Raw genomic sequence first — 72089 nt, forward strand, 5'->3', positions numbered from 1 at the left:
CTCAGTATTTCTCTCTCTCTCTCCCTCTCTCTCTCTCTCTCTCTCTCTCACATACACATACACACACACACACACACACACACACAACTATAGACTCAACTACAGACTCATCGAAGTGAATTCCTAGTCTTGTCCCCAGATTGTGCTGTATCCATGAGCTTTACCCTATTGGTGGATGGAGCCTCATGTAGAAAATCTACAAAAAATGTCATGTAGAAATGCCAAGATCTTTGTTCTTAACTCCTCTATTGCTCTGACAGCTGGTGCCCCAGCCTCTCAGGGAATCCTGTCCTCTCTATGAGCACACCACATGCAGAATCAAACCACTTCGCACACGCCCCTCATTGCTGTCTCACCACCACCTGACCTTGTCATGGTCTCTTTCTTGAGTTCCCTGGATTACAACAGCCTCCTCTTCCTTGGTCTATTTCAACATACCACTCAGAGTCACACTTTTGAAAACAAAGATCACATCACACTCCCAACACCTCACCACGCTATCCCCACTTCACTCCGAGAAAATGACTGGCGAGGCTTGGTATCACCTGTGTGGGCCTCCTCCTTCACCTGCTGTACCCCGGCCACATAGGAAGTCCCTAGGCACATTCCCATCTTATGCCCTTTCTTAACTCATAGGCTGTGGTCAGAAAGCTCTTCCCTCAATAATGCTGGGCTCACTTCCTAACACTTCTAAGTCTTTGTCAAACATCACCTTCTCCATGAGGCCCTCCTTGACTGCCCTATCTAATCTATGAAATTTCTCAGCCCCTGCACTCCTAATCTGCATTACCTTATTTTACATTTTTGATTTTGCACATTAATCCCCTTTTGATAAATAGGCATTTATCAAATTTTTCTTTTGGTCCTATTCCCCTGCCAGAAAGTAAGCCCCTAGAGGTCAAGAGTCTAGGTCTGCATTGTTTCTAGTGAATTTCAAGCACCAAGAACAGATCAGAGAGTAGGTATTCAATAAGTATTAGCTGAATGAATAAAAGAAATTGAGTAACACAGTTTAAGACATGGTAAATGTTAACTTTCTTTCCCTTCATTATCTCATGACCATTGGGCCATGTGCCATAGAGTACACTGAGAAATTCTTAAATCTCTCTGAGTACCTAAAAGAGTAGAATCTAGAAGCCTCTTAATTCCTGAGGAAGACCCTGGGACAAATCAGATAGTTTCCATATAATTAAAAAACGGTTCGCATATTAGTGAAATAAAATGTTTGATAATTAACAAGTGGTTGGGAAAAGCAAGCGTTCTCATGCATTTCTTGAGAGAATAATAATTAGTTAATCTTTATAAAGCCATTTTTAATGCCCTTCAAAATCATAAATACATAAATACTGACTCACCAATTACACATCTAGGAATTTCTCCTACATCTATACTCACCTATGTATAGATGAGTATACATAGGTATAGGACATAGGTAACAAGTGGAATATACGAGAATATATATTCCTTTTGACATTGTTTTAATATCCAAAGACTGTAAATCTAAATATCCATTGGTAGGGGACTGGTTTAATTAAGTTTGGGGACATTTATAATGGAATATTCTACAGCCATTAAAGAGAACAAGGCAGTATTTATGCATACAGATATGGAGTGATGTTGTAGTGAAAAAAATTACAAAGCTCTAGATGTCACAAGCTTCTGCTTGTATAAAAAAAGTAGATACCCATAGAATATCTCTGGAGAAATAAATACCAATACTGGTAATGTTTGTTAAGTTGAGATAGAGGAACTGGGCTCTGGGAAACAATGCTGGAATGGAGGTCTTTGCACTACATACCCTCTGCACTGTTTGGAATATTTTGCCAAATGGAAAAGCTATTTATTTGAATTCATCACTTTTAAAACTCACATCTCCCTTGCATACAATGATTTTGGAGAGTCACTATTCCTCAACATTTCTTGAAGTCAATATTTGCTTTTTAAAATTTATCCTTTCTTTTTTTTTTTTTTAAGATTTGATTTATTTATTTGACAGACAGAGATCACAAGCAGGCAGAGAGAGAGGGGGAAAGCAGGCTCCCCGCTGAGCAGGGAGCCCGATGTGGGGCTCGATCCCAGGACCCCGAGATCATGACCCGAGCCAAAGGCAGAGGCCCAACCCACTGAGCCACCCAGGTGCCCCTAAAATTTATCCTTTCAATTTCTCTCAAACTAGTCCTATTCTGGTTTATTGCTATTACCACGAAATACATGTTATTGGAATGGAAGCAGTATTGTTTTCTCTTTCACTCTTTTTCCTGCACAAATGTGCTGATGACACTGATGATTTGGGAACTAATAATAACCTTTAGGATCAGGGTTTGGTCTTGAGTACAAAGGAGAGATCAGGAGTAGGAGCAGTTTTGGGACAACACCACCAGCCCCTTTTCCAGTCACTCTTCCTGGTCTTGTGGGGGGAAAAAAAAATCAAAACACAGCATGTCAAGACAGCATACCTCAGAGGCATGGAAATTGCTTTCGGAGTTAAGATGTAGTGGATTCTAATCTTTATTTCCGGGCCTCTGTGATCTCACTCAAAACTCTCCTAACCCTGCCTGGGCCTCTGTTTTCCTGTTTGCAAAGTAAAAAGTTTATGCCTCCTAAGTTCACACAAACACTGTAAGGTAATGAGCATAATTGCCAAATATAATACACAGTAATGTTTCTCAATCCAACAACAAATGTGCCAAAACAGTGGCAGGAAACCACGTCTTAGAAAACAAAGCTGAAAAAACCCTTAAAGGTCAAGGATTACAGCATTGACTCCCACTCATTCTAGCCTTTGCCTTCTCAAAGGATGATGTCACTGAAAAACTGCAGACTTGGAATCTGACAAACCAAAGTGTGGACTCAACTGGGAGCCCCTTTAAACTAGAGGCTGGGTATCATGTCTGTGGGGCCTTCGGGGCCTGCATCAGACCCTGAAATCTGGGATCACTCAGAAGGCTCCCCAGACCACCTTCTCCATTCTCATAGCTTTCATAATTAACCCTACATAGATTTTCATGACTTTCCATCTCAGGTGTCTCCTGGGTGGCTTGGTGGATTGAACACCGGACTGTTGGTTTCGTGGCTCAGGTCATGATCTCAGGGTCCCGAGATGGAGCCCCAACTCCAACTCTGCACTCAGCATGGAGTCTGTCTGTCCCACTCTCTCCGCACTACCCCCGCCCCCGGTTCTCTCTCTCTCATAAGTAAATAAACTCTTTTCAAATAAATAAACAAACCCCAGGCATATTGATGCAAATTAACATCTCCTCTTAAATATCTAAATGATATCTTACAATATATTCAAATCCATTGTTATAAATGTGCACCTCAAACCTGATTGTCTTCACAGTTCCCTGGACAAAGAATGGCCCCATCATCCAGCAACACTTGTAGGCAGAAATTTTAGAATAGAGAGAATAATAATTAGTTAATCTTTATAAAGCCATTTTTAATGCCCTTCAAAATCATAAATACATAAATACTCTGACTCACCAATTACACATCTAGGAATTTCTCCTACATCTATACTCACCTATGTATAGATGAGTATACATAGGTATAGGACATAGGTAACAAGTGGAATATACGAGAATATAATATATATTCCTTTTGACATTGTTTTAATAGCCAAAGACTGTAAATCTCCATATTGCACAGAGTAATCATGACATGCCCATCCCCCAAAGTCCTGAATGCGTACACGGTTTTCAGGAGAAAGACAAAGACAAGCAGAGAGACTTGTATTTCTAGCTTCACACCTCATCAATCTCTCTCTCTCTCTGTGTGTTCCCTTCTTCATCCACACTATACACGCGCACGTGGGTGTGCAGGTGGGTGTGCACAAATACACAAACACACATTCACACATATACACAAACACACACACTCCAGTCAAACTGGAATCTTCCAGTCTTTCCTACCTGACATTCTCTCTCTACCACAAGGCCTTTGCACTTGCTGGTGCCTCTCTGGGTGTGTTCTTCCTTCCTCATTCATCTGGTTGACCCTTGCTCATCCTACACATTCAGTCCAGGTATTATTTCAACAAGAAAGAAAAAACCTTTCCTTCCTTTTCCGACCTGGTTCAACAGTCTATTGATCCCCAGTGGGGATCTCTAGCCCAGCACTCCACAGAGTTGCCCTTTTACATTTATTTAAGTCATTTTGTGTTTTGTGTATATTTTTCCACTCACCAAAGTACCATGAAAACAAGACCTGGGTAGATTTTCACTTGTCATTAAATCTCTACTCTGTGAACGTTTGTTTTCATAAAAGTTTCCATGAACACAGGGTTGTAGGGAAAGAAAGATAAGCAAGCTCTGACATACACTCTGTGTGATCCCAAGCAAAAAGTTCAAAACTTCTAAATGAAATATCTTAATCTGTAAAACTAATATCAAACATAATGGATTTATCAGATTTGAGGAAGAGTTAAATCAGGGTGTATCATGAAACTTTTAGCCCTGTGTCTAATAAATAGCATTTTAATAGATATCAGCTTGCTTCTCTATAACCTTTCATCTGGTAGATTGAAGAGTGAAAATGATCTTTTCAATAAATAAATAAGTAATTTATTAAAGACACATGATTCGCTTAGATAATGCAGTGTTTCGAACAGCTGGGGTAACCAAAACATAGAAGACCAGTTTTTTCAGGCTCTTTGGGAGGTTACAAGACAGTAGAAAATACAAAGTAGAAAAATGAAATGATAATGTGAGTTACACAACAATATCATCCAACAAAAGAATCTTTTGCACAAACCCACGCAGGATTAATTGCCAAATAAGCTCAAAGTGCTGTGAGTTCAAGGAAGAGGGAGATCACTCAAGGTGGAGGTGGGTAGGACTTGGGTGGGGTCCTGTAGGAGGTAGACGAGGAGTGCCCGTGCAACTGGGAGAGAGCATCTGAGTAGGGGTTGGTCAGCTCCGGTAAGATGCCCGAACAAGAACAAAAGGAACAATGGTGAAACCAGGTTGCCTGGGGCAGGGGAGTCAGAGTAGATAAGGCTGGGAGTGTAGTTAAGAACCAGGTGTGCGAAGTTTCCAATGCCAAGACCGGGAATTTTGACTTTCTCCTCTGAGCAGAAGTAGGGAGAACATAAACTGGTACAAATCTAGACGTATCAGAACCATTCTGAAATTAAATACAATATAGCTTCCTCGATATTATCACTAAGTTTCTCCCTAAAATTGCACTTCAAAGGAAGAAGAAGGAAGGAAGGAAGGGAGGATGGAGGGACAGAGGAAAGAAGGAAAGAAGGGAGGGAGAGAGAGAGAGAAAGAGGGAGGGGGGAGGAGAAGGAACGAGAGTCGACATCTGGCAAACAGCCTATGCCTCATAAAGGTTTCACGTTGCGTATAAATGTGTGGTTGAATCGTATCTCCGTGACTCCCTAAAGTATGCAGATAAAGAGCATGTTGGCTTTTAGTGTCTTGGGGGATATCATCTGTGCTCCAGTGTGTGCTTCTGACACTCTGTTCGCTGGATCTCTCCAAATCACAAGTTACTTGCAAGGCCCACACACACACCCAGCGAAGGGACACAGGGTCCCAGATGGGATGTTCATGTGTAGGACAACAGTCCATGAAATCGTTTCTGAATTACCCCTAAGCATTCTGATTCATGGGATGAATCTGGGTGACCTATTCTGCCTGTTTCACGGCCTCCTTCACCACGCCCACCACCACCCATTTACCCTTGTTTCTCCGCAATCCTAGGAACACCTAAAACAAAGAGTAACTAATCTTCTACAAAGTTAAGGGGAGAAGTTCAGTGCAAAAAAAAAAAAAAAAAAAAAATTATGTGTGGTCTGTGTGCGTGTGTGTGTTTGTAAACACACCACAAGAGCAGTCTCCTTCCTATACACATGGGGAATTTCCAGGTAAATGCAACCTGAAAAAAAATCTAGGAGTTTCATCACCAGTCTTCAATGCTCTACTGCTTTTCTGACCAAGTATGCAAGAATTAGAGTCATGCACCTTTCTGTGTTTGATTACTTGGCTTTTCTGAGATTCTACCACCTGAGCAAAGTCAGCAAAATCAAGCACCGTTATGAGACTGCCATTCCTTTACTTCCTAGTAGAAGAAGAATCCCCGTCACCCCTTGCCTCCCATGAACAACAGCTATAGGTCTTCCCTTAATAAGGGGCCTCATGGCCACCTGACCTCAGGAACTCCTTCGGATTGATTTAACTCTTTACTCTAAAAGTGCACTTCCGACTGCCAACCACTACCTATCAGCTCCCCTGACCAGCTCAGGTCCACCAGAATCATGTTTATATAGACCCCTAGACTTTTTTTTCATAGTGTTTATCATGATTGTATATTTTGTGTGTTGTATTTGTAATGTTTAATTTTATATTAGCTCCATGGGGCAGTGTATCCTCAGTGCATATCCCAGCAACAAAACACTTAAGTGATAATAAATCTTCATGGAAGGAAAAGAGAAAGTGAGAGAGGGAAGGAGGGAGGGAGGAGGGAGGTGGGAGGCAGAGAGGGAACGGAAGGAAGGAAGGACGGAAGGAAGGAAGGAAGGAAGGACAGAAAGAAGGACGGACGGAAGGACGGAAGGAAGGAAGGAAGGAAGGAAGGACGGAAGGATGGAAGGAAGGACGGAAGGACGGAAGGAAGGAAGGAAGAAAGGAAGGAAGGAAGAAAGGAAGGACGGAAGGACAGAAGGAAGGAAGGAAGGAAGGAAGGAAGGAAGGACGGAAGGAAGGAAGGAAGGAAGGACAGAAGGAAGGACGGACGGAAGGAAGGAAGGAAGGAAGGAAGGACGGAAGGAAGGAAGGAAGGAAGGACGGACGGAAGGAAGGAAGGACGGAAGGACGGAAGGAAGGAAGGACGGAAGGACGGAAGGAAGGAAGGAAGGAAGGAAGGATGGAAGGAAGGAAGGACGGAAGGACAGAAGGAAGGAAGGAAGGAAGGAAGGAAGGAAGGACAGAAGGAAGGACGGAAGGAAGGAAGGAAGGAAGGACGGAAGGAAGGAAGGAAGGAAGGAAGGATGGAAGGAAGGAAGGACGGAAGGACAGAAGGAAGGAAGGAAGGAAGGACGGAAGGAAGGAAGGACGGAAGGAAGGAAGGAAGGAAGAATGGAAGGAAGGAAGGACGGAAGGACAGAAGGAAGGAAGGAAGGAAGGAAGGACGGAAGGACAGAAGGAAGGAAGGAAGGAAGGAAGGAAGGACGGAAGGAAGGAAGGAAGGAAGGACGGACGGAAGGACGGAAGGAAGGAAGGAAGGAAGGAAGGAAGGAAAGGGAAGGGAAGGAAATAAATGTTGGCCAGAACTCCCTTCTTTCCCAACTGGCCCCTTCAGTGCTTCTCCCTACTGTATTTTTTTACATCAACTCATGAAATCCCCTAAGAGCAACTACTGACTAAAAACAGACAACTAGGGGCGCCTGGGTGGCTCAGTGGGTTAAGCCGCTGCCTTCGGCTCAGGTCATGATCTCAGGGTCCTGGGATCGAGTCCCGCAACGGGCTCTCTGCTCAGCAGGGAGCCTGCTTCCCTCTCTCTCTCTCTGCCTGCCTCTCCATCTACTTGTGATTTCTCTCTGTCAAATAAATGAATAAAATCTTTAAAAAAAAAAATAAAATAAAAAAAAAATAAAAACAGACAACTATTCTTGATGATTCTCAAAAATAGACACATTTATAAAGGAGGATTAAAGTCTAATATTTACCTAAGTGGGGCATCATCAAGCTATCAAAAGACAGGACTAAATTTAAACTTGTTGTGTATCTTACACATGGATTAGTAAGAACTACAGGTATTCCCCTCTGAAATGACACGTGCTGATTACAACAGAGGTAGGCGCACGTCGCTGTGAGACTGGGAAGGTGAGATCCCCCCTGGGCAGTGAGGGAGCCTAGGGGACATAAGCTCTTTGAGGACACCAGCATGTGGACTGGGCTTTGAAGAGTGGGCGGTAGGTCGTGCTCAAGAGAAGGAAGAGAAAGTCAGGGTGGCAGAGGCAACAACAGGTGAAGACCCAGAGATATGAAAGGACCGATGAGCCAGACAGCCAGGAAAGGTTTGTTTGGGAAGACTGGGAAGGGAGGTGAGAACCAGGAGCTGAGGAGACGGAGCTAGAGATACATGCTCTTTGTATTCCCCACAGGGAAGATGCACAGAAAGAAGAGGGCGAGACCCGGGTGGGTTTAGGGAGGAAACAGGAGGGAGGACACGAACGGGTTGGGGGAGAGGAAGGAGTCCAAAGGGCAGATGCTTTAACACCAGTTGTTCCACAGTCTAATTTTGTCATGTCAAACAAGGTTATTTAACCTCATAGAGCCTCAGTTGCATCATGGGAAACAATTCATAGACTACCAGCCTCAAGATAAAAGCCCGCAACAAGACCAAAAGCAAAACGATCTGCAAAATCCCAGCCCATAGCTGGGCTTTAAAACATGTCTGTTCTCTCTTCCTCGTGAGTTTCGTTTCAACGGCCTGAACTTCCCCCTGCCAATCATCAGCATCACCCGCCTCACGCCCAGTACCTCTGAGGGACCACTCTTAGCTTTGGTCACGATGGCTGCGGATGCCTCTATTTTGCCGCTGTCTGATTTAAGGCGTCCTCCCTGATCTCTGCACATCTACTTGTTCCTGTTCCTCAAATGGGAGCATTATCAAAAGGTTTCAGTTCTCTGTTTGTAATTGCTGGGTTGAGTACTAGCTCCTTTTCACTTCCCGCCCAGCCCACATCCTCCCTAACTCGCACCACAACCGACAGTCAAACTTCCACACCAGTAGATGGGAAAAGGAATGTGTGACGTTCCCTGGGAGCCTGGCTATTGTTTGGGGGAACTGGAAGCCACCGTGCTCAGAGTGTCCATCCTCTCTCCTCACCACACACCCTGCTTCCTGTCAATCACCCTGGAACACGGAGTGCCGGCCGACAATTTTGTCCACAGGATGTTTGTTTGCAGACACTGCCTTCCAAGTCTCAAAGCTCAAGACTTCCGCTGCCAATCCAAACACCAAAATGGGAGAGGGGGAAAAACCCTTGGGCAGTTCTTTTAATGCCTAATACAGTCTATTTATATTCAAAAATAGCAACAGGTTATCTCAGCTTGCAGAAACTGAAGAGGCTAGGAAGCCTGATCCTTCAAATCCTGAGCCCCTGGGAAGTTGAACTACAGGTTTCCAAGTGTGGCCATCCTGAAAGCATGTCCTTAAAGCACCTTAGGATATTCCATGGTCAACTTCCATAAATGATCAACCCCTGTTTTTATGGGCACTGCTCAGAGGGTAAATACCTTGCTACTAAGCCACAAAGCAAAAGAATTTGCAAGAACCATGTGCACAGAAATCCAAGGTGTCCAATCAATGCTTTGGGATAAATTCAATAGCCTGAGGTCACTGCGTAAATTTCGGCAATCCTTCCAGAGCTGTAGACGTTCTAAGAAATGTTAGGTTTGAGACTCTAATGATTACATATGAAGCAATTATGTTTGAAAAATGACTTTAAAACACTGTGATATATGTTCTTCAGGGAGCAGAAAACAGTTTGCCTGCATGTTAATAATGAAAAAAATCACCCAGTTGTCTTCCTGAGTCACTTAGTGGTTTACTCGAGAGCCTTGACTTGTCTATTCCTACAGCTTCTATATAATTACTAAACGGGGATTTGAACCTCTGTGTGTTTACCAGCTACCACTTATAATCTTTATATCTGTAGGGAGGTGACCTATCTCTAGGAGTTATTTATGCCTGTAAAAATGAATCGTTATACAATTGGATACAATTACCATCCAGTGGATGGTAGTGAAGCTGAAACGAAACTGAGTGTGAAAGGTATATGGCATGTAATATGTGCTCTATAAATGGTAACCTAGAAGACAGGAAAGCAAGGGGAATGTTCGTAGCAGCAATGCCCACGATAGCCAAAATGCAGAAAGAGACAAGGTGCCCTCCAACAGACAAATGGATAAAGAAGATGTGGTTCATATATACAATGGAACATTACTCAGCCATCAGAAAGGATGAATACCCAATTTTTGCATCAACGTGGACAGGACTGGAGGAGATTCTGCTGAGTGAACTAAGTCAAGCAGAGAGAGTCAATTATCACATGATTTCACTTACTTGTGGAGCATAAGGAATAACAAGGAGGACATTAGGAGAAGGAGGGGAAAATGAAGGGGGAGAAATCAGAGTGGGAGATGCACCATGAGAGACTGTGGACTCTGGGAAACAAATGGAGAGTTTTAGAGGGGAGGGGAGGAATGGCTGAGCCTGGTGGTATTAAGGAGGGCGCGGATTGCGGGGAGCACTGGGTATTATACACAAACAATGAATCATGGAACACTGCATCAAAAACTAATGATGTACTGTATGATGACTAACCTAATAAAAAAACAAATAAATACAAAATAATTTACAAAATTAAAAAAGGAAAGCAAGGGAGGATGTGAAAAGCTGTCCCTGGAATGGCTTTAAAATGGCTCCAATTACCACTTTCGGCTTCTTAATCAAGTAGTAAGGATGACCTGGCAATGGTCCTGCTACATTAAAGAAAATCTCAGAGGTCCTCAGTAGGAACAGCTTTAACATAGGACAGGTAAAGATAAGCAACATCTGCATGGCTTAGTCAGTTAAGTGTCCTGGGATCAAGTCCCGCATTGTGTCAGGGCCCCCTGCTCAGTGGGGGGTCTGCTTCTCCCTTCCTCTCTGCCTGCCCCTTCCCCTGCTCCAGCTCATTCTCTCTCTCTCTCTCTCTCTCTCTCAAATAAATATAATCTTTAAGAAGGAAAAAAAGAGAGAGAGAGAGAGAGACAGGTAAAGATGATCCAAAAATGCATTTTGGGGGGGAAAAAAGCCCTAAGTTCAAGAATTGTTTACAAAACCAAAAAGCAATCTGCCCCAGTTCTCTGGACCATTAACACATACCTGTGGAGGATGCTACCACAAAAGCAAGATTTTCACAATCCTTTGGAGAGACTGGCTTGCACTGGGTAGGTCCTGAGTTAGACTGACTTGGGAGGCTTAAGATACCCTTTGGGTTGGTACCACTTGTTCAAGTTCTGACCAGATTTCCATACAGTACTCAGTGGTTCTAATAGAAAGTTAATTCCCAGGTTGTCGAAGGGACATGTGTAGTCTGAGAGGTTTCAAAAGAAATGTCTAGTATACCAAATGTGGGTTTGGGGAAAACTTCCTAAACCAAGTCACTAAAAACTCAAAAATTTAAAGATATGTTCTTTTAATAATTATAAGAATGCTGATTAAAATTAATTTTATCATTTTATATATATTGAACTGCAAAAGACTTAAAAAATAACTACCACCCACCAGAGTACTGAAGAATAGAATGAGTTTGACACAAACTTGACCAAGAGCAGTGGTAGTAACTTGTCGTGTAGACTTTCTAAACCCAGGTACAAATATGTACCCAAATTGTTAAGATAGGTTCATAATCTTTGACCTAGTCATGCCAACTGATGGAATATCTGTCCTAACAAAGCAAACAGAAATAGGGCCGAAGCTCCATAAGCATTTATCTCATTGTTATATATAATGACAGTTCCATTAAAACTGGAAATGCGCTGAATGTTCTGTAATAAGGAAACAGTTATGTAGATCATGATGTCATAAATTATGGAGCCATTAGAAACCATGTTTTCAAAGAATATGTAGACATCAAAAAATAATAATGATGGAAGAGAACTTGGAAACCCAAGTACACACTTAGAAGATAAGCAATGCACGTCAACATCAACAAAAATTTCAGCCTTGGACTGTTTTTTTAATTTTTATTATTTATTTTTTATTTTTTTCGGTCCATATTGCTTTATCTAAGCAAACTGAAAATGCCCTGAGAGCCATATGGGAGATGTACTTCTTCACAGCTGCAAGGGAAACATTTGCAGATCAGAAAACACCCGAAATCACAATACATTCTTAGTCATAGTAGATTGGAAAGTGCAGGAAACATTTAAAACATGGAGCTGAGATTTCATTTTTAAATATTTTAATTGCCAGCACAGCACTGCTGTATTTTCTTTCAGGGCTCTGGAGACGAACAGCCACGAAGTGGGGGTGGGGGGGGCGGGGTTTGGAGGACAAAACAGCCATCATTAGAAGTGGAAACAACCCTGAACAAAGGGCAAAGAGGAATGAAGGTTTTCTTTAGTCCGGACGGTGTTTTGTTCCTTGCCCCGGTTTTGGTGCTAAAAAATGCAGCATATTTTAGACTGTGTGCACTCTCCGAAAAGCCAAACAGAAACCAGTCATCATGGTTTCGAGAGAGAGCAGGGCCTCCCCTTTCTCGTGTTTCAACGACACAGTCTCCACTTGGGCTGGGGAGCATATACTATATCATAAATCACTCTCTGATAGATATTTGGCATGCACTCAGCCCCCCCAGGCTAGGCAACAACGTACAGGGTGGAAAATTTTTAAGGTGGAATCTTGATTTTTGTAACTTAAAGACTTAATAGCACCTCAAAACATTTTACTACTTCCTGGTACAAACGCACAAAAAGCCAAGAAAGCAGAATTCTCCATATGGTTTTTGGTTTTATAGGATATATACACAATAAGCCATACAACCAACCGTAAACCTGGAGGCGTTCGTTCTCTTGCCGTGGTTAATTCCACTCCAGTGAAAATGAAAAAAATAAAATAAAATAAAAGGAAAGAGTTTGAGCCTAACACAGCCCCCTGAAAGAGTCAAGTCCCCAGGAACTTCTAGAATCTGCTTTTTAACTCTCCATGCCCCCATGGTCAAAAGGTGTCACCATTCGACACCTTTTTGGAAAGTGGGGGAGCAGCAGGACCCGCTGGTTGGGGACAGGTTTTATTGGAGATAATAACAGGCTGTCAAAGGCACTGTCAGGGATTTCAACAGGAAGGCTTAGAAGTTGATGGGGATCGGAGAAACCCCAATAGAGTCTTTCTCCTGATTCCGGGCCCAAATCTGAGCTTTCGAGGGCCCTGAGTGAGCAGTCCCACCTTCTCAGATGTTGCACACCACTGCAGACATGCATGTTCTTCTTCGGGAGCCTCTTTTGATAAATCAGGCTTTTTTCCCTCTTTTTCCTTTTCTTTTTCTTTTTTTCTTTTTCTTTTTTAGAAATTACAAACTGTGTTTAACCCCAAAGTCGCATCATCAAGGCAGAAACCAGGAGCCCCAAGTGGGAGCACAGCAACCAGGAGAGCCCCTCTCTGTGCAAGGAGGGGTTAACGCCACGGTGCTGGGGCTGGGACGTGCCCAAATGTTCTCAGTGTTCTCGGATTGAGTAATTCTTAGAAGGGCTAAACAGAATGGGGGGGGGGGGAGGACCCTGTGGCCTGGAGCTCTCTCAGAGGCAGGAAAACAATGCATGGAAAAAACAAAAGAAAGAAACTGAATAAACCCTTTCTGGAGTTTAAAATAAATGCTGCTTTTGTTGGTGTGGTGTTCACAAATTAGCCAGAGTTCAGACAGGCTAAATATGAAACTTCCAATGCAGTTTATTTAGACACTTTCTGTCCCATCCCAATCAATCCGAGGAAGAAAATTAAAGCAAAAGGTAGACAAAATGGGGGTGGGGGGAGGTACGCGTGTGCACGCTAATTCAAAACCAGCTTATACTTTGAGTAAGTTGTTCATCTCCTTACCCGCCCCCCCTGCCATCACCAGTCAGCTCATTCTTGAGATTCTGTTTCCCAGCAGCAATGTCTCCGGCCTGGTCCTGATGAACTCGGAGGCTCCCTGCTCCCCCACCGTCACTTGAGAACCAGCCATCAAGTTCAAGACTTGACCTCCTAACCACTTCTGGAAGGCAAAAAAAAAGAAAGAAAGAAAACACTTTGTAAGGAAGCCCCGGGGAATGGTCCTGCCCAAGCCTGACACACCTAATGTCCCTCAGCCACCTCCGTTTCCCCACCTCTTAAATTAGTGGTTCTCTGCCCAGGCTGCAAATTAGAATCCCCTGGGAAGCATTTAAAAATTTCCAAAGCCCAGGCTATATCCCAGACCAATTATATCAGAGTCTCTGTGGGTGGAACAGAGACATCAGTATTTTTTAAATCTCCCCAGGAGACTCCAGGTGCAGCCGGACTGAAAACCACTATTCTGACTGCTACTGCTGGGTCCGGTCTTGCTCTGCACCCAGCAACGATCCCACCGAAGATTAGTAGCCAGCTTTCTAAAGGCGTACATCCGATCAGGTTTTCTCCCTGTTTAAGAGGCCTGAAGGGTTCCTTATTGCCTACAGGAAAATATCCAAATACCTTAGCAGGACCATCAAGTCTTCCCAGCCTCCATTTCCCTCTCTAGCTGAACTTCCTACCAGTCCCAGCCCCCACGCTCGCCAACCCCAGCAACCAGAAGCGCTGGAAGCCTCCTGTGCGCGCGTCCTAGCCTTCCACCGGGCTGCTCTGCTGGGCTGGAAGCTTCTCTTGCCCCCAACCCGGGACCTTCTCACATCTAACTTCCCATCCACTTTTGGTTTCATGGCTGTTGTTTCTCCTTAGGAAATCCCACACCTGGGTAGCTGTTCACCATCACCAGCATGGCCCCTGAACCCTAAATGAACCTGGAATATAGGTGAAGAACATGTCTATCGCGCATCCGTGTTCTCTCCAAATCCCGGGTTTTACTCTAGTCCAGGTAGAAAGCCCCCTTATGTGCTTTCTCTTCCACTGGCTTGTAAACCATCAGGACTAAAGTCAATGCTTTGTCCATCTTCACGTCCTCGGCGCCCAGTTCGGCCCTTGGCAGGTGCTGAAAGCACAGAACCAACAAGGACTGAGCGGTCCCAGCCAGCTCTACCCAGGAAACTTCACTTTCCAATTCAGTGTTATATCATTCCTAGCTGCGAATCTCTCCCAGAATACTTGAATTGTTGCAATAAAATCCAACCTACCTTTCCTACGGTGCGTACAAATGGCCAAGGCTCCGCAGCTCCATCCAGCTGATCCTGGGCAGCCGCGAGAGGACGGCAGTCAGCTCTGGTTTCAGGAACCAAAGGGTCTTGCAGGCCCCTTCCTAAGAAGGTAAGGACCTCTGCTGCAGCGGTCAAGACTCGGACCGTTGTTGAGGCTTGCAAGGCTTCCAACACAGCTTTTTTTGAACTGATTCCCACTGAAGAAGATAGAAAATACTACCATAACTGATGGAGCATGGGGAGAGATTTAGACCATCAAAGCCTTCTCTGCCTTTGGGATAGCCTGGACTTCAGCATCAGTCATATGAGCATGAAGGTAGATGAAGGCCAGACGTGAATGCTGAAAGCCTTGCGTTCTGGAAAGCCGCACTGCTTGCCCCAGGAGTGGAGGAGGGATGGACAGTTCCTAGAACAGAATGCCCCAAGGTGACTTACTGAAAGCATAAAACTAAGTGGGTGGGAGAGGGCCTGGGCGAGGGCTCATCAGAAAGAGAGGAAGAGGCAGAGACAGAAAGGAGGAAGGAAAAAAGGAAAGGTAAACAAGAGGGAAAAATGAAAAGGTTCACCTACGTTCTCTCCAGGAGCACTCCTACCCATGCCTGTGGGGCTCTGCCCCAGCCAAGCCTGCTAACCAAAAATGAAAGTATTTAAAGATAAGATGCAGGGGCACCTGGGTGGCTCAGTTGGTTAAGCAACTGCCTTTGGCTCAGGTCATGATCCTGGAGTCCCAGGATCGAGTCCCACTCAGCAGGGAGCCTGCTTCTCCCTCTGACCTTCTCCCCTCTCATGCTCTCTGGTCTCCCTCTCCCTCTCTCGCTCTCAAGTAAATAAATAAAATCTTAAAAGAAAAAGAAAAGAAAAAAGATAGGACTCAGAGAGGACAAGGTAAGGGAGGGGAGGGAGCCAACACATTTGGAATCTGTCTCCAACCTCTGGTGAGTATCTTACTCTCATTTCAGGGATAAGGAAAATGCAACAGAGAGCAGTCAGCACAAGAGGAGGGAAGGCAGCCGGAATAGAACAAGAAAGTCATTGTCCAAGAAAAAGAGCGCAGCAGGGAAGCTTCTCAGACATTCTGCATAAACCCTGCGTGGCCCTGGGACCACACCACCCTGGCTCTTCCCAGAGCCTATGGACCTTTCTTGGGCCTAAGCCCAGGAGCCCATCTGCTACCTATCCAGGTTGTAGAATTACTGTATGGAATCTCAGAATCAGCTTCGAGGGCTGAATTCTGCATCAGGAGGCTGGCTAACCCTTCGGTTGACTGCAGAGTGTAAGAAGGCAGAATACATTCTCTTAACTTGTGCCCCAGGCCCAGAACTCCTCCAGGCCCGGAGAAGGGGCAGCCAGGCCCCTTCTTACCCCCCTGACTCCCCTCCCCACCCTCCTTCTCCAGGCCAGACAGAGACAGGAGGTCTTTCTAAGCCACACCCCCACGCCAAACACAAACTGCATCGAAGACCCCCTGACAGAAGCTTTGCCATCCTCATGGCTTTGGCTCTTTTTGTGGGGTTTGAATGCTGATCTGAGTCTGAAGAACCCTCTCTCTTTTCTCTTTTCTCTTTTCTGACATGTTGAAGGGTCACAGCTTTCAGAGAGAATCTGGCCGGCTGGATGGGAAGGATAAATTCAGACTGGAGGTGAGCAGCCCACAAATTTCTCACATTCCTGTTTTCGGTTATCAGCCATCACTTTTCAACAGGTTCCCATAATATGCCCGCCTGACTGCGCAGAGCTCCCAAACTCTAGCGCTTTGCTAGGGGAATGTTCCTAAAACAACGAGAACAAGTTGGAACCAAGTACCCAGTTATATCAGGCATTGTGGGGCTAATAATATCAACCATAACAATAATAACAAATTTTATATGGCACTCAACATTTCACAGATGGCTTTCACAAGTGTTATTTAATTTCATTGTCGTTAGCAATCTTAAGTGGTAGGTGGGGCAAATATCTTTCCCCATGCCTAGATAAACAACCTGAGGTCCAGGCAGGTTAAGGCATTTGCTCAAGTTCACATGGTTATTCAAGGAAGGGCATGAAATTGAAACATCCAGCCTTCAGTTTCCTGCTCTTTCCACCATATTACAGATTTTGATACATTTATCTCTTGTTTGAGAAAAAAATTCTCACCGTAATTCCCACTGGTGGTATTATTTCCGATTCCTAGAGTTTAATAGGAAAAAAGGAAACAGTTTCATGTTTAGTTTTGTTTTGCTTCTCCAAGAGAACTTGAAGCGGCTATTGTCCTGCATATAAGACATCTCTTCTTCGAGCTAAATATCAGCGTTTCCTTCAAGCGGAAAGATCTGAAGAGGTGAACAAACACATATGAAGGAAAGGTCCTAAGACATACCCATCCCAGGAGCCCTAATTTACTAACTTCTTAAAATGACCTAATCCAAAGGCTACCGATCAGCCCTGTTTCTTTCCAACCTCAGAGGCAGGGAAATAAATTGTCGTTTTTCTTTCTTTCAGTGTTTATTTTTTGTTGTTTTTATTCTCATCATTGAGTATTTGGTGACCGCATGTGCTTGGGTGATTTTTAAAATTGTGTTTATAATTCTTGAAAAAGCCAATCCCCCAGGAATGCGTCATCTGCTACAGCAGGTGGGTTTTGTACACACGCATTTTGTTGGTGCATAACATATTTTAGTTGTAATCGCTTCAGTGTACATTCTGCTTAAAATAGCAATTCTTTGTTGTAAAGAACTACCTGCGTTTCCTCCTCAAAACTAGAAAGGAGTAAATAGACGAAGCACAGAAATCTGCATGCCAGGGAATTATGGTGAGGACACAACTTCTTTAGTATCCCACTGTTGAATGAATGCCCTGAGGGCGGGGACTGTGTTTATCTACACCAAGGTTGTGTGATGAAGCCAAGCAGCCCTGAGTTCCAGTCCAAATCGACTCACTTACTAGGTTTCATCTTGGTTAAGTCATGGAACCTCTCTGGAACTCAGTTTCCCCATCTGGACATCAACTTTGCAGAAGTATGGTGAAGACTGTGTGAAATAATGAATACACAAAATCTGGCACAGAAGAAGCTCTCAATAAATATTAGCTCCCTGCCCCATTATTCATCTTAGCAACCCCACATGGCAAACACTCAATTACTTGTTTGCTAATGTTCTGAGTATGTCAAACTCCTATTTGAATTTCGTTTATCTCTTAATTTAGAAAAAGAAAAAAATGGGGAGGTGCCTGGATGGCTCAGTCAGTTAAGCATCTGTCTTCTGTTAGTTCATGATCCAGGAGTCCCAGGTTCGAGTCTCACATGGGGCTCACTGCTCAGCAGGGAGTCTGCTTCTCCCTCTGCCCCTCACCCTGCTCTCATACTCTCTCTCTCAAATAATAATAATAATAATGAAACATTTAAAAAGGGGGGGGGGACGATATTAAAAATAAGGCCAGACAGTGTTAAACACACTAAGAGAATGTAGGAATGTAGGATATGGAACTGGCGGCAAAAAGCAGCTCTGCACACATGTTTGCCCAACTTTAAGCCCATCTTAAGGTTCTAGATACAGGGATTGGATTGTTATCATCTAGAGTGCTTTTATTTTTATCTTTGTTTTGGGTCTTATAAAATGGTAGTTATAAAGCGTAAAGTAAGATGAACGACATCACCTGACCTCAGGACTCAGAGTTCTTCATGCCGAGTATCTCCTTTCACACAGACTCATTATATAATTAGCACCAGATATTTAACACAAAATATTTCAAATGATTTTTGTCAGGGCATGCTTAAAGTAGTAAAAAATTAGAAACAACATAAATGTCCAAACATAAGAGGATCACTATATAAATTGTTAATGACCCATACAGTGGAGTACTGGGTGGCCATTATGAGGCGGGTCTGTATTTACTGCTCTGGAAAAATGTTCATAATGATAAGTGAAATATGCAGGTTACAAACACCCCCATACACCTCAAATGAACACTTTTAAAATGTATTTATCAGTTTAACATGCACAAAAGTTCTGACAGATTATACAGTAAATGATTTTCTTCTGGGTGATGGATTTAGGGTGAATTAACTCATTTTTTCTTTGTTATTTCTTACTATGTTCTACTTTATCAACAATTTTTATTGCCTCCGTGATTTAAAAGAGGGATGTGGCACACAGTTATTTTTCAGTAATTACATATTTGTTTACAGCTTCTCGCTCCTGATGATCATGCTTTGAGATCAGGCAGCCTTTGGTCACCAGCATCTCATTCTTCTCCTAAATACACATTTGAAAATTTATATTAGATTCACAAGAGAAAAAAATAAATAACTCCTGCCAAATGTGGGACATGATGAAAATTTTGAGTTTTTAGTTGTTATCTGCAGTGAATCTGCTTTTTTTGATGTAATTGATATAGAAGGTCATAATGTGCTATTCACAGAGATACAGTAGCTAGCGAATTGGCAAGCCTTAACGGCATTTACATTTAAAACTTAAAAAAATTTTAAAACCAAACAAATACATTTAAATATAGTGGTTAAAAATGTCATCATAATCACAATAGAAATAAAGTCTATCTCTAAGATTTGAGTTGCCCAGGCAAAGTAATGGGTAAGGCCTACCTAGCTTTCAAAGGACAGATAATTCCTATATTGTATAAATGCTTCCAGAGCGTATAAAAGGATGGAAAGCTTCCCGGTGCAATACAAAAATCTAGCCATAATCTGTATATCAAAATCTATAAGGACATTTATGGAAATGTATAGAGGAAGACGTGGAAGGATATACTTCATCTAGATCAATCTCATTTATGTGTATAGAGGAAAAAACCTTAAAGTATAAGAAAGTCCAATCCAGCTTTGTATGATAGCAATCACAGGAAATAAGATTTTCTCTGAAATACAAGGATACTTCAAAATCAAGTAATCTATTACTGTAATTCCATGAAATGGAGAGATTGAAGGAGAAGTTTCTAAATTACCTAAAGAAATAGATTTTAAAAAATTATTTAATTTAGGAAAAGTTTTTTTTTTTTTTAATCTCAAGAAGAAAAGATACATAATTAAAACTGCATTATACAAAGCGACATCACCAAGATGGCTACATAAGTCATTCCGGACTGCTTCTTCTCACAAGAAGAACAACTAACCCCTATTCAAGAACAAGACGCCATTGAAAGAATCCTAGTACCTGGGGTGAGGTTAAAGCACCTGCATACCCCTGCACCCCAGAGACCAAGACAGACTGCATTGGAAGGGTAAGAGGAGTGACTACACACTGGCCACATTGCCCTCCCCTAGGACAACACAACACCACAGAGAGGTCTCTTCCATGCTGCTGATTTTCCAGGAAGGAAAAAAATTCCAAGAGGACAATCAGCCTCTCCCAGCTTTGTGGGTTGCTATCTGGGAGCCCCTATTCTGATCTCACAATAAAGGGATTACAAGGGAATCTGTAAGGCATAGCCACTGGGAATTGACTGTGACAGAGAAGGGAGGAAAAGCTTGCAACAATCACCACGTGGATACTCACACCAAGTAGGAGTTCACACTCAGAGTGCTCAAGTAGGAATACCAACCTGTGGCTTCACTCATCCGCAGAAACAAGTCCAGAGAACCGAACCAGAGTACATGGGAAGCTGAATAGCCCATCCAGCAGCCCTAAGTCCAATGATACTGGAACAGAGAACACAGCCATGGCTTCCCCCATCTGCAGAACAAAACCCAGGGCCCCACCTGACCAGGGAACTCAGAGTACACTCAAGCCTAATTCAGGCTCTCAAACAATGAACTGTACAAGCTCTGGGTCCTGATTTGATGCCCTGCAAATTCAGAGAAGCTAATTATTAGCCCCATCTACTACTACCCCATCCTGACCATCTAGTAAAACTATCCAGAGAATTCAGAAAACTGTAAAGCCTTTCCTACAACCTTACTTGGGTAAGGAACAAAGACAGTAGGCCCATTCAACTCTTCTCAGCCAATAGTATATGCCCCTCTCCCATCCTCAGAGTTCAAACACGGGGCCCACACAAAAATAGCAGACCTTATCTGCCCAAAGATGTTATTAGTACACATACCCAAAAACCCAAACTGAGGCAACTGGTGAAGAATTATCTCTGCCAAAGTAAAACTGTAAAGTCTGGAAGAAGAGTCCCATTACTCAAATGTGCAGACATCAACATAAGAAATCAAGAATCATAAAAAAATCAGATAAGCATGGCATCACCAAAGGAAGCTAATAAAACTCCAACAACTAATCCTAAAGAAAATGAGATGTATAAACTGTCAGTTAAAGAATTCAGAATAATCCTCCTAAAGAAGTCTAGGGAAGTAGAAGAAAAGAAAGACAGACAAGTTTGACAAGGAAATAACAATCATCAAAAAATAAGGAAATCAATCAATCATAGGATTGAAAACTACAAATACTGAACTATAGAATTCATAGAGAGTTTCAAAAGTAGACTCAACCATGCCCAAGAAAAAACTAGCAACTTGGAGGAGGCATTGGAAATTATACAGAGGAACAAAAAGAAAAAAGAAGAAGAAGAAGGAAAAAGAGTGAAGAAAGCCTAAGGGAATTATAGAACACAATGAAAAGAATGAATATTTGTATCATAAGAATTCCAAAAGAAAAAGGGAATGGGAAAGGGACAGAATGTATTTTTGAAGCAATAAAGGCTGCAAACCTCCACACCTGGAAATAGAAATGAACATCCAGGTCTGTGAGATCCAAAGGATTCCAAAGAAGTTGAACCTGAATAAGGACATCAAGACACATTGTAATTAAATTGTCAAAAGTCAAAGACAAAAAATTTTAAGAGCAGCAAAACAAAAGAAAGAAGTTCCACATAAGGGAACCCTTGTAAAATCAAAAGGATTTCTCAACAACAATATTCAGACCAGGAGAGAATGGGATGAATATTCAAAATACTGAAAGAAAATAACTCTTAACCAAGAATTCTATACCTGACAAAGCTGTCCTTCAGAAACAAAGAAGGCATTAAAAACTTTCTCAAATAAACAAAAGTTGAAGGAATCCACTACCATCAGACCTGCCCTAAAAGAAATGAATAGAAGTAAAAGAACACCAGTTAACATCACAAAAACACACAGAAGAAATATAAATATTACAGATAAGGTAAATGTATATGCATAGATCTCAATATGGTAATAGTGGTGCAACTCATAAATCTAACTTAAAAGCTTTAAAAAAAAAAAACCCTACACAGTAAAAATAACTATAAATGCAGTAGTCTGTTATTAGTTACACAATTAAAATATTTAAATTGTAACAGCAATAATCTAAAATGTGAGAGGGAGAAGTAAAAGGGTAAAGTATATAAATTCTACTAACGTTAACCCAGTATCAGATTAAAACAGTGTTATAAGTTTCAGGTTTCTTAGATAAGCATCATTGTAACCACAAAGGAACAAATTATAACAATTACACCAGAGAACACAACAAAAATATCAAAGAATACTAGTATCAAGAGATATCAAAAACAAATCAAAAAAGATCACAGGACAAGAAACAAGGAACAGGGGCACCTGGGTGGCTCAATGGGTTAAAGCCTTTGCCTTTGGCTCAGGTCATGATCTCAGGGTCCTGGGATTGAGCCCCACATTGGGCTCTCTGCTCAGCAGGGAGCTTGCTTCCCACCCACCCTCACCTCTCTGTCTCCTTATGATCTCTGTCGGTCAAATAAATAAATAAAATCTTAAAAAAAAAAAAAAAAAGAAAGAAAGAAACAAGGAACAAGGAACAATCTATAAAGCACCAGAAAGCAATTAACAAAATGACAGTAAGCACACACCTATCACTAATTACTTTAAAAATAAATGGACCAAATACTCCAAGCAAGAAACATAGAATGGCTGAATGAATAAAATACAAGATCCAACAACATTCTGCTTACAGGAGACTTTAACCTAAAGGATATGTAAACTGAGAGTTAAAGTATGGGAAAAGACATTTCAAACAAATGGTAACAAAAAGAAAAAAAATCAGAGGTAGCTATACTTACTGATATCAGACAAAATGGACTTTAAGTTAAAAGTGGTAAAAAGAGAAGCACCTGGGTGGCTCAGCTGGTTGAGTTTCCATCTCTTGGTTTTGGTTCATGTCTTCGGGGTGGTGAGATCATGGGGCTCCATCCTCAGCAGGGAGTCTCTCCCTCTCCCTCTGCCCCTCCCCCCCAAAATAAATAAATAAATCTTAAAAATAATAAAAGTGGGAAGAAGAGACAGAGAAGGTCTTTATATAATGATAAAGAGGTCAAAATATTTTTAAAAAGATACATAACCATTGTAAGTCTCTATGTGCCCAACATCAGAGCATCTAATTATATAAAGCAAAAACTAACAGAGCTAAAAGAGGAAATAAACACTTCTACAATAATAAATAGGGACTTTAATATCCCACTATCAACAATGGATAGATCATTCAGATAGAGAATCAATACAAAAACATCAATTTGAGCAACCCTACAGAACAAATGAAACTAACAAACATGTATAGAACATTCTGTCCAATAATAACAGAATACACATATTTCTTAAGCACACATGGAACATCTCCTAGGATAGAGCATATGTTGGGTCACAAAACAAATTTTAGCAAATTCAGAAAGATTGAAATCATACCAAGTATCTTCTCTGACCACAAGGGCATGAAACTAGAGAACAAAAACAAGGGGAAGAGGAAAATCCACAAACACATGGAAATTAAACAACACTGCCTTGAACTACCAATGGATCAAAGAAGAAATTGAAGGGAAAATAAAAATTTCTTAAGACAAAAGAAGATGAAAACACAACATACTAGAACTTAATGAAATGCAGCAAAGGGAGTACTAAGAAGGAAGGTTGTAAAAAGAAACACCCACTTTAGGAAGCAAGAAAGATCCCAAATAAACCTAACTTGACATCTTAAGGCACTAGACAAAAGAAGAACAAACTGAGCCCAAAGTTAGCAGAAGGAAGGAAATAACAGATTAGAGCAAAAATAAATGAAATAGAGAACAGAAAAGTAGAGAAGAATAACAAAGCTGAGCTGGTTCTTTGAAAAGATAAACAAAACTGACAAACCCTTTGTTAGACTAATCAAGAAAAATAGAGAAAGGACCCAAGTCAACAAAATTACAAATGAAAAAGGAGATATTACAACTAATACCACAGAAATTCAAAGGATCATAAGAGGCTACTATGAATGAGTATACACCAACAAACTGGATGACCTAGGAGAAATAAAAAATTCTAGAAACATACAACATACTAAGACTGGATCAAGAAGAAATGTAAGATCTGAATAGACCGATTACCAGTAAGGAAATTGCCGTAGAATGAAATATCTTCCAATGAAGAAAAGCCCAGGACCAGAGGGTTTCTCTGGCAAATTTTACTAAATTTTTAAAGAATTAACACAAATCCTTCTCAAATTCTTCCAAAAAATTGAAGAGGAGGGACCACTCCAAACTCATTTTACAAGGCTAGCATTATCCAGATACAAAAGCCAGAAAAGAACACCAGAAAAGAAAACTACAGGCCAATATCCCTGGTGAGTATAGATGTGAAAGATCTCAAGAAAACACTACCAAACTGAATCAGCAGCATATTAAAAGCATCGTTCACCATTGATCAAGTGGGATTTATCCCTGGGATACAGTGATGTTTCAATATACCCAGATTAATTAATGTGAAACATAACATTAATGGAATGGAAGAAAAGAAACAATCATCTTCATAGATCCAGAAAAAGCATTTGACAAAATTCAATATTCATTCATGATAAAAATCTCTTAACGAAGTAGGTATAGTGGAAATGTACCTCAACATAACAAAGGCCATATATGACAAGCACACATCTGACATCATGTCGAATGATGAAAAGCTAAAAACATTTCTTCTAAGAGCAGGAAAAAGAGAAGGAGTGCCCATTCTTACCACTCCTGTACAACCATACTACTGGAAGTCTTAGCTGGAGCTATAAGACAAGATAAAAAAGATACCAGAATTCAGAAGGAAGAAGTATAATTGTTTATATTTGCAGACAGCATGATTTTATACACTGAAAATCTTAGACTCAAGCAAAAACTGTTATAACTATGGATGAATTCAGTAAGGTTGCAGGGTACAAAATTAACACAAAAATCAGTAGCATTTCTACATACTAACAACAAAATTTCTGAAAAAGAAATAAAAAAATCAATCTCATTTACAATAGCATTAAAACAATAAAACACTTGGGAATAAATTTAACTAAAAAGGTGAAATATCTCTACACTGAAAACTAGAAGACATTGATGAAAGAAATCAAAGAAGACAGAAAGAAATGGAAAGGTATCTCATATTCACGAATTGGAAGAATTAATATTGTTAAAATGTCAATGCTACCAAAAGCCACCTGTGCATTCAATGCATTCCCTATCAAGAGTCTAAGGACTTTTTTACAGAAGTAGGAAAAAAACTTCTATAATTTGTATGGGACCCCAAAGATCTATATGGATTGCTATATGGATGGCTAAAGAAATCCTGAGAAAGAAGAATAAAGCAGGATATATCACACTTCCTGATTTCAAGCTATACTACAAAGTTCTGTCATCAAAACAATATGGTACTGCATAAAAACAGACAAACACACAAATGGAACAGAATCAAAAGCTCAGAAATAAACCCAAGCATAGTCAACTAATCTTTGATGAGGGAGCCAAGAATACCCAATGGAGAAAAAACAGTGTCTTCAATGAATGGAGCTGTAATAATTGGATATTCACAAGTAAGAGAATGAAACGAGACCCCTCTCTTATACCACTCATAAAAAGGAAACCCAAATGGGTTAAAGACTTAAATGTAAGACCTGGAACCATGACTCCTAGAAGAAACCACAGGAACAAGCTCCTTGAATGGGGTCTTGGTAATGAATTTTGGATATGACACCTAAAGCACAAGCAACAAAATAAAAGATAAACAAGTGGGACTACATTGAGCTAAAATGCTTCAACATAGCAAAAGAAACTACCAACAAAGTGAAAGGACATATGGGATGGGAAAAAATATTTGCAAACTGTATGCCTAATAGGGGGTTAATATCCAAAAAATAAAGAACAATACAACACATCAACAAAATAATAATAATAACAACCCAATTAAATTGAGCAAAAAACCTGAATTGACATTTCTCCAAAAATGACATATGAAAGGGCAGCAGCTATATGAAAAGATGTTCAACATAACCAGTCATTAGGGAAATGCACATTACAACTACAATAAGATATAATTTCACACCTGTTAGAATTGCTGTCTTCAAAAAGGCAAGAGATAACAAAACCTGGCATGGATGTGGAGAAAAGGGAACCTTTGTGCTTTATGGGTGGGATTGTAAATTGGTGTAACTCCTATGGAAAACAGTATAGAGGATCCTCAAAAAAACTAAATATAGAGCTGCTGCATGATCTACTAATTCTACTTCTGTGAAATATCCAAAAGTAACAAAAGCAATAATTTGAAAAGATATTTGCACCCTCATGTTCACATCAGCATTATTTACAATTGCCAAGACATGGAAACAACCTAGTTGTCTATCAACAGATGAATAGATAGAAATATAACTTACAATATATATGTATATATGAATATTATTCAGCCATAAAAAGACAAGGAAATCCTATCATTTACAACAACATGGACCTTGAAGGTATAAGTTAAGTGAAATAAGTCAAACAGAGAAAGGCACACTGTATGATCTCATTTATGTGTGGAATCTAAAAAAAAAAAAAAAAAAACACAAACTCAGAGAAAAGGACACTAGGCTTGTAGTTACCAGAGACCAGGGTGTGGAGTGGGAAGTGGGGTAATTGGAGGAAAGTGACTTTGAGTTATAACCGAAATATGTACTATGCATGTATTGTACAACAGGATGTCTATACTAGCACTATTGTACAGTGTATAGGAAAGTTGTAAAGAGTGTAAACCCTAAGAGTTTTCACAGGGGGGCATAATGTTTTCCTTCATACTATTCTTCTCTCTTTTCTTTTTATTGTGTCTGTATGAAAAGATAGAGATTAACTGAACCTCCCGTGGTAATCATTTCACAATGTATGGGAATCAAACCATCATGCTGTATGCCTTAAACTTATATGCTGATGAATGTCAATTATTTCTCAATAAAACTGGAAAAAAATGCATTTATAATGCAAGATTGCACAATTAGATTAATGAAATAGAATAGAGAGTTCTAGAGATAAACTCATGTCAATGGAAATTCAATATACAAAATGCTATATTCCACAACAATGGAAAAGAACTAAATTATTAAACAAAATCATGTTGAAATAATTTGCTATTTACTGGCCACCTATTTAGGGAAAAAAATTGAGTTATACTCTTAATTCTTATTATACTCAAAAATAAATTCCAGATGACTTTAAAACACACACACACACACATACACACAATAACAAAAACTCTTAGCAAAACAATAAAAGAATTAGAAAAACACATTGGAAAACATTTTATAGACACCATAAAGAAAAAAATGATGAAAAATTAAAACTGAAGAAATATAACATCTTCAAAGAACAAGGGATAGAGATCTATAAAATATAGGGATGTTACAAATCAGTAAGAGACAAATCAACAAAAAATGGGTAAAGTATTTAAAGAGGTAATTCACAGAAAAAGAAATGAAAGGATATATAGAAAGCATATATAAAATTTTGTTGCACTTCCTTGTTAACCCATGAAATAGTTTCTCACCTAATAGAGTAGCTAAAATGTACATATTGATAATGTGCAGTGTTGATGAGGGTGTGGAGGAAAGTTGTTTCATGATTTGTTGATGGGAGTGCAATTTGGAAAACCTGAACTGTACCTTTGGAAGGTAATTTGACAATATGTACCTAAGTACATGTAGTAACTATTTGCTTGATCAGTTGCATTCTTAGAATCTCTTCTATAAAAATGCTTGCACATAATTACACAGAATCTAAAACAACTTAACTGTCAGTAAGTGTAAATATCTTTAATAACATTAATGGCATTTCTAGTCTATGGAATAATATGCAACAGAGAAAAAGAATAAAATGGGTTTTTTTTACTGTTCTTTAATGATCTGTAAGGCATACTGTTATATCAAAAACAGAAACAAATTTCAGAGCACAAAATATATTATAATTATTTTGCTTTAAATCCCCAAATATTTGTGTTAACATATGGAGAAAAATGAAAAATATGCTCTAAACCCTTACCCAGGGAGAGGAAAAGTGGCAGTGGAAGGGTGAAGGTCACTTCAGCCAACCAACTTGACCCTGGCACATATTTCATTGGCAGAGTCAAGATGTGGAGATAGTGACTGATTAACAGAAATCAATTCATTCTTGCCTCCAGTTCCGTTACTGGCTGAGATCACATTGGTAGACTTCTTTACAGTTTACTTACAAAAGATTTCAATAATAACACTTCATGACTGAAATACTATACAATTCAACATACTGTCTTCCTCATGATTGCCTTTGGTGAGGAAAACTGAGCAAATGCTAATACCCTCATTTTCTGGGTGAGGCAGGATTAAAGGGATTGTCTAAAATCTCTCAGCTGGAAGAGCACTGACGCATCTCCATTGCCTGTCATATGCCGGAGTAAAGCTCACTGAATGGACATACTGTGACTGACAGACTTTATATACTATGAGCCCATGTTAGACCCGACGGAAGGAATACAGTTATTGAAGAACACAGAGTTCCCACTGTGCATTTCTACATGTTAACATCGTCCCAAGTGATGAAGATAACACTAGTTTTTGACTGACAAGCCCAAGAATTTAAGTGGCTTGATCAGTACCACGTGGCTAATGAATAACAGAGTGAGGACTAGACCCCAGCTCTTCTGAACCTCATCCAAACCCTTCCATCACTCACCTTTCTACTGCATTCCTGTTTTGTACCCGAGTCATTGCAGGTGTAGAATACATGATCGAAGATGGATGCTGTACAAACTTTCAGCTGGCTTTTCTTCCCAAGAACCTCAATCCCATGGTATAGGGATGGAGCCAGTTAAAAGGCACCAGGAGCAGAAAAAGGCAGGAGAAAACAGATGCCATTAGGTTTAATTTTTTAAAGATGTTATTTATTTGTTAGAAAACACGTGCACGAGCAACATGAGTGGGGAGAGGGGCAGAGGGAGAGAAAGAAGCAGACCCCCACTGAGTAGGGAGCCTGGAGCAGGGTTCAGTCCCAGCACGTGAGATCATGACCTGAGCCAAAGGCAGATGCTTAACCCACTGAGCCACCCAGGTGCCCTGAGATTTATTTTTTAGATGAAAGAATGAATGAAAACTAAAAAGGTGAAGTGATTTTTTTCCCATGCTCGACCAGGAAGTGTCATAGACAGTCGCAAAGTGCTGCTGTCCTCCCACTTCCCCATCCCGTCTCACAGATTAGAAGACCGCACCAAGCATAGGAAAGTCCAGGAAGAGCTGAGAGATGAGAGGATGCTCTCGTGAAAACTAGGAAGAAAGAATCCAGGTTTGGAAAGAGATAATAAAAGGATGAAGAAGCAGAACTAAAGAGATGAAATCAGTGTTTTAAATACAATCTCACATCTTTGCTTTTATCACTGGAGCTTGGTCCACTTATTTAAGGTTTGAATCCATCCCCTAACCCTTCATTTTCTTTTTTCTGCCTATTCTATATTTTCTTTTCACATCTTCTTGCCTCCTTTTGGATTAAATACTTTATTGGCCAAGGTGTCTGGGTGGCTCAGTGGGTTAAAGCCTCTGCCTTTGGCTCAGGTCTTGATCTCAGGGTCCTGGGATCGAGCCCTGCATCAGGCTTTCTTCTCAGCAGGGAGCCTGCTTCCCCCCCCCTCTCTCTGCCTGCTTGTGATCTCCTCTCTCTGTCAAATAAGTAAATAAAATCTTTTAAAAATATATAGTTTATTGACCATTTTTCCCTTTATTAGCTTTTTGGTTATGTATTCTTCTACTCCTTTCCACAGATTATGCTCTATGCCCTGCATTTACAGGGCCTAGAATAAATTCATATTTTTGTCCTTTTCCAAGCAATGGAAGAGTTTACTTACTTTACTTTAACCAAATTTACTCTACTCACAGCTTTTTTGTTGTTGTGCTCATGTGTTTTCATTCTTCACAAATTTTAAATCCCATAGATATTCCTACATATTTTATAAAATTTACATTTTTTTTAAAAGTTTACTCAAGTCTTTATTGGTTTTGTTGCTCTTCTTTACTTCCTATATTTCCACTCTTCCATATGGGAACATATGTCCTCTCACTGAAAACTTCTTCTAGTATTTCTTTTTTTTTTTTTTCCAAAGATTTTATTTATTTATTTGACAGACAGAGATCACAAGTAGGCAGAGAGGCAGGCAGAGAGAGGAGGAAGCAGGCTCCCCGCATAACAGAGATCCCGATGTGGGGCTCGATCCCAGGACCCTGGGATCATGACCTGAGCCGAAGGCAGAGGCTTTAACCCAGTGAGCCACCCAAGCACCCCTAATATTTCTTATATAGTATGGGACTACTAGCAAGAGTTTTTGAAAGTTTTTGTCTGTCAGAAAATTTCTTTATTTTGCCTTCACTCTTGAAAAAGTTCCTTGCTAGATGTACAACATTCCAGGTAGAAGGTTATTTTCTTCCAGCACTTTAAGATGTATTGTCTTTTGACTTCCATCTTTCCTGTTAAAATGTCAGACTTGTTGTCCCTTTGCAGATAGTATAACTTTTTATTGGCTGCCTTCAAGATTTTTCTCTTTGTCTTTGTGTCTCATTAATTTTACTAGGATGTGCCTAGGTGGATTTTTCTTAGCATTTATCTGCTTGGGATATAATATGCTTTTTGAATTTTGAGTTTAATATCTTTCATCAGTTTTAGAAAATTCTCAGACATTATCACTTTGAATGCCTTTATGTCTCTTGTTTTTTTTTTTTCTATACTAGTCATTATTTTTCTTTCTTCTTTTTTTCATGTTTGTATAGTTTTTTTTTTTCCTTTCTTCTTTTTCTTTTCCCTTTTTCTCACCATTATTCTTCTTAAGTCTGGATACCTTTTAATAAAACTGGGCTATGCCCAATCTCCTGGTTTTTTAAAAATTTTTTTAAATTTATTTTCAGCATAACAGTATTCATTGTTTTTTGCACCACACCCAGTGCTCCATGCAATCCGTGCCTTCTCCAATACCCACAACCTGGTTTCCCCAACCTCCCACCCCCCGCCCCTTCAAAACCCTCAGATTGTTTTTCAGAGTCCATAGTCTCTCATGGTTCACCTCCCCTTCCAATTTCCCTCAACTCCCTTCTCCTCTCCTACTCCCCTTGTCCTCCATGCTATTTGGTATGCTCCACAAATAAGTGAAACCATATAATAATTGCCTCTCTCTGCTTGACTTACTTCACTCAGCATAATCTCTTCCAGTCCCATCCATGTTGCTAAAAAGTTGGGTATTCATCCTTTCTTATGGAGGCATAATACTCCATAGTGTATATGGACCACATCTTCCTTATCCATTTGTCCGTTGAAGGGCATCTTAGTTTTTTCCACAGTTCGGCAACCGTGGCCATTGATGCTATAAACATTGGCCACAGCAACTTTTTTCAAGATATGTCTCCAAAGGCAAAGGAAACAAAACGAAAATGAACTTTTGGGACTTCATCAAAATCAAAAGCTTCTGCACAACAAAGGAAACAGTCAACAAAACAGAGAGGCAACCCACGGAATGGGAGAAGATATTTGCAAATGACAGTACAGAGAAAAGGTTGATATCCAGGATCTATAAAGAACTCCTCAAACTCAACACACACAAAACAGACAATCATATCAAAAAATGGGCAGAAGATATGAACAGACACTTATCCAACGAAGACATACAAATGGCTATCAGACACATGAAAAAATGTTCATCATCACTAGCCATCAGGGAGATTCAAATTAAAACCACGTTGAGATATCACCTTACACCAGTTAGAACGGTCAAAATTAGCAAGACAGGAAACAACATGTGTTGGAGGGGATGTGGAGAAAGGGGAACCCTCTTCCACTGTTGGTGGGAATGCAAGTTGGTGCAGCCACTTTGGAAAACAGTGTGGAGATTCCTCAAGAAATTAAAAATAGAGCTTCCCTATGACCCTGCAATTGAACTCCTGGGTGTTTGCCCGATCTCCTGTTAAGTCTGTCTTCCAAGTTCATTTCAGTTACTGCATTTTCACTTCCAGAACTTCTATTTGATCTTTTATCACTTTTACAGTCTCTTTTTAAAAATGTTAATTATAGTTACTTTGGCTGATTTTTTGCATGTTTGTTTGTTTTTGTTTTGTTTTGTTTTCTTGTTTGTTTGGTTTGTTTGTGGTTTGTTTGGGGGGTTTTTTGTTTTGATTTTTTTGTTTGTTTTTTGTTTTTTTGAGAAAGAGTGAGAAGGGTGGGAGGGGCAGAGGGGAGGAAAGAAAGATTCTTAAGCAGGCTCCATGCTCAGCCTGGACGCAGATCTCGATCTCATGACCCAGAGATCAAGACCTGAGCTGAAATCAGAAGTCAGATACTCAACCAACTGAGCCATGCAGGAGCCCGTTTACTGGCTGTTTTTATTCCTAGTTTCCTTTGGTTTTGTCTCATGGCATTTCTAGTTGTTTGAATGTCAAAAATTGCATATTAAAATTTGTATAGGATCTAGATACCTCTTTAACTTTGTCAGGACATATCACCTTTGTCCAATCAAACAGGAGTTATTTCAGGACTAGATTTCCTCTTTTTTTGAGCCTTGGCTTGTTTCCAGTTTGACCTTACCACTAGGGCACAGACCTTCAGATGTCCCAGCTGAAAGCCTTGGGTCTTCACTGGTGACCTCCCTTCCTTGGCAGAACCTGAGCTTGAATTTTTATTTCTGTATCACCTTAAGACAACTGAGAGCTCTGTTTGGTTCCTTGGCACTTCTGTGTTCTGAGAGGTTTGGCACTTCAATTCCTGGCTATCTTCATAGCCTTGGATTTCAATTTTTGTCTTCCAAGCTCTGAGGAATGAAGCTCTTATCAACATCTCTCACCCTTAACAGATGCTCTGTGTTTGGCTTCCTTGCTTATCAACCCACACCCCTTATAAATCAAGGGGGAAAAGTTGCCTAAAATACCAACCTTACCTCAATATGTTTCCCTTCTTTACAGGATCTTGTACTCTCCAATCCTGGCTGCCTTGGTAGCTCTTTGATGCCTTAAAACAGATTTGTTTTTAATTTCATAGAGCTTCTCTAGTTGTTCTCACTTGAAAGTTTGATCAGCTATGAGATATTATTATTAGAAGTAGAACTCCTATAGAAGAAATTGATGTGAAATACTATATTAAGTTTTCTGTTAATCTTTTTAAAAATATATTTTCATACAATTACACATATGATATAATTACCTTGAACACACACATAAATAAACACTAGAATAGTGAAATCTGAATAAGGTCTGTTCTATAATATAACGTCAGCTTTGGGGGGAGGCATGCTGAAGAGCCATGACCCAAGTTATAAGGCTAATAAAGTGAAAAAGTTAGTATAGAATTCTTCATTAAATGCTCCTTTTCTTTGATAACAATAATATTACTTGTTCTCTGTAATAAAATTAGAATATTATAGAAACACATACACATAGGAAGTTGGACTCACTTAAGTACCATCATCCAAAGGAAACCACTGTTAACATTTTGCTGCATATTTATCTGACTTTATGTGACTAGTCATTGCGGTTTGCTGGATAATTTCTAAAGTAACAGCTCTTAATTCTTTTTCTTATGACTTTTTAATAATGTTTTCATTTGTTTCTCTTTTTAGTTTCTTTATAATAGACTCAAGATGTATTTTAAATTTAGAATTCTCAGGGCACAGAACTGTTTTATATATTTTCTTTCCAATGTCTTTTTAATCCCTAAATACTCAAGTCCTTCCTTATTTAATATTAGGAGCTTTAATGTTAGGACTTCTACTTTTATGTAGCACAATTAAGTATATACTATGTAACATTTTTAGGTTCCTTGCTCTTCTATGTGTTTATATCTACTTTTTTTGTTGTATCTATTACAAATCTGCTAGACATGTCATCTATAGGAAACCCATGTGAAAAATTTGTGTCCCCTGGACATTTCTTGGCAAATTTCTGTGGATCTATATACTTATTTCAAAAGTAAAAATTAAAAAATACATTTTCCAAATATTATCAAAGGAAACTTCATCTTTGAGAATTGTCCCAATCTTGGTCAAAAGGCACCCTTCTTGACATTATAAGATAAACTTTTAAACAATTTGCCCAGAAGACATTCACTTTATGGCATTTAAGGTGTTCTCCATCCAGACTTAAGGAAGAAGCAATTTTCTTTGCCACATAAACAAGTGAAATTGTGCTAAGGGGGTTTAAGGAAGCCATGGGCCCTTTAAGATATATCTATAGATAGATAGATAGATAGATAGATAGATAGATAGATAGATAGATTTTTTTTTTTTTTAAGAAAATAGACGGTGCGAAGTCCACTGCTTTCACAGATCAATCATTTGTGAGCATGCCAGTTCAACTGGAGTAATTTCCGTTAGCCCATTAGAGAAAAGTTATAGAGAAGCCCGGTGTAATCTTCTGAATTTATGGTATCATCTGAGAAGGGATATTCTGTGACTATGAAAAGTTATAGTAGTTTGAGGCTAAAGAGAGTGAGGGCAAATGGTATGATTACGCCTTCCTTCATGAATCAATTCCAGATGTTGCCATTAGATTTTTTTGAGTGTTGAAGGAAAAAATATATATATTGGTGCTACAGACATCATAGAGTTAATCTAGCTGAAGCTTCTCCTTTTACAGAGGAGGAAACTGAGGTCTGGAAAGACTAACTGTATGTGCAGATCCTACAGTCAGGTGGGAATGGGTCTAGAACCCAAACTTCCCTGTCTAACCCAATAATATCCAATTTGGGGTTTGCATAAACCATAGCAATCAGGAGGTAGAACTCAGACAGCGTTGAGACAAAAGTTCTTTTTATCCCGTCATTTATCCCTTACAATAGTTCAAAGGCTGTGTTATATAGATAACTGAGTAAGAGAAAATGATGAAATGAGAGTTTGGGAGATGCATTGGTGGGAAAACTGAAAAAGATCTAGGGTCTTTGGTGAGAATACAACTAGAAATATACTAATTCACTATATTATACTTTACCTCTTTTTAAATGGGATATCCTTGAAAATTTGACTCTTCATAACTTTTTCTAATAGAAGAAAGGGTATCAAGTATGCCTACCTAGATCTGTTACTCACTTAAATGGTTTCGAAAAGCAATCACTTGAACCATTGTGTGGTTCTTCATATGTCTAATTAAATTATTTTGCCTCATCATCCCTAGAATATTAGTATCGCGAATATTAGTATTCAATGTCTGTTTATTTGGAGGCATTTGGGATGGCTCCTCAGTCAGACTCCTTTAGAATGAGCACTTGACGAATGCTCATCCACCATTGTTCTTTCCCAGAGGATCTAGCGTCCAACTAGAAGCCCTCACACAGCTTGGAAGGCACAATTTGCATTTCATGAAAAACAATTTTGAATTTCTGCATTCTAGCAGAGTGGGCAAGTATATGGGCTTGGATCCCGGAGGAGAAAGATGAGAAGGTAAAATCTCAACACGCAGGATTTTGGTTCACTCCAACTGGGTTACAAAATTGCCAACTGGTGGCCCCTAGGTTGCTCAGTGGGTTAAAGCCTCTGCTTTCAGCTCAGGTCACGATCCCAGGCTCCTGGGATCGAGCCCCACAATGGGCTCTCTGCTCAGCAGGGAACCTGCTTCCTTCCTCTCTCTCTGCCTCTCTGTCTACTGTGATCTCTGTCTGTCAAATAAATAAATAAATAAAATCTTAAAAAAGAAAATGACAACTGATCCTAACCCAAGTTCTAACCTGTGGATTAGATTTGGAAATCTCTATTATCATCTTATAGCTCACATCTGAAAAAGTAACTTATTAAAGTATTAATACAAAAAGCAAATATAGGAGCAATTCGATCAAAAGGCACATTTTATGATTCTAGTTTGCTAAAAGCAAATGGCTTCTAAATTCCAAGCCTCAATTTTCTCATCTGTTAAATGATGATAATAACCCAGGTATTTTTGGTTGAAGTTCAGTCAAAGTAATGCATGAAAAAGAGCTATTGGGAAATGGGTAGACTATTGAGGGTTTGTTGTTTGATTGTTGTTAACAATAGTCCCTCATCTTATAACCACAAAGTACCTGTTCTGAAACCATGGTGCTTATTAACATTTTCTCATTAATGATAATAGGCAGAACCTTTAGTTTGAACAATGACAGAGCACAGAAAGAAAACAACATAAGACAATAACCACAACCATTTTGCACACCAGATGATGTGGACATATGTAAGAATTTAGGCATTCAGAATGCCCAGGGAGAAAGGAATATCTGGGTATTATAGGCTTTAAAAGGTGCAGGAGGGGTGCCTGCGTGGCTCAGTGGGTTGAGAGTCTGCCTTCAGGTCAGGTTGTGATCCCAGGGTTTTGGGATCAAGCCCAGGGTCAGGCTCCCTGCTCCACAAGGAGTCTGCTTCTCCCTCTCCCTCTGCCCCTTCCCCCCTGCTCGTGCATTTTCTCTCTCTCTCAAATAAATAAATAAAACCTTTAAAAAATAAAAATATTAAAAGATGCAGAAAACTGATAGTTCATAAATTAGTATTAATCTAGAATGATCCTACTATGCTCCAAAGAATCCATATTTTTGTAGCTTATGTGACAATCAAGCATGTGGGGTTTAAAACAACTTTTTAGTAAGGGCCACAGTATGAGTACACATTCCAACACAGACAATATGGAGAGGGGCGTCCAGGGGTGCACAGTCATTTGAACTACAGAAGATGCTGGGTATTATTAGAATCTGCTGACTGTGTGGTACTTGTATATGTTCAATAAATTCCACCTAAGGGATATTGCAGAGTATAAGTTCTGTCTTCTCCAAACATCCTTTTATTGGCTTCATAAAATCAATTTAAAAGTCTATCTAGATGGTGATAAGAAAATAGTCAGGTTGGTATTATAACCAAGATCTCATTACCAAGAAACAGCAACACAAAATACACAGCAGCCCTTACAGAATGGTCCCTATTTCGTGCCATCAAATCCAGTTCTTAAAATTTCAACATGAATCATACTCTAGTAGGAAATGTGTCAGTATACACTTTTACGCACTGGCCAAAAAAAGCTGCTTCTGGTAAGTGTTCCTTCCTTCAGGACTTACTCGGAAATAGGTGGCAATGACATTTGCATTCTGAATCCTTTTGGAAACTTTCTCTTACGTTTCTCTCCTGGGGCTGCCCTCCAGCAAAGACTCAAGGCCAGTTTAAGCATAAGATCTGCCTGTGTTTGAGTGAATGAACAAAGACGAAGCAATTCTTACCTATCAGGAAGCATGGTGATAAAAGGGACCCAGACCCCGTGGTCACCTCGATCTCATTTCCATTTGCAGCCACTTTAAGACTTAGCAACGTCACGGTCGCTGAGTCTTACTCCTTTTCCTAATAATCCACAAAGCTTTTCCCAAAGTAAGTTCATCAGGACCCAAAGAGTGTAATTTTGGAAACATGGCATCAAGATCTTTAATCTAGGAAAAAAGATTCCACAAACTCCATTGAATAAAAGGCCTCCAAGAGAGCTCACTAGGAAAACATATCTTTCTTTTACTTATTTTTTTTTTCATAGTGCAAATTGATGAGAACACCCAAAATCAGACTCTGGCAAATCAAATCAAGAGGGAATGTATGTTCCGAGGGGCAGCATGTTTTTTGGAAAAGATTTTAGAAGGAAAAAGCAGACCCAGCATTTTTTTTTTTTTTTACATTACTTACCTTCATTGCCCAAAGCTGAAAATTTCTCGAGTACTGTAGAACGAAGTATTGATCCAAACGTGTCCTATCATACTCAGCTTTGTTACCACTTAGAAAAATGTAACATAAACATCATTTTTTAAAAAACTCTACAAGCTTAAGGCTTAGTCTCACAAATAGCTAGTGGATTTTGCTCAATGACTTAAGTGTCAAAAGCTCAGCCCTAAAATGTATAGATTAAATTCCCCTTGTTTGTATCCTGTGACTGAACGGGACTTCATCAGACATCAGTTAAAGAAATGCTCAGAACGGCAACAAACAGGATAAAGTGAGCTTTCTGGGTTCTTGTCGTAACTAATGTGTGTTTCAGGTAGTTAGCCGATAGGAACCGGAGGGGGACTCATCCGACCTGAATGTTCCTCTCAGGGGACAGAGGTCTGGAGTCTGGTGTAATGTTCTCGTAGTTCCCCAGAGGAGGGGGATTGGAGCATCCATTAGCATGATTCCGTGTATCAATAGTGAAATAAAATCAACTGCAGACCCTTAGATGAAATATGGCTTTACCACCAGAGCTGAAATTGCTAAAAGAATCCTCTAAGGTACACAGACAAGATGTTTGAAGCAATTTAAGAAGTTGGGACCCGCTTTACAACTATGTGTTTCCATTTTAAACAATGTCCATCAACTCTTTGAAACCTAAGCTGACTCCCCTTACATTATACTTCCTCCCCACTCCCATACTTGTCTTGTTCCATGTTTCTTGCTTTTGTTCTTGTATGAGGTCAGCGTGACTGACTTTCCTACTCCTTTCTGCAGTTGCTGTTCTCTGCTTTGTCTCATCTTAGTTTCACATTTAAATGAGTGCAGCGTTTCTCACCATTTCACCACAGTTTGTTTCATCCCAAATTCTTGATTTTGACTCATGTTGTTTGGAGTAATTTTCTAACAAGTGTTTTTTTGTTTGTTTGTTTTGTTTTGTTTTGTTTTTTTCAAGAAGGACTTATGGGTGCTACATCTGTTGCCTTTGTTCATATTTGAGGATGTCTGGAGTAATATTCGTATCTGAACGACAGCATCTTGCTTCCTAAGATTCTCCCCACCCCCACCCCTGCCCTGGAAGGTCGAAAGATACTTATCCATTGTTTTCATATTGACCATTACACATCCCACCAAATTTCTCTAGACAAACAGGATGCCCTTTAGAAGAAATTTTCTTTTATTACATTTATAAATATTATTCCAATCGCTGGGCTCGCCACCTGAGAAACCGAGAGGGCCCTTTGTTAAATCATCTTCTCTGTCTACTATGCCTTTCATTTCTGCTTTAATTTTTTTAATCTCTTTCCCGTTTTTTCTGTGAATTCCCTGGAAATAGCTCAAGTCTTCTCTACAAGTATCCAACATAATTTCATGTTCAAGTCCTTCTTAAGAACACATGAAAGAATTATTTTAACTCATGCCGTGCTAAAGAAGGAACCATATCCAGCCAAAATAGATAGGAATGTGTCATTACATGAGGATAATTTATAGTGGAAAATTCACTTAAAGCAAATACACTGAAGTAAACAAGGATATGACTGAAATTTAAAATTATGAAGATAAGTTTGTCTCAGTTTAGTTTATGATCTGTTAATTCTTTTTTTTAAAGATTTATTTATTTATTTTAGAGAGTGAGATCGTGGAAGGGAGCACCAAAGAGAGAGGGAGAGAGAGAATGTCAAGCAGACTCCCCACTGAACACAGAACTCCATGGGGGTCTTGATCCCAGGACCCTGAGATCACCATGACCCATGCCAAAATCGAGTCAGGTGCCTAACAGACTGAGCTACCAGGCACCCCTGATCTGTCGATTTTTAAAGGATTGCCTCTTAGAGTTTAAGGGCATCATTCCTTGACAAAATTCTGTGGTTGCTTGTTATAATATCCTTTCCTTCCCACTTGACTTCAGTGAAATGATCATAAGAAGAGCCATTTATAGGAAAACACTAAAGAGCCTCATCAATTCTTCTAAGAGCCTCTCTTATCCCTTTGACATTTAAGTCATTGTTTTCGAACATACCTATTACATCACTTCTTTGTTGATTTTCTATTTTCTTCAAATGTTAACTGATCTAAAGCTGTGCGATGCTCAAATGCTGTGATTAGAGTGATTCTTCAACATTATTTTCGTGAGATCCCACACTATCGGCAGAGTTTTTTATTTAACGTTGCAATCAATTCCTATTGAATTTTTCCATGTTACTGCTGGATGCTGTGAGAGGACCCATCCAGACACTGATATGAAATATACTAGTCTTAATGTTCAGGTGGATGAAAATTTTATACAAGTTGGGTTTTGTGAATGTTTTTTACTTTTCATTTCCCTATACAACTTATAATTCCAGGAAACTAATTCATAAATTCATTTTTAAACACTTATTACACACCATAAGGAAGACTTTTAGGAAGATTTTCAAAGATTTTCAAGTAGTTCAAGAGAAACTACTTTGGTGGGGTTTTGGCAGTAGGGGAGAGAGATGACACTCAACTTAGAACAAGGACAAGAGGAGACTGATAGCCAAGGGGCAGGGTGAGGGCAGAGGATAGAAAATTATCAAGAGGAAACATTGAGCCTAGAGGGAGTCTTACAAAACCAATTGGACAAGATTCTTGCTACAGGCAGGCAGGGTGATAAGATACCCAGGGCAGGAGATAAGGAATTTCATCAGGTATTAAGGGTGACCACAGACCAAGGGTAGGAGATTTTCTTGAACAGATTCATCAGGATTCTTCCTAAAACTGAACTAAACAGGACAAGAACAGAGCCTGAGGTCAAGACCTAGTCAAAAAAGAGGGCTCAAGTTGATCAAAGAGAATCTGTCAGTGGTCTTTGTCCCAGTACTGACCTAGGCTTTCTCCTTTTCTTCCTGTTGGTATTTGTACGTTGCCCTTTGGCCAATTTTGTAGCAAAGTCTCATATTGGACACATCCTTTCTTGAAATAGGGTTATTAGCCAATTTCAGAATTCTGAACCGCACCCCCCCACCGACTACAATTAACCATGGCTTCCTATAATTTGCTAGTTTATGAATTCAAATCAGGCTAGATTCTCCAAAGGGGTCACTTCATCCTGTCAAAAAGTGTTCTTTTACTTATCTCCCCAAAATGTCCCTTTCTCCATGCTGCCGTAGAGTGTGGAGTTTTATATTATAAACCTCTCTGGATTTAGGTAGGAAAAGTCTACTTTCAGGCTGATGGCTAACAGGAAGACACCCCCGTTTTTCAAAATTCCTTTTCCTGTGGCTGTTTCCTGCCTAACTCCCTCTATCAGATATCCCCCTGAAGCAGCTGGAATCAACACTCCTCTGACTCCCGGCTTGCTGAGGATTTCCTTTTTAACTCTTTCACATCTAAGGATGTGTAGTTAGCTCTGGGCCAATTGTAATGGGCTAAAATTGCAAGATACCATGAGCCTAACTTATAATCAGTCTACTGTCAGCGAAGGAAAGTATAATAGCTCTATTTCAAATGACTTCTTCATGCAGAAAATGTATAAATCACAGCCAGGATGGCGTAACATGAGCTGTTCTTGGGTTTATTATTTCCATTTTGAAAGCATATTTAGTCACGCTGTACGCAAGGTCAAGATTCCCAAAGCATAACAAGCCACTAGATCGATGAAGTCTTTGTAGGCAACTATACATTGATTCAAATTTGGGTTCTGTCACTTACCGTCTTTGGGAACATGACAAGTAATTTAGCCAATGTGCCCCTCAATGACATGTCTTTAATGTGGAGGAACAGTGAGTCCTTCACAAGACCTCTGGGAGGATCAGGAGGTTATATGTCGAGGACTTAACACCATCTGGGCCTCTAGCAGACTCTCGATCATTGGTAACTATCCTGAATTCCAACTTATGTGTTACAGGTAAATACCACTTTTTCTATAAAGACAAAAACTTTAACATTGTTGCCAGAATTTTCATAACCCAGGAACCCAGAGGAGTTGCTCAGTCCCTGCTCTGGGCCCAGTTGTTTTGGGGACACACTGGAGAGCACTTCTTAGCAATGTCTTATCCGCCTTCTTCCCAAGGGGGATGCAAGCCACGAAGGGACCTGAAGCAACAGCATCTCCTTGAACTTCGACTTCTTGGGGTCTCAGGCTTCCCATCCAATGGACTCCCTCATCTCAGCCTCTAGTCACATACTTAAGGAGATTAATATCTCACCTTAAGGGGCCTATGACAACCAGCTAACAAATAATGGAGTGAATCTTCAATCGGTACCCGGCACCCCTTACCACTGGACAAAACGTGAAAACGGAAAAGAGAAAAAGGATTTTCCCTGCAAGAATTCCTGTTAGATATACTACCTTGACCTGCACCTTGCCAGTTCAAATCATGAAACTTAGAATCTTTTATGGTTACTGGGAAAATTCATAGTTTATCATATTTTGTCGGCTGAAGAGGAAGAAACGAATTGGCCAGGTTCCTGGGGGAAAGATAGCCTGTCATATTTGCTGAGATTTATTTATGAAAAAGCACTCGGGATGGGACTTTTGTGCAACACGCTCCCCTCCTGCTCAGAGCACCAATAAGTGCCAAGCGGACAGGAGAGGCTCCCAAACTTGTCGGGACGGGAGGTAAAGGAGAGCACTAAAATAAAGAACGTGGGGGACACTCTCAACTGGCATCACTTAAACTTCTTGATTATTTAAACTTCTGCAGAATAATGATTGCATTTTTGAAAGTAATACATCTGTTCCTTTCCCTCCCCACCCCCATGTGGTTTTCTAATCCCGAGGTAATTACGTTTTGACAAAAATTTATTGGGACATCTGTTTTTTCCCTTAGATCTGCAGGTCACTGTGTGACTCTAACAGCAGCCCAGCGGAGAGCTGAGCTGGGGAAAGAGAGCACAATAGCTGGCAAGATCCAGGGCGCCCTGGGCGGTGGGTTTCAGTTAGAGACAGAAAGGACAGTCCCCTGGTGCCACCAGCCCGCACCTTGTGTGCTGCCTGGCTTGGTGCTCAGCTGGAGATGCTGGCCTCCGAGGGTGAGGGGAATCATAGACGTGGCGGGGGAGGGGACGGGGGAGGGCTGGCTGGTAACAGGCTGCGGCGTGCATCAAGATTCATGCATTTTCTAGGTTGGCATCCAATATAAAAATAATTCATGGAGGGAAGAAGATGGGGATGCAATGCACAGGCCATATGTTTGGAACCCCTGCCCATAATGGCTGGCTGTGGTTACCAGCGTCTGGTGCCACCGACTAGATTAAATGATGGTACCCTACGGAGGCACAGAGACCAGAAAGAGTCCTCTAACTTCAGCATTTGATAAACCAGAATAACCCAAGAGCTTTACCTATCCCTAAAACCTCTCTTTTAATTTTTTAAAAATCACAGCTTTACATCAGACCTTTTTTCGGTGGATAAACAGCCAAAACTTCCTACCTTCTATTTTTTTCTGCAAATCTCGGCTCCCACAGGAAATGGCTCTATCAGAATTCCACAGGGAGTGCCTTTTCTCCCTGTGTTTCCACCTTTGAGCTCTCATAAGGAAGTTCGTTTTCCTGAAGTGTCCAACCCAATATCTTGGCCTCACATTTAAAAGAGTCTGAGTGACTTGCCTTCTGTGCCAAATGAAACCTTGGAACATTGTGGGGGTGTTTCTGCCATTAAGAACGTAATTAAGAATTTCAATAACTAAATGAAGTTCCATTTCCCTTTCCCTTTAAAAAAATTAAAGGAATCATAAACATGATATCTCATAGAGACATCATACTCTCTTTTTTCCTGAAAAGGATCAAACTACCATGACAGTGATTACAGATAAATATCCACTCCCTGAACCAAATTTAAGAAAGGAAGATGGCTCTGGATAGAATAGTACATCTCTTCCATGAATAGGAAAGAAAACAGTCATGTTATTTCTTAAATTTCTTTATGAAGTACTGAACAGGAATGAGTTTCCAGTTTTCAGATGGGAACGTTGAGACAGAGGGGCAGGGAATTAAAGGTCATTAAGAATCATGCTCCGGGGCCATGCTGGGCATGGAGCTCAGCTCTGGGTCTCAGTGCTGGGCTCCATTCTTTTGATTATCAAAGTGTCCAGTGATAAGGCACCATCCAGTGGATTCTGCAGAACCCTGGTTTCCCATGAGGTAACTGGTAGTCTGTGGGAGGGGGGAAAAAAAAAAAAACACTTTTTCTTTAGAATGAGTTTGGAAATACTGAATTTAAAAAGAAACTTAAACAAAGGCACCTGGCTGGGTCAGTTTTTGGAGCATGTGACTCTTGATCTCAAGGTTGTAAGTTTGAGACCCAGGCTGGGTGTAAAGATGACTTAAAAATAAAATCTTAAGGGGTTCCTGGGTAACTCAGTTGGTTGAGCATCTGGCTCTTAATTTCAGCTCAGCTCATGATCTTAGGGGTGTGAGATCGAGCCCTGCATCCAGCTCCATGGTCCGCGCGGAGTCTGATTGTCCCTCTTCCTCTGTTCCTCCCCTGCTTGCTCACTCTCTTTAGCTCTAAAATACATAAATAAAAAATACTTGAAAAATAAAATCTTAAAGAAAAAAAAAGCTTAAACAGGTTCTTTAAGGCTGGAAATCTTTCATTTTCTGTGAATTATGGAGCTCAAAGGCAAGAACAGATGATGGGGGGTGGGGATCTTAGCACAGGTTGCCATAGCAGGACACCATGGGGAGGATGGGGCTTAAACCACAGAAAGTCAGTTCTCATAGTTCTGGAGGCTTGAAGTCCAAGATCAGAGTTCCAGCATGTTTGCATTTTGGTGAGAGCTCCCTTCCTAGCTTGCAGCTGGCTGTCTTCTTGCTGTGTCCTCACATCAGGGAGAGAGGCTCTGGTGTCTCTCTTCTTCTCAGGGCACTGATACCATTGTGGGGTCTCCGTTCACATGCTCTCTTAAAACCCCATTACCTCCCAAAGGCTTCACATCACATCCTTACACCATCACATCAGGGGTTATGGACTCAGCAGAAATTTGTGGGGGGGACACATCCATCCCACAATCAGGTGTTGCCCAAACTTTTGGACTGCAGAATAATGAGGTTTAAGAAATGTCAAAATAGACTCCCCCTCATTTGATGATACAAAATGAATATCCTAATTGTATCCTGGAACAGGGCACATAGGAAGTACTCAGTTATTTTTGGAATGACCTCATTCACTCTTTGTGATATTTATTTATTTTTTTAAATTTTTATTTATTTGTTTGTCAGAAGAGAGAGAGAGAGAGCACAAGCAGGAGGAGAGGCAGGCAGAGGGAGAAGCAGGCTCCCCACTGAGCAAGGAGCCTGACGGGAGATTTGATCCCAGGACCCCAGGCTCATGACCTGAGCCACAGGCAGACGCAAAACCAACTGAGCCACCCAGGTGTCCCTTCATGATATTTATTTTCGTGCCAGAGTGTAGACCCAATTTATTCATAAATATAGACAAGAAATCTATTTTACTATGGTGGTTTGGTTTTGTTTGTTTTGCTTCTCTAAAGCAGAGAAATCAAGTTCAATATATAGAACAAAAAGAAACTTCCAGGATAATAAATTTCAACATCTCTGGGTCAGAGCTTGTAGAAATACTTGGAAAGAAAATAGACTTGGGCTTTTCACTTAAAAAACAAAACAAAACAAAAAACACCTCCAGAATCCATGATATTCCTCACGCTATTTTTCAACATGAAATGCTGCTGCTTTTCAATTCTTCCCATCAAATCCTAGTCATTCTCTAAGAGGCGACTTAAACACCTCTCCCATAAGCCTTTCCCAGGTCCCCAGGAGAACCTACCTGTTCCTCTCTAGTGCTCCCATAGCCCCTCTATCTTCCACTGTGTTCACTTTAATGGTGCACGAAATAGGAATAACAATGTTGCCACTGCACTGCTGTAAATCTTGTAGGTTACAATCTCCCATGCTACCTGGGCACTTCCCTGCTCCTTAAGACACAGAATGGTACCAGGAAAGTGCTAGGTGTCTAAAGAATGATTGTTTGTGGAGACCAGCAGAGCACAGAGCTAGGGAATTAGGAAAGCATGGTCGGAGCCCTGCCTCAGCCTCCAACTTGCTGTTTGACATCGGGAAGCTCACTCCACCTCTCTGTGCCACCAACAACCCCCCCCTCCCCAGCTCTCCCTGGAGACAAAGGCATGGGTTGGGTGATCTCTACCTCCAGCCGTCCCCAGACATGGCAGAGCTTTCTATGACGAAAATGCATGAACGTTTCCTTCCCAGATGGCCTCATCAGAAAACAGCCAGTAGCTCAGAGAGAACACTCAGTGCACAGGTCCCACACTGACATTTTAAGTCAAACACAGATGAAAATCTCTCAACGCCCAGATGAAAATAATTTGGTCTTCCCCGAACCTATTTTCCCGTCACCCACGTATTTGCAATCACTGTTTCAATTTTCCTCCTCTTAGACATCATGGAGACATCTTTCAAGAAAAACAATACGCGCCCAAACCCAGCAGCCTGCCTGGAAGGGCTTGGATGTGCTCATTAGAGCATGGGGGCTGTGTGGGGCTGTGCTCCCTCGGCGCACAAAGAGCAGCAGCTGGATGGACAGCCCGCCGAGGGTGAGCAGAGGGCCCTCTGCCAAACGCTGTTCCTTTAATTCACCTAAACGCTGACCTTGAAAAATTGCCCTTTATGGGATGTGATGAGGTGTGAATTCAATCTCCATCCTCACTTGGGGCTTGTCATTTTCTGTGCTGTGATTGCCAGTTGTCCCAGACAACATCAGCCGGCCTGGCAGAGGGTCGGGGAAATTGACAAGGTCCTCTGGGGAAGGCTGACATCCAAAGACCCACCCCACAAACTCATTTCAGTCATGCCCCTCTCTTGCCATTATGATTTCTTTTTTTTTTTTTTTTTTTTTTTCAGTCACACCAGGTTGGTACCCATTCAATGACATCACTGGCATGGCTGAATTATATATACCCTCTTTGATAGGCAGGCAAAAGGGGGTGCTCTTCTGAGAGTAGGCTTGGGAAGTTTCTCTGTGCATTCCCTTTCCTCCTTAAATTCTCCAGCTCCTGACCCAAACCAGCTCACGCCATACTTCTTCTGAATGTTCCAAAAGGGTGAGAGAGGGGAGTGGGCATTCTGCAATTTTTCTTGTGCTCAAAGAATCAAATGCAGTCAATTTAACTTCATCAAATCACTGACAACAGACGCTGATACAGAGGATGGAAAATATGCAAGGCCAGAGAACAGCCAAAATCCTACAGTTTCTATCAGTATTAAAGCCAGATGTTCCATGGGCTTTTCAAATTTGATAAAACCCACCAACGATAAAGGCTTCTCCCTGGATCAGTTGGTCCCAGGGCCCATTCATCAGTACGTGGGTCACGAGGCACCACACCAGGTTAGCAGGTAACATTTAAGGCAACCTGAAGGTTTCTTGGGAGGCTAGACAGGTCCTCCTTTGTGTGTGGGCTGCTATAGGTTGTGGCTCAATCGGTCTGTTTACACTACACTTGCTATGGCAACGTTTATCTGATATGGACAAAAGGCATCTCAATTCTTGAATTAATAACACTTGAGTCAAGCTTATGATTCAACAAGAGGTATTCAAACAGTTTGAGCGAAGGCAATGTTTTCTTTGAGGCCAATGAACACAGCAACAAACCTTTGGCTGAAGTGATCCAAATGTTCAGGAAGCAAGGGTTACCAGGCTCTGAAAACCATCAGCCCATCCTTACAATTAGAGAGCAGATGGGAGAAAAATAAGTAACTGCCCATCCCGTCGGATGGGACCCAGGCGCATTAGAAAGTACAAGAGGGCCCCCGCATGTAGCAGGGACTGCAAATTCACTGCCTAGCCCTTCCTCCTTGTCCCAGTGACGCCCTAAGGCTGCATTTGGCCCCTCCTCCTTGTCTCTGTCCCCAAACTGCCGGGCCCCACAAAAGTCAGGTGATTTGATTTCATGGCAAAACTTTTCTGGGAAGCAGATGGAGCCCCAGGGGCTCAGGTAAATGGCTTTCCCCTCCTTCCTCCCCACAGTTCCCAAACAGAGGTTTCCTTTTCTTCCCTCCATTGAAAAGTTGCCAAAACCACTCCATACTGTACAGCTAACCCCAAAACAGGCAACGGAGAATGATGTTAATTTAAACTTCTGCCTTATTAAGTAACAAAACCCAGAAATAATGTGATCAAAGCCAAAAGACACAAACTTCTGCCATCTTTCTTGAGATAAAAGGAGCAAAACACCCATTAACTGAAGGAGGCTTGGACACTTCATAAAAATAGCTAATTAAGTGTTGGAGTAACTTAGCATTTTGCCTCCCGAGCCCTGCAATACTCAGGACTAGCCTGTATCCCCTCCAATCTCACTCCTTCCTGCCGTGACTCAGGGAGTCACATAATTCTTTTCTCATTCCCTTCATTGTGTGCCAAGGCCTGTTGTAGGCGCGGGGAGCACAGGAGCCATCGGTAAACCCAATCCTCACTCTTGAGTACTTACACCAGGATGATTAGTAGGGGGGTGAGCAGGACAGATCAGGCAAGTGTCAAGTGCTTGGATGAAAATAAATGAGCATAAGAGGAGTGAAGGGCAGTGGGGCAGGACAGAGGCTGCTGTTGGCCATCGCATCTGAATCCTGAAACGCTCGCGAGAATTTCTCCCTTGCTACAGAACCATCTCCTCTCGGGTGTGTCATTACCAACTTGGTTTTTCAATGGTGTGAGTGAATTCATTGCTCCAACTAACCTGAGTTCTACTTGCTTTTTACGTTTTAACCTGCAAACAGTTTTGAACACCCACCCTATACCAGATATACAAAAACAAAAGAGGGCTGGTGTCCACTGGACCAGAGTCCATTGCCTGGTTAAGGAGACAGATGCACACATCAGTAGCTCCAATGGATATAAAGCTGGGGTCCCTTAGTATTCTGGAGCCACAGACTCATCTGGGCGGTGAGTTTAAAATGCAGATGCCTGGAATCCAGCCCAGATCTGCCAAATGAAGACCTCTGAGTAGGGAGGGAGAGAGCCACAGTATTTGCGTTTTCAATCATGTGCCTCCTTCCCTGAGATTAGTTCTAATACCTAATGAAGACTGAGAACCACTGGTATTGAGAAAAGAACATGAGACTTGGTCAGTGGTTATAGTTCTTTAGGGCAGGTCCCAGGCCCTATCTGCTTTGAAATTTTGGGTTTCTAATATAGTACCTAGTCCCAAGTGCAACTCTATCGGTGCAAACATTAATGAGAAAAGAAACAGGTTCAAATGGAGGACACACTTGATTTAGGTTCCTGGAGAAGGGAGGAAGGAATATCTCCCCCCATGAGTGTTGTGTAATTGAAATGAAAGAAACCCAGGAAGAGCAGCTACTATGGCTCTTTGCAGGTAAGAGATGCTCTGAGACGGTGAGTTCTCACCAGCCGTGGCTTCCCTCTGCAGAACCCTTCATGGTAAATGCTGTTATATTGCAAAATGTCCTCAGGATGATTTCATTTGAAGAAACAATTCTGTTATTAAAGATCATTGAAAAGCACTGCTCTCTAATGTTCTAGACTTTTCCTCCCAGGTCTGTTATCTGTTCCTTTTCCACCACTGAACTTACTGCAGTCAGTATTGGCAAACAACAGGACGAATGTAGACATTGTGCTTGGAGCCTAGCACTTGCATATCTTCCCATCCAAATGTCTTCCTTCCTTATAAGAAGATAAAAACATGATCCGACTTCCACTGAAAAACTGTAAGAGAACAGATGAATCTAATGAGACCCCATGGGCAGGATTACAAGTGCTCAGGGGAGGATGGACACCAAAGGAAGGCCAATACATGTCTTCTCCAATGTATTGTTGTAGATTGAAGTATAGTTAATTAGCTCTATATTATTATAAAATACTTTAAATATGCTTACAGTTAGAAGATTAATTAACTTTTCCATTTTTCCCTTATGACTTTTTAACCAAAGAATCTGTGAAAATTCTAGCTAAGATTGTTGATGTGTTAGCAACTGCTACTTGCCTACCAAATAGCCATTCTCTCCTTATGAACAAACACTAATTTTATTATGGAAGGAAATGGGCCCATTCGAATATGTATCCCACATCCCTTATAACTGAAGGATATCATGTGAAAGCATTATGATCTATGGGAAGTGAGTACAAATGGCATAGAGGAACAGAAAATGTCTTAAAATAAAGCTTCCCAGACATATGTTGCCCTTTATGCATCTAGTTTTCTCAGTCTAAACATGGACATGATGGCTGGCATTCCAGCAGTCATCTTGAGAGCATGAGGTCAACCATTACACCCTACAGATGGTAGAGCACAAGGCCAGAGAGACCCTAAGACTTTGATGATATCAGGGAGCTTTCCTAACAGGTTGACTACCTGCTCCAAATGTATTTTACGGGAGAGAAAAACAAACTCTTAATATCTTCAAGTCACTTTTGTGTTTTGCTTTTTCATGTCTGTTACTAGCAACCAAACAGAATTCATAACTAAGACAATAAGAAAGCTAATATGCTATAAATGAAGCAAAGCTTCAGAGTATTACCTATATCAGGAAGCATTATCCGCCAGCAGTCTGCCCACAAAAGCGCATTCAGGTGAGATTTCCTGACTTTTTTATGTGTTTCCAGATCTGAAGGTTTTGGAAAGTGTATATGAACAGTAAAGTACATGGGGCTGTTATCCAGAGAGGATAACACAACACATTTGTTTGCCCAGCACTGCACAATGAACAGTGTTAGACATGAGTTGTCAACGATTCTAGAAAGTTACATTTTAAACCATTTTCAAGAGGGGTATATTGTATATGAAAAGGCCACTTAGGGTCATTAACTTTGAGATCATTTTCAGACTTGCCATATGATTGTAACATTAAATGTCACCCCTACCTACCACCTCTTTGCTTAGCCTTTGTATCTGTTCTCTATATGGACTAAAAAGCATGAAAGCACTAGGTCCCCATTAGACATCCTTCCCAAAACCATGCCAAAGCATAGGAAGTGTGCATTGAGCACATTTATATATGTGTCAGGTATAGAAAACAGCAAACTTAAACAGAGCATGCCCTTTGAAGTCCTGAAGTTGACTAATGAGCTGGGTGGGGAATGGCACTGAGAATATTTCCCTCTGGCTTTTGCAAGACAGAGGCAAGCAGCCAGGCTCAGGAAATCCACTCAGCAAGGCACTGGGCAAAAAGGGGAGATCAGCTGGGATCCTAGAGGCACTCAGACAAAGCCATCAACAGACGCAGTGGCAAGCAGGAGCGCCAAGAACATGGCCATTAATGATAGAAGCAGCCGACCCCAGAGACCCTCAGTAGACATCCCGAATAGGAGCCATCTTGTCCTGGGCCTTCCTCGCCAGTAGGGACCAGTGATGCTGAAGGATGTATAAAAGACTGTGATGTACCTGGCAGCATTCCTAATTTCCTTAAGCAGGACACACTCTATAGTTACATATAGACATACAGACACCCTATTAGTTAACCAAAGAAAGTGATGCTTAAGGAGATTAAATCAGTTGGCCAACATGACATCGTTTATAAGCAACAAAGCCAATGCTCAGATTTGAGGCTGTCTGCCTCCAAACCCCATATTTACAACTCTCATGCTATGTAGGCTTTCTGAGAGGAAGACCTCCCAAAGTTGAGGGCCAAAGGTCCTTACTAAGGAATCATTAAAAAAAAAAAAAAAAAAAAAAAAAAAGAGTCCTGTTGTTTTAATGAGTAGGTTGGTTTTAATCTTGTAGGCAAGACTTAATTTTCTTGAGCTTATTGAAATATTGAAAGTAGTTCATGGTTCCTACAAGGAATGTAAAGATTCTAATTTGGAAAACAAGGGATCCAGGGGGTATGGGGAGAGTGAGGATGAGAAAAGTCATTATCACAGAGACAGTCAAGCTTTGATAGTCTGAATGTGCCAAGTGATTTCTTTATTTTTCTAATTACGGCTTCCCCGTTTCCTGAGGTATAAAATCCAAATGTCAGTATATAGTCACAACTGTCCTAAGAATACAATAAGATACCTTTATATTCCTTGGTTGGAGCCTAAAACTTGAAGATAGCTCCCCACTCACTGTCCTCACGCACCTCATGCATTGACTGGAGAATTCACTATGTAACTCAATCATCCCAGAACACACTGGTGTCCCAGGACATTGCTACATTCCACTACTTTGGATCATTTTCTACCATCACCTGAAATGACCTTCCCCTATTCCCTACATGGCAAAACTTTATCTGTTCTTAAAAAAAAAAAAGAAAGAAAAAAAAAGATTTATTGAGGGGTGGGTGGGTAGAGGCAGAGGGAGAGGAAGAATCTGAAGGAGACTCCCCATCCCAAGTGCAGAGCCTCGTGGACTCCACCCCATGCTCCAAGACCATGACCCAAGCCAAAATCAAGAGTCAGATGCCCAACTGACTGAGCCACCCAGGTGTCCCAAAACATCATCTGTTGAAACCCCACTCAAGTACAAACTCTTTCTGAAAGCGTGCCTCAAGCTAGGTCTCTTTACTTTACCTAAACTTTCATTGTCCAAACAGAATTGGCCCAAGAGAATTTATTTCCCTCTGCACTTTGTTTAGGTCTCTGTTTGATAACATTGTAACATTGTTTATTCATTTTGCTTAAGTGTGTCTATGAGTAACTTATTAGTATGTGAATCTCTAGACTCTGACAAGTACCAGATACACAGTGGGAAGTCAAGGCTGAATGCAGAGATAAATTGTAGTGGTGACTTCAATAGAAATTGAGTAAAAAAAAAAAAAATCAGATTTTAACATACTGTGATTCAGATGTTTTCCTGGGTTTGTTAGACCTTCACAATATAAAATATTTTGCAAAAGTCTAATGTATAATTCTATTATAAATCAAAAGGGAATTAATTTTATATACTCAAAAAAGGTTGTGTTCATGTTCTAGCTTGCTCTTTTTCCTCTCAAAGTCTGCAATTCCTGTGAAGCTCAGTGTCTTGGTTTATGAGAAACCTTCAAAGCTTTTGAATATGTAAATCATTGATTCTTCACATCTAATATGGGAACACACCTGAGCAAGAATTTTGGACAAATATTGAGATTCCTGTCACTAAAATCTCTGATAACCAATATTTATTGAGTGCTCGTGTGTGTTGATGCTTTCCTAAGCACTTTCCATGTATTAACTCCCCTAAATATCTAGAGGCTAAGACAAGGTCCAACTCTAACAGAGGGCATTACACATAGTGAAGAGAAAGGAGAAAGATTATATAGGAATTGCAGCTCAAGACCCCTAAAGATTCACCAGGAGTAGTAAGATTTTTCAGAAAAATCTGCCTGATACCCAGACCAAATATTAGGTACATCACTACCTGTAGGCACATCACTACCTATATTCATACTGAATATAGAATTTACTTCATCTTGAATGGGTAAAAAAGATGTGGTCCATATATACAATGGAATATTACTCAGCCATCACAAAGGATAAATACCCAACTTTTGCATTAACATGGATGGAACTGGAGGAGATTATGCTGAGTGAGATAAGTCAAGCAGAGAAAGTCAATTATGATATGGTTTCACTTAATTGTGGAGCATAAGGAATAGTATGGAGGACCATAGGGGGAAGAAGGGAAAACTGAAGGGGAGGGGGGTGTAATAAGAGGGGAGGATGAAACACAAGAGACCTAGGACTCTGGGAAATGAACTGAGGGATTCAAAGAGGAAGGGTTAGGGGGATGGGGTAGCCAGGTGATGGGTGTTAAGAGGACACACATTGTGATGAATCCTGGGTGTTATACACAACTAATGAATCACTGAACACTGTATCAAAAACTCAGACTACAGTGACTAGCTGAACATAAAAAAGAAAAAACAAACAAATAAATAAAAGAATTTATTTCATCTTGAAGATTTTTTAAAACTACAATAGAATTGTAATGTGATTAAACAAATAGCAATATTTTAATTTTTTCAGTTTTTAAAAAATACTTTATTTATTTATTTGCCAGAGAGAGAGAGCACAAGCAGGGGGGCCAGCAGGCAGAGGGAGAAGCAGGCTCTCTGCTGAGCAAGGAGCCTGATGCGGGACTAGATCCCAGGACTCTGGGATCATGACCTGAGCCAAAGGCTGATGCTTAACTGACTGAGCCACCCACGTGTACAGACAAATACCACTATCTTTTGAAAAAACAAGCAGAACAGAACCCCTAAGACCAGGATGGATAGCAAAGTGAAGCTGGGGAGATTTCACTTTAAACTCTCGCTCCTGCCAATTAATAAACACAAGGAGAAAGTGACTTAACCTCATGGAGCCTCAGTCTCCTGAGCCCTCCCGCTACAGATAAAGTAGCTTAACCATCTTAGAGGGAAAGCTCCTTCTGATATTCTCATGACCGTGGGAGGTACTTCCAGATGCAGAATGAATGTATTCCCTTTGCTGCCTCCATCCCGGTTGGTTTCCACACACCGGGCTCTGCCGCCGGGTCTTGGGTGTAACCAGCACTCCAGCTGCCCCCCCCCCGTTTGAACACTCACCATTCTGACCTTCAGAGGAGAAGTGAGTGACGGAGAGATGCTCTTGTGCACTGCTCATTCATTCCGTCCTCCACTGATGGAAGGTGTCTCTTGGACTTGCTAGAAATGTGTCATCTCCTTGTCACTCCTAATCCTTAGTGCTAGTTGTGCTCATCCGAACCTAACAAAACTAGGCACGCCACCCTCCCATGTGACAGAATTTCAATATCGGACAGCAGTGGGTGAGCCAGTCCTTCCTGATCATCCTTCCCGGTCAAATATTCATTGTCATCCACCTCAGTTTTCCTTGACCCTTATGGCGTTTAAGATGAGTTTCATAGTAACTCTTTAGAGTAAAATATGGTTTTCTAAAAATAAAAGGAGGTCATAGCTACATCTTTGCAACGAGAGTGGAAACTTGGTCAACCATTAGTGTGCAGGCTTCACGTGTGGTAGAAGTTCAAGGAGAGGACCTTAGATGACAGAGGCCTCACGGGAGATAAAATGTCTATCATTTGGTGTGAGGCTTTCTGTTTGAGCTAATTGACCCATTCAAAGAAATGGAAAAATCACCCTGGGAGGGTTCCTCCACTTGTCTGAAAAGATTATTTTTAATATCCCCCCATTATTATCTGATATTGCTCCAGAAAGGAACCTAAGTAACGGTTCCTTCTTCCCTTCTTCTTCTTCCTCCTCCTTTTTCTCCTCTTCCTCCTCCTCCTCCTTCTTCTCCTCCTCATCCTTCTCCTTCTTTTATTTTTTTAATATTTTATTAATTTATTTGAAAAAGGGAGTGTGTGTGTGTGTGTGCATGTGTGCATGCATGAGTGGGGGAGGGGCAGAGGAAGAAGCAGATTCCATACTGAGGTGGGAGCCTGACTTGGGGCTCAATCCCAGGACCCAGAGATTATGACCTGAGCCACCACCAAGGGGTCATATGTTTAACTGACTGAGCCACCCAAGTACCCTCTTCTCCTTCTTTTAAATTGGAAAGCTAGAAACATACTGCTTGAGCAAGATGACTATACCACACTAGATTAGGCTTTTTAGAATAAAGAATATATAAAATTTAAAGTAAACAAATACATGATTTAATGCATGACTCAGACTAAACATCATCTTTAATGGTGATGGAGTGGTCATGACCACTGGGGATCCGTTCTGGGGGGAATGGTAACGTTAGGTCTCCAGAGAGGCTTCTCGACTGGTTGCACGGTAGAGTCACGTGAGGAACTTTCAAAAATGGTGTAGTTCCCCATGAGATTCAAATGTGTAGAGAATCACTGGCATCGAAAGAACATGATGACCTGTAGAAGCTGGAGTCATTAAGGGGCTTGGGAACCCCTCAGAGATGGAGTCCCCAGCCTCAGCAGAGAGCTGAGCTCATTCTGCCCATTTCCAAAGAGGCTTGGTCCACTGAGCCTCTTGTCTCCTCACCAGAATCAAACCCTTATGGCCACAGGTAACCACAGGTGATACATGTTGTCATTGACCCCAAGCAGGACAGCATCCTCACCTCTCCTTGCTTCTTCTTCATCCTTCTTTGGCTTCTCTGTTTCCCCAAGGCAGCCTGAGTTCACAACACTAATGAGCAGATGAGGACAGCTGTTGCTGCCACCATCGTAGGCCTCCTTAACATTCATGCCTCTCTAGGACTGGTCTGAGGTTGAGATAGAGCAGTCCAAGAATAATGTTCACATGGATGATATATGAAGCATCTTTCATGTAGCACCAAGCGAGAAGCTATACATCATTTCTAAATCTTCACTCTATAGCTGGGGATATCGAACCTCAAAAGGGTTATGCAATTGGACTCCACACCCATGGCTGGGACCCAACTCTATCTGGTTCTGGAAGCCACGTCTTTGTATGAGATACTGTCAGTCTCTAAATCTTGCCCCCTACAGAGTTTCTTTCCCCCGTCATGAAGTTAAATGAAGTCCAATCCAAGGGAAAATAGCTCTGGGGAAGTGGAGAGGAAGGGCAGGGAGAACCGTAACTAGTCGACCATTCCCACTTTAATATGTGCGAGTTCTGTAACCCCCCCTGTTACCGCTGGGGACAAGGAGGAAGGAATAGGAGGCGCTAAGAAGGAGGGACCAGCTGGGACACGTGTGAGAACCAGAAACTGCATGGCACTAGCCATGGAAGAGGGAAGCAGAGCAGGAGGAGGGGTGGGGGTGTCCCAAGAAGTTAACATGTAGAAACTTCACTCTGTTTTCTCCCCCTTAGGACCTGCTCCTTCTTTTGCTCCTGCCAAGCAAAACTCATTTAACTCTTATCAGATTTAACCACATCATAGGGAAGGCCAGGAAGAAAAAGGCAGTGAACAGATTTCTGATTTCATAGTAATGATACCAGAGGCCTGGTCAAAATGTTGGTGAGGAAGAGTGGGTAGGGAGGAGTAGGAGAGAGTGTTGGGCCAGATGTGTTTTAAGTATGGGGGAAAAAATAGAAGTTAAGCTGTGCTCTGTGCTGGGCTAGGTTTCACTCTTTGTGGCCTCGGCTGGAGAGAAGGCCTTCGTCCCATGGTGGCTAAGTGGAGGGCCAGCTCCTGCGGGTCAAGCCAAGCCCAAAAGCGAAAAGCCTATCTTTTGTTTTGAGCATGCAGTATTTGTTCCTGAGATCGGGTCAGGTCCTTCCCTGTTCTCATCCTCTTCTCCAGGCAAGGGGAGACTGACAGAGGCCCTCCCTGGAGACCAGATCCACACACGGATTCTTAGGTTCCTCCTTCAGCATCATCAGAAGCCAGCTGCAAGAAGCCAGCGGTCAGACGGACTTCCCCACAATCCCCATTTAGCATAATGTCAGGTCGGAAGGGTTCTCTGGAAACCAATACAACAGAGCCAGACACATTTTCCCTGGGGACCTGACATCCGGCTCTGTCTCTCAGCCTGGCTGCTGCCCGCACGTCCGTGCTTGTGAGCCAAGCCCTGGGGTTGGTTTTCAAATCTTTTTCAAGGTCATGACAAGCCTGATCCTCAACAGGGACTCAAAATGAGGGTGATCTTAGCAATTGGGACAGGAGAAACCCCCTCCGTAATACCTACCTGTCCCCTACTCCTATTAGGCAAAAAGGGCAAAAAATGACATACTGGTACATGAAAAATACGTAAGGAAGACTCACTGGAGGAGAAGCTAGAATGGGTGTTAATGAGACAAGACTCTGAGGGTTGTAGGAAAGCCAAGTTCCTTTCTCTTAGACTTTGAAACTCCACATGACAAGCTCTTAGAGGGCACAGAGTATGGCCTCAGTCCACAGTGCTGTCCATAAATTCAGCTATTTAAAAAAAGACAGAAGCAAGAGCATCAAAACTGATAATAGCAATGACTGGCACCCTTTTGGTCCACTATGTACCTACTATGCACTATGCTGGGGGATGTTCAAGCAGGATCTCATTTAACCCCCCACCACTACTGTTTAAGGTTGGTCTTACTGTTCCCATTTTACAGATGAGGATAGTGAGGCCCCGTGGATTTTAGTAATTCACGCAGGAAGTTTGGCTCTCTGCTAGGCACTTGTCATACTTTGCCTCAACTCTTTCAATGAGTTGGAGTTGCTCTCAGATGCTCATCATCCAAGAAATGCTGAAAGGGTACAAGAAGCCCTGTGCCAAGGAAGGAGGAAGACATGTGGAAGGAGGAAGCCACTTTTGCTTCCTCTTCTGTCCTCCGTGCAAATCGTGGGGCTGGCCCATGGCTGCTGCCAATAAAGCTTTTTGAGAAAATGAAAGCGGTCATCTCAGCCACAGCTCCAGGGTGAATGATCTTCCACAACTTGGAAACCAGGAAGTCAGAGAAGCTCATGTCAAAGACGGAAAACGTATGTAATGTCATTAATGAAACATAATGAGTTCTATGAGATGAATAAATGTTTCATAAGTGATGGATGAATAAATGAATGATTTCTCTCTTGAAAGTGCTTCCGAGCCTGGCTGGGCTACCTTCTCGTGCTCCTTTCTGACAGATTCTGGTTTGTATTGCCCTGTCTCTGGACCCCTGCATAGAAGTTTTTGGTTTAGAAGAATCAGGCCCGAACAAAGCTTAGCCCTGTGAGATTAGGCCCTTAGAACTTCCTCATTGAATTCACTCACAGACATGAATTTTTTTTAAAAAAATGATTTAAAAACAAAAATTGCAGGATATATTTTACAGTCTCATCTCTATTTATTTCTTCCAGTAAACAAACAACATTCACACTAATCCAAGAACGTTTCTGTGATTCTTTTTCCTCTTGTATAGGAAAGACAATTCTCCAGACATACCTTCTTTAAATATAAAGAGCATGTAATTTGCCACATTCAAGACATAGAGTTCTCTGCTTGAGGAAGATGCTGAAAATAGATGTGTGGTCCGTAATCTCAGAGCTTTAGAACTGAGATGTCTGCCCAAACTCACAGACGGGCTTTTTGTAAGCTGCAGGCAGTCGAGGCTCTCGCCTGGCCACGCTGAGCTGAGTCGGAAGGAGGAGGCCATCTTTGATCCTGAACCCCCACCTGGTTATGCCTCACCGTTGACTTCCATGCCTGCCCCCGGCAATGTGCGTTGGCACATCGCTTTGGCACGTGCAGGGCCATGCACCGCCATCAATGGGGTCCATTGTTTCACAGCCGGGCACCTGAACAGCAGGCTCAAACAATGAGGCCATACCAAGAACCCCTCCTTTCTCCTCAGGGCACCCACTGTGAAAGAAAACTTGTCGAGGCCTGGAAGCCCACTTGCATCATAGTTAGACTGCTTGGCCAACAGTGAACCACCAACGGCTCTGGGTGAACACATGAAGATGCTGTCAAATCTCAGGTAGAAGCAAGGCCACAGGCCAGCACCGCGTTTGCATCCGACATGCGTTCGCCTCACCTCTGAATGGAATGTTAGGTGTCGAGATGGAAGGCGCTGCCATGATTCTGGGTGCTTTGGTTTTCACAAGGGCGCAAACACCCTTAGGCCGCCCACCTCTAGGATCATTAGGAGGCGACCCGATAGCCTACCCAAATCAGGTAGGCCACAAAATACCAAATCCCACACTCGCAGAAGGGGCCTGCTCTGAGGAGAGAAGTTAGTACTCTTAGGACAGTCAACCTGATTCAGTTTAAAAATGCTCACTTATGACAAAAAAAGGATTCCATTTAAAAATGGCTTCCTCTTCTTCACATCTTTTTATTTACCTGTTAGTTTCTTTGAATTTAAAAGAAATAACAAAGAAGTAATTAATGATCATGGTATTTGTAATCAGGCATGCCAGGGTTGTAAGCTTGGGTCCGCCGCATCAAAGCCACGTGAATTGGGAGTAAATTGTTCAGTCTCTAAATCTTTCTTTTTTTCATCTGCAACAGGGGGATAATTATAGCCAAACTATTACTGAGAATTAAACCAAACTATGTACGTAAAATATTTAGCATTGATAGAATAGTGGTTACCATTCTATGGTTTTATTATAAACCCAATGACCAATTAATAAAAAGTCTGATCGTATATAACTGAGGCCATACTGAGTTCTGAATGTCCACCTTCCCCAAAACTTAACGAGATTTATAAATTTGAAATTAAAATGGGTGACCAAACTATTAGACCTCACACAAATCCTACAACACAACAAAGGTCAATGGTTGCCTTAACCTCTAATTCAGATCTGGGTTTCAGAGAATTCTAAAGTCTTCAAGTTCTGTACCACTCAAGAAAAAGATAACCAAATTATTTCACCAAACCACATTTTAAGAGATATGGGAAGCGGTTTAGGTCCGCTGGTCAGATGTTGTTTAAACCCTACAATTTCCCACTGTCTGTTGGAGCAATTCACTTCATCCTTCGGTGTGTGTGTTTTCTCATTGGTAACACAAGAATGTTATTAGTACTTTCCTTTTGTGAGTCTTCTGAGGACTAAACAAATAGAATAGATGTGAAATACTTAGCCCAGGGCCTGACTCAGTCATCCTTCAACGCAGGCCAACCCTATGCACTCTGGTATTACGGCCGACAAAGTAGTCTCCCTCTTATTTGAAAGCTTTCCTGCACTCAATATGCCCTATTTGGTAGCTCTGTCACTGTGATGGGAAAAATCTTGATATCGGTGGCTCGGTGGGGCCTTTTAACACGTGCTATTAATTTGACATTTGTCCACTCAAACCTCCTTCGAAGTGGATGGAGAATGTGCCCTGGGATTTCTTAACCAGAGGGCCAGCCTGAAGGAACGGTGCTGTAGAAACAGAAAGCAAGAAGCAGAAAGCACAGAGCCTGGGGCAGCCCATGTGGATTTCATTAGCACCAGGTAAGGCGCTCACACTTTAATAAGTCCTCCCAAGGAGGACGTCAGCGGGAGCACAGCTCAGTTTGGATTCCAGGCTACCCGGGCAAGAGGTCAAAGAGAATATCCATACAATCGCCACAGACCCAATGGGTTTCTGTTCTCAGGGAGGTGAGATCATTCCAGTAATCAGATTTTGGAAGTGCCCCTTTATCACCAGCCTTAAAAATTATCTGGGTCTCTTCTGCTTCAGGACACGCAAAGTTTTATAAAGATATAAAAGCTAAATGTAGTTACATTGTGTATGTAGTTTAACTGATTAATCAAAAAATCAGGGTAGATAAAATCAGAAGTTCTCTGAAAAAGCTGAAGATCCGTTTATGTTTTATTTGTGAGGAACCCATAAATGTATCAGAAAAAGGCACGGACTTCAAGGAGCCATTTCTTTCATCCGTGTTGTACTCCACCTACTCTGATTATGATTCAGTGACTGTCATAGAGCTGGATCTACAATGTACCTGGTAAGTTTATATTAAAATTTTTGTGGTCTTCATCCTTTCTTATGACCTATGAGCAACATTTACATTTTTATGTTCTTTACTTTTTCCTAATTTAATAGGACCCTGGTTTTTCCCAGGCCACGCCTCATACATTAAAATGTTTAAGACCATTAAAGGTGGTTGATTACCCTCTGGTTTGTACCTATACTTTCTCCCAAATGAAGGAAGCAAAGGAGAAGAATTATTTCCTCTCCTTTCCCCTGTGTTCACAGAAAGATATAAAGCAGCATTCATTAGGCTTAACCCTTGGCTTCTCAATGTGTGTGTGTTTCTGAAACCTTATCTACAATGGAAAAGTGTTTATATTTACAAGTAGGGAAGGATATTTTTTCTCTGGGTTCCTATTACCTCATTTGAACACTTTCTTGGAACCGACGGCTCAATCGTAGAATAGCCTCAGCAGTATTTCACAGATAAAAGTTCACAGCTAATGGGAAAGCCAAAAGTGTGTATTTCCCTTTACTGCATGTTCTTAAAATTTCAGTTTACACTGAGTTTTGCATGGAATCTTCTTTACTTAGAAATCAACTCTTTCCGGACCAGAAAAATCAATTATTCCTGACTCAGCCAGTGCCCGATCCTTAAGCAAGACGCATCAGACTATGAAGCAATGGGGATGTTCAACTCTGCTGCATAATTTTGTGTAATGTTGCAAACACCATTACATGTTTGTGTTGACATGTTTGTGTTTTTGCAGATTACACAAGGAACTGCAGTATAAACAGACGCTGGGCTGAAATTTTGTGAGAAGGCATTTGAATTTGGATTTCGTATCCTGTTAAAGTGCCACACTGTGACTCCTCTTTGCTGTGTCTCTGGATAGGTGTAAAGTCACTTTCTTTTTGTGCTAACAAAGAGAAGTTTGGTTCTAGAGCAGTCGGTAAAAATGTGAGAAAGAGTAATAGGGAAGCACATGTGATCGGTACCAGGTGGGTCTGACTCAACAGTCTATGTCTCTCCGAGAAGATTCTCTTGTCTCTCTGAACCCTGTGGGGCACAGGGCCGCTGGTGGAGGTGGTGGGTCTGGATCCCGTGCAGCCCTCGGCCATAAATAGTGCAGGGTTCACCCAGTTTCCTCAGCGGTCCTACTAAGGGGACGGAGGAGGTGGTGAGGGAGCCTCCTTAGGATCTGCCCAGGCCCGGGCAGTTGTTGAATGCAGATGGCCCTCCCCGGGGTCATCAAACCTCACTCACCCTATTTGTTCCCTCTGCCCAGGTTCACCAAGTTAGGCTCCCTGCTCTGCCCTGGGCTGTAGCCATTTGCATTCTTGGCCCCAGGAGTAAAAAAACTGCATACCACAAAGCCTTCCCCACACAATCTACCCCCAGAGGAATCATCTGTCTTAAAAAAAAAAAAAAAATAGCGTAATAACTTCTGGGCAAATACAAGTTCCCCACCTCCACTCTGCCCTCAATCTCTCACTCCGGCCCTAATGTGAACTGCCCTGGTCACATCAAATCCAGCAGTGCAGACTGCCACGGAGGCGGATACTTCGTTGACTTTTTGGAGGAAGAGACAGTGTGAGCAGCCTCGGAGATGCCAACCCTGAGTGGAAAGAAAAAAATCTGGGGGACCTAGTAGACAGGAAGTGAAGGGAGAATGCAGAGAAGGGGCTTCCAGAAAGGGGGGGCGGAGAGGGTGGAGGGAAAGAGCATTTTTTTGTTGCCTTTCCCAGGGGAGCAGCTGGTGTGCCTGTGACTCGGTGGGGCTCCTCTGTATGAAGTCTGGAAAGCCGCATATCTCAGGCTTATCCGTCCCAGATTTCACATCCTTATCCAGTCCCCACCTTAAGAGCAAAGAATGGAGCGTCATGTGAAAGGCACAGATGGCAACTGTCAGCTTGTCAGAGGAGGGAAAAGAGCTCAGACACCTGACTCTCGCCCTGGGCTTCCTCTTCCCTCAACGTCTTCAGTTCGGTTCCCGTGACTTCTTTCTATTCGAGAAAACTTCTATTCCTTGCAAATTCGAGTGCCTCCTATAAAACAAAGCTCCTGAGAGAATGAACACAATTAAGAAATTAATGCTTTTCTTTCCTCATGAAGAAAGGGAAATATTGACATCACCTGGAGATAACTTCTGGAAGCTACGATCGGATCGTGTACAGGCTTGCAGCTTCCACTCAAGGAACGGTCTCTTGGAAGGGATCGGCTGGAACATCTATCAGGAGAGGCTTGCTGCCACAGCACTGAAACTAAACGGGAAAGGAAGCCGTGATCTCCAACTAACAGCATCTCAATTATTTTAAAATCACAACAGGAAAAAAAAAAACCCCACGATTGCCAATAACAATAGTTCGTGTCCTTATGTGCTCGCTGTAACAGAAATGATCTAATTAATCCATTCGTTCCTGATGTGTCACACTGTCTAATAATAATAATAATAATTAATAATAATAATTATGGTAATAATCAGTAAGATGTGCCAGCCTCTGTAAGAGCTTTACATAAACAATCTTACCCCCTCAACAGCCTAATGAGACAGGTACTCTCATTGGTGTCTCATTTTACAGACGAGGGAACCGAGGCCAAGAAAGTTTATATACTTTGTTACACAGCTAGTCCAGCCGTTCCCTGCAGTTGAAATCCTGCCTTTTCACTCCAGAGCCTGGACTTTAAATTACCACAGTGTTGTCTCCCAACTGCCTGTCTGTCCTCTGTCCCTAAATCCTGATCAATGCCACCAAAGCCCAACATTTTAAAAAGGCAAAAAGTGCCTCTATAGCTAAAAATTTTGTTTCAATTTCTAATCTCCGCAAACTATTTCCCAAGAGATGTCTTAATCTTCTAAGACACCCAATTACTGTCTCCCGTGGAACCTTCCAGAACACTCTTTTCTTTCAGTAGATAGTAGTCAACTGCTTTCCACACACCCCTGCATGCTGCTGTGGGGACCCGCTCAGGGGCCTGAGCCGCCAATCAGACTGTCGGCTCTGTCTCAGCAAGTCTTTGCTTGGAATGGTCAAATTCCAGGCATTTTTATCTCCCTCTTTTCAATGAAGCTTGCATTATTTTTGCTTCATTTGTGCACATCACTCAGATAGATCACAAAACCATACCAGCTCATTCCTTTTCAATGAGCTAGTCTTGAACTACAGCTGACTCCATTCCAAAACGCTGACTTCAAGGGGTCTGGGATTCAAGACCCCATCCTCCCAAATGTGTGTCCCACTTCCTTGTGAATAAGGAACCCCCGCCCTGACTGCCCCAGGCAGCAGCACTGCTTCGTGGAAACCTCAGGTGCTATTCTTTCTCAGGCACTGGAGGGAGACACTGCTCCTCGGGGTCTCCTGTAAGCACTAAACGCACAGTGCAGGGTGGCCCCAGGGCTTACCTCTCCTGTCCAGTGTGTGTGCGCTGGAGGCCCTGTGGTTTCCTCTTGGAGGGACCACAGTCTGGTCATCCGGGCACAGTTCCCTTTGCCCTGTTGCTGGAAGGCCTTTCCTGGCGGTGAGTGGGGCCCAACATTCTAGAACCGCACTTGCATTTTTGGAAACTGGGGAAGGCTATACCAGTTGGAGGCGCACAGAGGGTTCACACGCCTATACCTGTGCCCAGCGTCAAGTCATAAGTATTGAACTGAAAGAGTCACTATCCCAGAGGCTATGGAATAAAACCAGTGCTACAAGACTCCCAGATCGGAGGACCGGAGTCATCCTTCAAGATCCTACCGACCCCCAGCACTGACATAGGGAGAGGGTGGCAGGAAGGGGTCGAGGAGGAGGAAAATAAAACATGAGGCCAGAGTCTGTAGCATAGCTCATTTTATTGTTTAAACAGGTTTTGCATAGGAAATATATCCGCTTCCAGTAATTAACTGCAGTATGAGCAGCTGCTAGCAGTATAGGCTGGATATAACAGTAACAATCACATTAAGTCAAGCTTGATTTACACCAGTTTAAAACTTGTGGCAACTGAGTTCATTTGCAACCCACAAAAAGTACCCAAAGAACATTATCCTCCAACCGGGCATCATAAAAACCTTCGCTAACATTCTGGCCCAGTCTGGGGCTGATCCCAGAGGTCCAAACGCCAGAAATTAAGTAACTGTCATATAATACATCCTACCGCTAAAGGTTTGCAACACAGAGATTGTGCATGTGCCTCCTTTTTAAAAAAAATTTAATTAAAATGCAAGGTTCTGTATTTATGGCCCATGAGGACAGAATGCCAAAAGTTTTAAAATGGATCAACCCTGGTGTGTAGCTAGCAAGCAGTAACTGACTACTCGTCACCTACAGTTGTACTAAATGTATCTAAAGAAACACACAGTCCTACAAAAGTTGTTCTCAGAGAAATATCATTGAAGTGGGGGTACCTCTTCCCAGGATGCTAAAAGTTCTATATGATATAAGCACAAATTAACAGCTTGATGAAGACATAATCTAATGCAGCTTTGAGAAGCCTATGCCTGGGATGTAGTTACCCCTCACATTCTACAATGTTGTAGAGATTTTTTTTTTTTTCCCAAGAAAATGTCATTTGAAACATATTTACAACTGAACTCAACAGAGACTGTGAAATTGAACAGGCACTGCTCATTTGTTTGAGTTTTTTGGTAAACATTTTGCTGGTTTTTTTTTGTTTTGTTTTGTTTCTTTCTCGTTTTGCATCAACTTTTATCAGTCCATGCAACTTCAATGCCCTCGATGAAGAATGCATAATAAGCCATACTTCTTTAAAAAAAAAAAAAAAAGACTTCCTTCTGCATAAAGAGATATATTTGCCACATCAGTCCCTGTAGCACAGTTTTCAAAACCATTCTGTCAAAAATTACAGTAATACAAGACCGCTTTAGTGTCACTAGCTTACTCTGCCCTTGGCATGTGGAGGCCACCTGGTGTCACCGGTAACTGTCATCATTTGAGAGGAGCTCCTCAGAGGCTGGGTCTAGCATCCAGGTAGGCTAGTAGCACTGAAGCACTTTTCACAATCTCAACATACATTTGAATTGCAACACACAGATATTTCTAAAGAGTATTAACTAGTGAACCCTTTTATTATTTAAAAAAAAAAAAAAACTACTTACAACCATTGAAGAAAAAATTGCAACAAAAAAAATGTAAAAATTGACCGTCTCCAACTTGTCCCCTTTACTATTAACAATGTAACCAACAGATCTGTGGCACGGACACAGTACAAAGAGTTGTCATGGCAATGAGTTTGGCTGATGCAAAGGTCATTGTGCAGGGTCAAAGGGCAAAAATCAGTGGTCCATGCTCTCCCCCAACCGCAGTGCTCCACCCCACCCACACAATTTTTAAGGAATTCGAAAAAACAGGGGAACTATCAGAAAGTGCAAAATATGAAGGCAGCTTTCAGCTCCTTCAGCATGGAGTAAAACATTCAATTTCGAGTTCGAACTTTTACTATTGAACTTGAATAGCCTGCACATTTAAAAAAAAAAAAAAGTTTTCTATCGAAACCCAATTTTTTTTAAGTCCAGGAAGCATGCAGCTGGTTAATGTTAACCAAAGACCTTGACAGGAACATGTAAACTATATTGAATGTCATGCTCAGGGCCTATCTGCCAGCAATATTGTAGAGTTGTTTCATTAAAAATGAATACTGTACACTGAATATGGGATAACTTTCTGCAGCCTTCATTGTTTCACATGGTGCCTAGATTTTGAATCTAGGGACAGCACATGTCCTGATGTCCCACCGCTGAAGATGTCCCTGTGCAATCTCCTTTGTTGAGTCCTTATGAAGCTACCAGTCCCAAATCCAATACTCTGCTCCCTGAGGACACATTATGTGAGACATAGCACTGATTTCGTTTTCTGCCTATCCCGAATGCTCTGTGAAACTTAACCTTAAATACCATCACGTAACAATCACAAAAACTTTTGCTAAAGGCCGTATATACTAAAAAAAGACAGTGGTGCTTCTGACATTCTGAAATGCTCTGAAAACCAACTTTCCCAATACTAAATACAACAAAATAACCTTCATAAAATATAACTTTTCTCCATTTACACTTTTTTAAAGGATTAGTATCCCATGCTTTTCAAGCACAGGCATCTGTGAAATAACTCCTAACATGGACAGATTTTTTTTTTTTTAATACATAACTTAAGAGGCTGGAGAGTTTTAACTCAAGTCCAGTCTCCAAACAAGGAATATTCTTGTTTACTTTAAAAATGGAAACAACATACAGTTCCATTATAATTGTTAAAAAGTTAGCTTTACAAACATGGGAATTTTAATTTAAAAAAAAATTCTTAACAAAACTATACAGTGTACAAATTACTGTCTACAAGGTAGGCGGTTCGTTAAGAAGATCTCTTGCTCTTCTCGCTACTTTGCAGCTTCACAGATTCATTCACATATTTTTTTTTTAAATGGAGCTGCCCACCCGAACATTACCCCATAACTATATTGCTATCATTACGATTTTTGCCATGTCTTTATGTACAGTCTCCTTCACTGCCTTTTATTTATTTATTTACTTATTTTCCCTTAGACAAGCCTCCAACGCTCATGTCACTCCAGAGGAAACTTCAGAGGCACTGTGAGTGGTAGGCCACGAAGCCACGAAGCCACACAAGGAAAACAGCTGAACAATGCTGCGGAACGCACAGGGGGCGAGGAGGGGCAGAAGACCACCCCGTCCTGATGCCCTTGGGTGACCTTCGCCATCCTGAAGCTCTGAGTTCTGGGGAGGGGAGGGGCGTGCAAGATCTGCAAGAGCGGGCCCTTAGTCAGAAGACAGACTTCCCGGGGAAGAGAGAAGGAGGCCAAAAATTGGATTTGAGATTTTCCATAGATAGTAGTATCTTTAATAGTTTTCTCACAAAAGGGAAGGAGGAAAAAAAATATAGATTAAAAAAAACAAAAACAAAAACAAAAACAAAACCCCAACACTTGAACTAGGCCTTTGTAGTCAAGAGGCAGGCATGAATACCCACAGTGTGTAACTGACTTAGCTAGAACTGCTCATTCTCTGGCAAAAAAAAATAAAAAGGAAAGAAAGAGAGAGAGAGAGAGAGTCTGCCTTTAAAAAATACTGCGTGTCCTGTGAGGTTCAATGTGTTCACCTACTAGGTCAAAGATACATGAAGAGCTTGGCTGAGATGAGCTGTTTTGTATCAGGGCAAGTATCACAGAAATGATCGGACTTACTTTTCAACCTGCGTGGCTGGGGTCCTGCTGTGCTATCCAGCATGTGGGCTATCAGACTGAATGGGCTAATCAAATACAATTCTAGACCCATAAGCATTGTCCTAAAGTATTCATTATTAAATCATATGCTGTGAGAACAATGGACAGTTTATTTTATTAGGCCGTGGCCCCGGGGGGGGGGGGTGCCAGGGGGCTCCTCAAGACAACCCTCTGTATGTGTCACTAATTCTGAAAGATTTTCCTTCTAGTAATGAATTCCCACATTAGGACTGGGGGGCTGGGAGAGGGGTGTAAGAGCAAAATAAAACCAGCCTCCATTCACCCACTAGCCCTCAGGGGAAACTAAATCAAATATATATTTGAGGCACCATCCCTTAAAAAATCCCATCAGCATCTAATGGGCTTAATTCATCCACAGGAACATTAATTTCTGAATATTCTACATTTCCCTTCTGCTCTGGTTCTCCATTTGAAAGGTCAGGTAAAATGAAAGTGTTAACAAGATTTACTAATTTTTTTGTTCCTTAAAAACTGAACTTTGATTTTAATCTAAAAGTCCAAATACATTTACTATAGCAACCGTCTGTTCAATCCTCTGGATGTAGTAAAAAAAACAACAAAAAACAACAAAAACCCAAATGCACTGCCATCCATTTGAAGTAGTGAGTCACAGGTAAATCATCCACTACCAACAAGGAAACGAAGAAATGGCGAAAGAGAAGTGGTGGAGAAAGACTGTGGGAGCACGCCTCCAGCTGGGATGATGGGTTTATAGGAGAAAATAGACCCAAACCCCCAAAGTGTGAAACTTCCACTAAGTGGTTTCTTCCACCGATATTTCTGCCAAATATGAGACAGGCTCACTCTCCACTGTGGATCTGGAACTTTCCAGAAAAACTACCACCATCACCACCACCACCAAACCCCTCCCCCCACAAAAAAAAGGACCAAAAAAAAAAAAAAAAAAAAAAAAAGAAGGTAAGACAGTTTTAAGCCAAGTCTGCCTCCAGGAGAATTTGTTGTGTTCACTTGTTCTTACTATTTCTGTTGTTACGAACACCAGAAATGAGTTCAGCCTGCACCCCAGGTGGGAAGTTTGAGAAGGGGGAACCTGTGTAAGTTGAAGTTTGTCACAGTAGACAGAACAGTCGCTTTGCAGCCCAGGCCCATCTCAGGGGGCACTGCTTCTTCACAGCTACACTGTAAAGTGTTAAAAATCCTCCCACCCACCCCCCAGAATATATATATATGTATATTAAAAAAAAATCCCCTGTCCATCTCTCAGTACACAAAGGACCTCATCACACTGCAAAAATAGCAGTACCCACTTTGGTCAATTAAAACAAACAAACGAAAAAAAGCATACATTATTTTTTTTTAAATCTGTGTACTTACCTATAATAACCAATACAGCTAAAAGCACTACCTACATAGGCAAAACTTGGTATTGCATAATTCGTATAAATTTGAAACCCCTCCCCCCCAAATATTAATTGGAAGATGAAAAACATGAAAGGTTAATAGAAAAAACACCAAAATACTGAAAATATTGCTGGTCGATTACAATTTTTAAGCGGCAACTATACACAGCCATGATATGCTTTATAAATGTGAGATAAAGGTATAACTGTCTAAAAAATCCAAGATGTCACACATTTTTCTTCGTCTGGAGTACAAAATATTTTGTCATAAAAATGGTAAAGATTTAAAATGATAATAAATGCAGCAAAACAAGTGTAGTGATGTCACTTTTTTGTGTTTTTTTTGTTGTTTTTTGTTTTTTTTTTTGTTTTTAGATTTCAAGGCAAGGCACGTAATGTGGACATTATATCTTCGTGCAAATTAGGATTACTGGAAAGAGTATTTTTAATTAAAATTTTAAGAGACATAGAGGCAAAATGTGTCTGCCCATGCACACTACAGATCTGTCAATACAAGAAATTTGTTGAACAAGGCTAATGTCTGAAAGCACCATGCAAGTTTTCAGCACCCTCATTACATCTGTTTTCTCAAGAGTGCGTTTTTACATCCTACACCCTGGCGTTCCCAGTTTGTAAACTGTAAGCTTTACCCTCGTGACATGGATTTGCCTGCCTCTTTGTCTCTGTAATGCAGATTTTATAGAACCTTTTGTACGTACACCCTATGGGTTCTTGATGCAACCAGTAATTTTAAATAAATAAATCCTACCTCCAAGGAGGCTGCAGCTAAACCAACATAAGTGCTGTGTTTTCGTTAATTTTTTTTTTCTCAAGCACATGATTTGTCTTGATTTAATGCCTTTTTAATGCCCTCAAAAACTGAGGGGAAAATAAATTCGTTCAAAATTATTTTAAATTCTTTTTAATCCCCTCAATTTAGAGTCCAAGGGCTGAAGGACTTATAATCATGATTCCCCTTTAGATATAAATTTATAAATTGCACTTGCCTCTGTTAAGTGTTTCTTTTGTGGGGAAAATATTATATTAATTTTTACTGTTGCATGCAGAGATAACACTTTACCTACATAGAGGCATTTCTTCCATAGAGCCTTTGTGTTCAAACTGTTTTTTTTTTCTTTTTTCTTTTTTTCTTTTTTTTTCTTTTCTTTTCTTTTTTTTTCTTTTTTTTTTTTTTTTAAGGTTTCAAACTGGGTTACACACTGGAAAAGGCTGGGTTAAGGGCCAAAATTGAATAAATCTGTACTGATAACTAAAGGCTACAGAGATTTTATATATATATTTTTTTAACTTTTAGAAATCAGAGTGCTTAGAAAATGGCTGGCTCATGGCTCCGTCACCCAGCACCTCTGATGCCGCCTCTTAGCCTTCGTTGGTGAGATAACCAGGAATAGTGATTCCATGCGTAAACAACAAGAATACTAAACCAATAAAACTAGCTTATCATGCAAATATTAAGGCATCTAGAAAGTCAGTTAAAATATATTGTCATAGAGACAGAACATCTATTTCCCAGCGGACTTCATGTAACAAAGGCTACGTTGCAGGGGCTGCGATCTACCATCAGCGAAATATCATCGACCCTTTTTTATGTCATTACAGTTTCAACCTTAAGGGAATTAGTGATTGTAAGTGCTGCAATTGCTGGTCTATATATCTTCTTTCTTCAGTTGCTTTCCTTTCTCCCTTTTTGTTTGTTTTGTTTTGTCCAGTCTTCCACTTTTCCTTTTTTTTTTTTTATTAATTTCTTAAACTACTGTTGTATTTCATTTTCCCTCAGTTGCTCGTTTCTGCTTGAAGGAAAGGTTCTCCGATTATGTTCAAACCGTAATTTTGGACATTTGCCGGTAGGATGGGTGTCCTATTTGATACTTGGAAAGGAACCAAGCTAGCCCAGGTACCAGGACTGTTGACAGGAGAGGAGCAGGAGGGAGGGAAGAGAAAAAGAAGAAACACAATGTTAACATCTACCACAATATTAGAAATATAAATCCCATAGGCATCAAATTACTACTATAACTTTTTTCCATATTACAGTTTCATATGAGATTAGCGTGCTACATTGTAAATATTATAGATATATACTCCACATGGTCTATTTCTTTTGTGGAAGGGGAAGGCTAATGATGAGGCTGGAGAAATTCAAGTCAGGCTTATACCCAACTGTTGAACTCTGATTGAGTGTGTTCCTAAAATATCTGATCTACTTCGATGAAGAAGAAAAAAAAGAAAGAAAGAAAGAAAGAAAGAAAGAAAGAAAGAAAGAAAGAAAGAAAGAAAGAAAGAAAGAAAAGGAAAAAGAAAGCAGCAAATACACAATGGTTTGCCCATTATTCTCTGATCTTGCTTTACTTTCAGTTCATAAGCAATTCGGCGATGAGATGGGTTTCAGTGTTTCACGTGCTTATCCACTGAATACAACTGTAAGTTGTCATGAAAGATTTTCCTTTTTCCTCATGATAAGAAAAAAAAATAACATTTTTAAAGAAGGCCAGTACATAATATGTCATTTGAAATGCTGGCACCAGAGGCCTCGGGTACTCCCTGTCCCTGCCATAAGTTAGGAACTTTACCACATCTGAGCTGTTCTGTGTCTGG

At 41.1% G+C, this 72089-nt stretch overlaps 2 protein-coding genes across 13 annotated transcripts in view; both read right to left on the reverse strand.

Moving 5' to 3' along the window:
• Positions 1-14578: 14578 nt before the first annotated feature.
• Positions 14579-55772, reverse strand: LOC309846311 (uncharacterized protein; the record flags this gene model as incomplete). The annotated part of the gene is made up of 4 exons (XM_082695186.1): positions 14579-14701; positions 14844-15061; positions 16998-17030; positions 55646-55772. 4 exons carry the CDS (start codon positions 55770-55772, stop codon positions 14579-14581), a joined length of 501 nt encoding a protein of 166 aa, XP_082551312.1.
• Positions 55773-64674: 8902 nt separating this feature from the next.
• NFIB (nuclear factor I B) overlaps positions 64675-72089 on the reverse strand; it is a 439139-nt gene continuing 431724 nt past the window's right edge. For all 12 annotated transcript variants that reach the window (XM_082695043.1, XM_082695049.1, XM_082695044.1 and 9 more), the window contains one exon: positions 64675-71397. In XM_082695043.1, coding sequence (XP_082551169.1) covers positions 71268-71397 — 130 coding nt within the window. In that variant the 3' untranslated portion in view covers positions 64675-71267. The remainder of the gene's footprint in view (positions 71398-72089) is intronic.

Source organism: Mustela nivalis (assembly GCF_964662115.1).
Source record: "Mustela nivalis genome assembly, chromosome: 13".
NCBI lineage: Eukaryota > Metazoa > Chordata > Mammalia > Carnivora > Mustelidae > Mustela > Mustela nivalis.